Source organism: Physella acuta, unplaced genomic scaffold (assembly GCF_028476545.2).
Source record: "Physella acuta isolate Inbredline_101_S28 unplaced genomic scaffold, ASM2847654v3 ptg001026l, whole genome shotgun sequence".
Lineage (NCBI taxonomy): Eukaryota > Metazoa > Mollusca > Gastropoda > Physidae > Physella > Physella acuta.
This window is the reverse complement of record NW_026732543.1, coordinates 27,804-99,892: the sequence shown is the minus strand read 5'-3', so window position 1 is coordinate 99,892 and position 72,089 is coordinate 27,804. Positions and strand designations below refer to the sequence as shown.

At 36.7% G+C, this 72,089-nt stretch overlaps 4 protein-coding genes and 1 long non-coding RNA gene across 5 annotated transcripts; 2 read left to right on the top strand and 3 right to left on the bottom strand.

Moving 5' to 3' along the window:
- Positions 1-1,472: 1,472 nt before the first annotated feature.
- Positions 1,473-4,898, top strand: LOC131954752 (uncharacterized). Its single transcript, XM_059318501.1, has 3 exons — positions 1,473-1,549; positions 2,254-2,324; positions 3,977-4,898. The coding sequence occupies exons 2-3, from the start codon at positions 2,279-2,281 to the stop codon at positions 4,888-4,890; spliced, it is 960 nt and encodes a 319-aa protein (XP_059174484.1). The 5' UTR covers positions 1,473-1,549; positions 2,254-2,278; the 3' UTR covers positions 4,891-4,898.
- An 11,749-nt stretch (positions 4,899-16,647) lies between these two features.
- LOC131954750 (uncharacterized) lies at positions 16,648-44,301 on the bottom strand. The gene is made up of 9 exons (XM_059318498.1): positions 44,148-44,301; positions 34,839-35,036; positions 33,232-33,374; positions 32,134-32,284; positions 31,212-31,331; positions 20,113-20,284; positions 18,819-18,852; positions 18,079-18,101; positions 16,648-17,774 (listed from the first exon to the last, which is right to left on the bottom strand). Exons 1-9 carry the CDS (start codon positions 44,299-44,301, stop codon positions 16,661-16,663), a joined length of 2,109 nt encoding a protein of 702 aa, XP_059174481.1. The 3' UTR covers positions 16,648-16,660.
- LOC131954753 (leucine zipper transcription factor-like protein 1) lies at positions 25,882-27,240 on the bottom strand. Its single transcript, XM_059318502.1, is given in 1 exon segment — positions 25,882-27,240. A coding segment is annotated over 1 exon segment (906 nt). The 5' UTR covers positions 27,219-27,240; the 3' UTR covers positions 25,882-26,312.
- LOC131954755 (uncharacterized) lies at positions 37,149-39,890 on the top strand. Its single transcript, XR_009388795.1, has 3 exons — positions 37,149-37,252; positions 39,227-39,288; positions 39,730-39,890. It is a non-coding gene; the product is annotated as an uncharacterized LOC131954755 (long non-coding RNA).
- On the bottom strand, positions 40,146-41,133 carry LOC131954754 (uncharacterized). Its single transcript, XM_059318503.1, has 2 exons — positions 41,046-41,133; positions 40,146-40,605 (listed from the first exon to the last, which is right to left on the bottom strand). The coding sequence occupies exons 1-2, from the start codon at positions 41,107-41,109 to the stop codon at positions 40,286-40,288; spliced, it is 384 nt and encodes a 127-aa protein (XP_059174486.1). The 5' UTR covers positions 41,110-41,133; the 3' UTR covers positions 40,146-40,285.
- Positions 44,302-72,089: the final 27,788 nt, after the last annotated feature.

Below are 72,089 nucleotides of genomic sequence, written 5' to 3'. Positions count from 1 at the left end.
ATGTTTTACAGTTAATAATCAAGGTAAAAAACAGTTAAACCAGTGTGCAAAGGCGTGTAACCATTTGAGATCAAGTGAGGTGGTATCTTATGGTACTCTTGCGTAGTTGAGTAGTGGAAGTGGCAAAATAAGACTGTTGAAAATTGTTTATTTTACGAGAGTTGAGTAATGTTGTTGGTATCGAGTTCGATTGAGTAACGTGGATGAGAAGATTTTTTGGGAGGTCGAGCATATGAATTGATCGCTTGGTAGAGGTTTTTTTTTTGTATTCTTGCTTAATCCAGTAGTTGAAACGGGCAAAGTAGTGCTGTTGACGAGTATTTATTTTACGAGAGTTGTGTAATCGTGAAGTTGTTGTAATCGATTTGATTGTGTAACGTAGATGAGAAAAGTTTTGAGTAGTTGAGCTTTGTGAGACTTTGAGTACTCGAATTAATTTGATGGTATTGTAACGGAATATCCAACCTAAGATTTTTACTAGGTGGGGTGTCGTCAAGCTGAAAAAACTAGAAAAATATAGATTAGCCACTCGTACATAAGAAGCCACCCAATTCAAGTACTGGGTGACACATCTCGAGGGTCGAGGGCACTTCGAGCGATTTGTTGGCGCAAACCCATGGCGATATTTGCAATTGATTGCTTGATTAGTTGGGGAGTTGATTTGACCACCTCTCGAACCCGGCAGAGGACTAGACGGGGCTGATTAACCTAATGACCAAGTTCAGCGCAAAATCTATAAATAGATTATTCATTATGATCATAGCCATAGCCAACGGGCGGATATGGAGGGGGGGGGATGGAACTCTGCTAGATTGGTAGAATTTTAAGTATACCATTTAATCAAGGCTTCATAATCCTCGTGTAAATATGTAGAAAGTAATTATATGACATTTTTACATAATACATTTATGGGTTTTGAAACATAATTATAAAGTCAATATGTAATGTTAATAATTTGTCTACAGTACTAAGACATACTTTTGAAATAAAAATTAATGTTACTTGTAAATCAAGATTTCTTTTTATCCCAGTATTCCATCGTTTTGTAGTTCAGTTATGAGTTAGTCCTGTTGATGGCACTATGGTATATACATTGTCGCTTAAATAAAAAGAGTAAACTTATACATATCCTTTAAAATCTGTTAATGTAAATATTATCTTGACTAGGAGTTTCGTAGCACTCCGTTTTACAACAAACAACTAGTTTTTTTTAATGCGGTATAATTACATCGACCGCATCGAAGTAAATGGCCACAAGGATTTCCACCCTGCATAGATGAGACAATAAAACATTAAAGTATTATATATAGATAGATTTGGATAACACAACAATATGTGTGCTACATATGTCGAACACAACTTAATAGAAAACTAACAGGATACGTCAGAGAACCTAACTTAAGAAGATCTAGGTCAGTTTATCGTTGTTTATAGTACGTATTGCGCAGGTCAAGGATTGGCGTTGCTATTTATAGAACGTTAGTGTTTGCTAGCCTGTAAACACAACGATCAATCTCATGACACTGAACGTTGAACCAGACAGCTCATAGTAAGTAACGTAGTTAGTTTATAGTTATAATTGAATGGTTTGACTTAGAGTTTATTGGTATTACCAATGTCCGACAATAGACTTATCCGAAAAAAGGTATATTAGGTTGTTCGTAGTATTGTTATCTCAAGTTAAATTTTATTATTAAAAAAAAAGATTTAGGGATATGGTTGGACTCGGATTAAGGTTTGGGTTAGAGATAGTACTAGCATTAACATTAGCAAAACATATGTATAGGCCTACTATGTTAAATACTAGAAACCAAACACTCCTTTTATAAGAAGATTCTCTTATTAGCACGCCCAGGCTTAACACATCCCACATTAATATGTGTATAGTGATATGCTATTACATCTGCATACAGTCCAAAGTCTAGGAAAGGTGCTTGTATATTTGTAAACAAAAAGAAAGATATAGATCTAGATCTAGTCGAGATTCTTTACCATATATATATATATATATATATATATATATATATATATATATATATATATATATATATGTACATATAAATTTAATGTGTATGTGAGCGTGTGTATGTATGTGTGTGTGTGTCTACAGCTGTTTATTAGAAGCACAAGCAAGAAACTTCAACCATTTTTAACATAGCCTTAAAAGTAGCACTTAAATTATATCTTTGTATGTATGTAAGTCTTAAACGGGATCTCAAGCCCATTCCCATTACTCCATTATTATTACTTCAGACTTGCCAACCCTTAACAATCCACAATGGATCAAGATGCTGGTAAAGTGGACCCGCACAGCTTGTTTAGCGGTAAATATTTACCCTCTTATATTATGTATATATGTATATATATATATATCCTAATATATAAAAGGCCATGTGCGCTCTTCTCTCTCTCTCTCTCTCTCTCTCTGTCTGTCCGCAAAATATTTTCGCCGGACATCACGTCAGAAATGGCAGTGATATATGGAGAACTTTATACGGACTTTTGTTGAAAATAATATGTTAGATGTTTTAAATATATAACCACAATTTTATTTAAAGAAGAAAACTAAAAAAAAAGGCGTATTCGAATGTAGAAAAACAATTTTATTTATGCAACCGGAAAAGCATATATGGTTGTGAACAAGAACGCATAAAACTGTGACGTCACTAATGCTTATACATTAACTAATGACATCATCTGCCGTGTTTAGAATAAAAAGAAATGAACTATTTCATTCAAATTTGATTTAGATCTACGTACACTATGAAATGTATACAATACAATTTTTCCGGCCTAAACTCATAAAATTTATTTTATTTATTTTGATTCTAGATCTAGAGATTCTAGATTCTAGATCTAGACTAGATCTAAATCTACGGAATAACTAGACGTAGACGCTAAGATCTAGATTTAGATCTAGACTCTAACTACTCTAGAATCTATTCCAAAAATAAATTTCTATATTAGGACTAAACTATTTCAAGACTTAATTATTTTATAAAAAATCTTTGTTTGGAACTGGCTAATTTGGGATAAAAAAATTAATTTGAAAGAATAGGCACATTCGCGTAAGTTAAGATTTTAAAATACGTCTTTCATTCTCTACTATCTAGAGATTATAGATCTAGATTATCTAGATCTACTGAAGAACTAGACTTACACAGATGTAGACCCTAACTAGATCTAGAATCTATTCAAACAATACATTTCTATACTAAAGCATTTCAGGCCTTAATTAATTTATTGAAATCTTTGTTTATCTATGCAATTTGCTAATCTCTATAATATTTAAAGCAAAGTTGTCGGGTGCCCGATAGGGCACTTCCCGGCGCCCCAGGCGCTTCAAATTTGGCAGGATCTTGCCTTGGGACGACAGAACACGGGGGCCGGTTGGCCGAAAAGTCTACGATGAGGGGGTCAAAACTGACCTCGACTGACAGGCGTCTTATTTGAGCTATAAACTATAAATCGAAAAAAAAAATGTCCACGGACGAACCTCTTCATAACTCCTGAGGTCGTAGACCGATCCTCGGGTGAATTAATTAAGTATTCAAATTCTCAATGTTTTCGAAAGCCTAAGCGAAGCTGGGCAGCATGCCTAGTATATATATATATATATATATATATATATATATATATATATATATATATATATATATATATATATATATATATATATATATATATATATATATATATATATATTAAATAGCCAAAGTTTAAAACTATGCAGTAAAGATACATCGCCAAAATGTTGCATTTATTATAATGTTTAAACGTACTGTCTTGACATTTTGTAATCTAATTTCAAATTCTGTATGTTAAAAGCAGTTTGGTTGTGGTTTAACCAATTGTCTGTATTTTTTGTGTTTTGCTTTCTGTTAGATTAAATGTAACTAGTAAATTTATGAATGCAATTGTTTATATGAACTAAGTTTCGTTAGTTTAATCTTTCTATCATTTCAATCACATACAGGAAATCACGAAATGGAGATCTGTTTAGAAGCAGAAACAGATTTTGAGAAGAATTTTATCAACTGCAAGAAAAACCCAGGTCATCTTGACCTGATACCTGTGAAAGATTTCACCGTAGACAACCTGCCACCCAACTACCAACACAAAGACATGGTGGATTTGGTCACGTGTTTAGCGGCCCTAACCGTCAAGCTCGAGGTCAGCTACACCAGCACAGAACGACCGGATTTTTTCGCTCACTTTGGCTGTAAATATCCGGGTTTCGGCTCAAAAGGGAAGTCCTTGACGAGAACAGGAACCGGAAAAATCAACGGGGTTCGGAAATTCACGGAAAACGATAATAAAACATGTACGTGTCGTTTGTGTAAGGATTCGGATACACCCAGTAAAGTGTGGGCGGAGGTTGATGTATTGACAGCCAGACATGTTGTGTTTGATGACAGCGAGGCGAGGATGACGAGGTGTGTTGGTGATTTCGATGAAAAAGACAGTCAAGTATTCAACCTAGACGGAAGTGTCACTGTTCTCGCGGATGTTAAGGGTGACTTAAGTAGGGTCACGTGTGTGTCATGTGACTTGAGCTTAATCAACAGACTTGAAAAATTAGTCAAGCAGTTTGTTATTCTATGCTGCAATGCGAACTGTAAATACGGTAGTTTGAAGAATGTGGACAAGTTGGTGGTGATAGTGTCACACCCTCATGGCTGTCCTAAACGGATTTCTGTCGGACAATGGACGGACAAACACGACTGGTGGGGGTTGTCTAGGTACACGTACACAGCGTCCACTTGTCCGGGTAGTAGTGGGGCGTATGTGTACAAGCTGGGGTGTATGGGGGTGTACTCACACCCTCACAGTGGGTCGTGTGCCAGTGTTAACTACAGTGGGGAGTTATGGGACTCTGTGAATAGCTGATACTCATATAGAATACACAACTATACATACATTCAAGTGGGGAGTTATGAGACTCTGTGAACAGCTGATACACAAATAGAATACACAACTTTACATACATTCAAGTGGGGAGTTATGGGACTCTGTGAATAGCTGATACATACATAGAATACACAACTGTACATACATTCAAGTGGGGAGTTATGGGACTCTGTGAATCGCTGATACACATATAAAATACACAGCTGCTCATACATTAAAGCGTGGAGCTATGAGACTTTGTGAACAGTTGATACACATATGGAAAATACAACAGTACGTACATTACAGCGAGGAGTTATGGGACAGTGAACAATTGGTACACCTATAAAACATACAATGGTAAATACATTAAGAGTGGGGAGTTATGAGACAATGTGAACAGTAGATACACGTATAGAACATATAGAACACACAATAGTACATACATTAAAGCGGGAAACTATGAGAACAGTAGATACACATATAGAACACACATTTAAAATACACAGCTGTACATACATTAAAGTAGGGAGTTATGGGACTATGTAAATAGTAGATACACATATAGAGCATACAACTGTATATACATTAAAGTTGGGACTTATGGAACATAAGACATATATATCACACAACTGTATATACATTAAATGGTGGTGTTTTGGGACTCGTCGTCCCGTTTGTCCAAGTGTTCGTACGACTATGTGAGACGGGTGAAAGCTTGTACCATTACCTCTTTTCACTACTAATAGTCTCTACATACGTTTTCTGTACGTAGATTCAGTGCAGCAAGTCAGCTGCCAATGTTTTCTAGTTTTGTGTTTTTCGTTGCAGACTATATTTAGAATAGACTGTGATTCTCTTCGTAGTAGATGTATATTTTAGATAGTGTTTGCTCCTTTTATTAGTATTTTTTTATATTTTATTTGGTCTAGTATTTTTTTTCCTGTTTGTGGTTCTGGGGACGAGAATTATAGGATTTCCCCAACAGTTTTGCTAATATACAACAAAGAATGATGCATTTACATATTTTTTTTATAAAAAGTGTTTTCATAACAATCTTTTATATAATTATTTAATAAGAAGGGAAAACAACAATCTTTAATTATATAACTTTGCAATAGTTTTAATAATCTATAAATAAAATTTTTAACAGTTTATATTTGTTAACTAATGCAATTGGTTGTTTCTTGGTCATTATGGAATTTATAAAACGTTACCTCCCTTCTTTATGTTGGACTGAATGGACTAGCTGTTGAGAGCTTAATTGCTAACCCGATCTCTAGATCGTATCAAGGTTCAAGCTAGTAAACCGTTCCTGAGTCCACCCAGCTTAGATGGGTACCTAACTCACGTTAGGGAAAGTGAAACAACTGGGCATAATGCTGACATAGTGTTGCCTACACTATCCCTTCACATGCCAACGTCACTAAAACAGGTGAACTCTACTTCACTCGCCCCATGGGCCGTCAGGTTTGAAAGTGAACTTTACTATTACTATTTCATGTCCTGCAAATATTAAGTTTCTGTTTTATTTCTATTTGTTTCTATTTTTTAAAATCATTAAATTTTATTAGACTTTGCTAACACGTATTTACACAACTTAATACAACAAATAAAACATCATATTACTATTACTATAACTATAATATCACTATCAATACGGTGTGGTCGTTTGTACATTTGATTGTTCGATTGTTGCCTTTTGTGACACTGTGAAGAAGGTAGAAGTTACATTCGCTCAGAGGCGTAGCAACCCATTCATTAGCGCCCGGGGCTGACTATCAATTTCGCGCACCTTTCCTTTTCATACAGACTATATAGTTAATAATGTTGGTGAAAAAACGCTCTTCCCCACCCCCAGGATATCCCTATTGTTTTACCAGTTACCATCCCGTAATAGATTTTTTTGTTTATATTCCAAAATTGAAGTACAAAAATTAAATCAACAAGTAGAGGATTGTAGCCGTTTATTTTCCTAACTTTGACTGTGTATAAATTAATATTGCATCTTAAAATGAACTTTATAATTGCTTTTCTAACCCTTTTGACGTCCCTTAATGGTCCGTGCCTGGGCTTCCGCCCCACCCGGCGCCCTAGCTACGCCAATGTAATCACTTACTACCTGTAAACAAACAGTAAAAGAGGTAATAAAACTAATAGTTTTTTTATACAAACAAGCTTTAAATATACTGCACATAAGAAAATAAATATAAACTGATATTTGAGCAACGACCAAATCATATATTAAATAATGCAAACGTGTTTTATTATTTTCTTATTTTCTTTGCATATAATTAAAGACTTGTTTGAGTTATAAATATGAGTGTGTGGGGGCAATTATGCATGTAAACGTTCACACCTATTCTAGAGACTTTGTTTCAAATTGTAATGAACCAACACGAAATCTATTCAACAAACCACTACTTCAGACAGTAGCATGATAGCGTGTCAGTCTTACTGGTAGCATTTTGGTTTTACTAAATTTACTTTACATTTTTAACAATTTAAACCGGTTTTTGTTATTTTCGTAAGATTTGTTTTTAATATGTACAACAATATAATTAGTACGTGAAGAAACGGAAAAAAATCACCTAATCACAATCATTAGCAATTGAGAACATTGACAAATAAATGCATATGTGTAGAACACAGTGTAACTTTTATTCTATTTCATTTTTGTCTCTAACTTATACGAGAGTCATAGTTTCTTAACATAATCGGGAGAAACTACGTTCATTACTCTCCTGCTTCTGTCCACATTTGCTCCACATGTGTAGATGAACAATTGAAATGAAGTTAATTAGGAAAAAAAATGCATAAAATGGTATTTTTACCATGCTAGTCTTAAATGTTTTTAGTTGTGTTGAGAATTTTCTAACATTATAAACAGTGGGTATTTTTTTATTTATCTGTTCTAAACATTTAACATAGTAATAATGATTTATTTATTTATCAACTGTAGAATCTGAATATAGTAAAATTTGCTCAGTAAAAAAATTTATTTGTTAAGATGCAACAAGAAAAACCAAGAACAGAATACCTGGTTTTTTAAATTCACTCATCTCTACATTAAGCCTATAAAATATTATTTTGTTTTTGTCCTTTAACTGTATTCAATTTTTTACATATCATTAATAAACTTGATACAATTTGAAACTGGGTTTTTGTTTAATTAGTAGGCCTATATGTTTTTAAGGCACTATAAAATATAAGAATATTTGTGCATTAAAGCAACAAATACTATACATGATACTTACTAAAATACGTCTTAAGTTATTCCCCATGCTTACCTAAAAAAATAATAAAGTAATAAAAATTGAAATTATTTTTAATAAAATAGAGGTTTTAAAAGTACTTGGAAAATATGACAACGGTCTCAAAGTTATCTACGATGACAAACTTCATATAATTATTATCTGACTTTCTGTCGTGAAGGTCGAAAGTGATGCGTTTATTGGGATACCTATAAGATATATGATTTGAGACTTCTTCGGAAGAGGTACTTTATTTTCGTTTGCTGTATTTTTTAAATTTATTATCTCGTTTATTTGATATATGTTGAATGTTTGTTAAGCTTTCCATACATAAGGGTTTAAAAGTCTTTAATTATTTCAATTAAAAAAATTAGATTTTTAAAACAATATTTTACATCCAGCGTAAATATAATGTAAAAATATAAATACACAATATCGGATGTTTTGTTTGTTTGTGCATTACTCATTTAAAATAAGCGCCGTTGATTCATGTGAAATTCTGAGTGAGTTATATTTATATGAAAATCGGTTTATCTTTATGTTTCTTTAAAACAAATTAATTTTTAAAAAATATCACCACACTAACTGATTGAAGAACCCATCAAAACTAATAGTAATAATACACATATCCTAGAAAGTCATATCAAATTTAATGCACAATGAACTGCAAAGAGTCCTTAGAGAAAATAATATCTTTAATATTAAAGTTCAGTAAAAAAAATCAGTCGTCGGTTGTCTCCCTCAAGTAGCTTAAACTATAAATGGGAGGCTAGAAAACACGAAAGTAAGTTGTAACAAGAACTGAAGTTTTTTATCAACGCATGGTATCTAAAATTTATTGAAAATATAAAAGTTTGTGTTCGTAAATATCACTGAAATGATGTGCTTGCTGCACCTACTGGGCACCGAGCCACTTCAACATTAGATACTGGACGATGTTCTATGGAGCTAGTCTAAACATGGCAGGAATCACGCTCTGGCATGTTTGGTGAGAGAATTACTTGAATCTTTCTAGTCAGTGCTATGCCCAACGTTTTAGCTTCGTTTTCTAATAGGAACGTCCTACATACTCAGTTGAGGATGCAAACTCAATTATTTCATGATAGAAGTTGTGTACTCTCTCATCTGACCATGCTCGTATATATTGTGGTCAGTGCTATGCCCAAGGCTTTAGCTTCGTTTTCTAATAGGAACGTCCTACATTCTCAATTCAGGATGCAAACTCGATTATTTCATGTTGGATGTTGTGGACTCTTTCATCTGACCATGCCGTCCCGTTTAAAATCAGCTGTATGGAAGTAAAGGTAGTTACACGTGTGGAGGTTGATGATACATTCCTCATTATCCTTAGTTAAAGTCTAACTACAATTTTATAAAAAAGAAAATTTCATTGAGTAATAAACGTGTTTATGCTATGGAATACACAGTGTAAAATTAGCATCTTCCGCTTCACATTAGCGACTACCACATTTTAATTTAATCGTCTCAAAATGATCATTCAGGGTGTGCAAATGTCTGACATTTCATAATTGATTTAATGGTTTAAGTAAAAAATAAACCGGGAGTGATCTCCCCTAAACCAGTGGTCGGCAACCTGCGGCTCGCGAGCCGCATGCGGCTCTTTTGTTGTCAAGATGCGGCTCTTCAGCTCGATGCACAAACATAAATTATTATTTTATTTTTAAAGCTCATAAAAGTATTAGTCTGCAGCACTCAGTAATAAACGATATAATAAAAACTTTAAACAGTAAACACTCGCTATTCTATTAGAATATTTAGTGACTCGATATTTCAATGTAGACCTACTTCCTTGTTTCCTAAAACTGAGTTATTTAAATATAAAGAACGAGCCGACCCGCAGCGTATCATACGCCGCTATTTAGTTGTTTTATTTTCTACTTTTCAGTAATTCATAATTTGTGAATTCGACAGTACCAATGCTGCCACTGAAAATATTTTGCTTTAGAATACTACCCCCCCCTTTCCCCTAACCCCGACCCTACACCCCCCCCCCCCCGTGAAAGCAACCTCCTGTCAGTTTAAAATCGAACTAAATTATCTGCCCCTAATAGAAACCCGGCTCTACGGCTCTACGATTTGTAAACATTTAGCTTTGAAAACATTTAGAGTGAACACCGATCACCAGATAATGTGGGGGTGGGGTGGGGATGGTAGTGATAGTGATAGAGAGAAAGAGAGGGGACTGCAAGGAGGCGCTTGCAGCTTGTTTTCTAACGGCTCCCAGAAGAGAATTATATATATAGATGCCTGTGTTTGGATCATATTTATCGGGGCACTAACGCCCATCACCATGGCGTGCTGTGTGAAAGCCTTGAGTATAAGTTAATCACTCACCGTAATATCACCGTTAATCACTCACCGACGGTAAGTGGCGCTCTCGTGAATCCGATAACACTACCATCGGGGCGTCACGTAGCCCCAAGCTCGGTTTAATTATCGAATGTCGTATTGTAGGGTGTTCCTTATAACTAAGGTAGGCGCTTAGTGCTCACGGGATAGCCCTGGCGCCGAATCGCACCCTGCAGTGACGCCGGAGGACGCGCCTAATTCAATTTAGTGAGCGACTATAACAACCTATTGTATCCATAGCCTATCGCGCTTTTTAAAATGAACGTATTGTTGCCCATCGTGTCTATAGTGTACAGCCTTTTAAAAAAACAATGTAGGCGCTATAGTACCTCTACCCGCCGCCCTTGCGAAATTAAAATAAAAAATTTGCACAAACCTCCCTTGGAGTATTCTCAACAGTTTTCCAAAGTTTCATGACGATCGAATAAAGGTGTAGTAATGTATAAAAGAAAAACAGACACACACACACAAACACACATACATTGTTATATATATATATATATATATATATATATATATATATATATATATATATATATATATATCTAATACTATAATGGGCCACGTTCGCACATCTCTCTCTCTCTCTCTTTCTCTGTCCGCAAAAAATTTTCGCCGGACATCACGTCAGAAACGGCAGCGATATATGGAGAACTTTATACGGACTTTTGTTGAAAATAATATGTTAGATGTTTTAAATGTATAACCACAATTTTATTTCAAGAAGAAAAATAAAAAATCAAGGCGTATTCGAATATAGAGAAACAGTATTATTTATGCAACCGGAAAAGCATTAATAGATGTGTAAAAGAACGCATAAAACTGTAACGACACTATTGCTTACTAATGACGTCATCTGCCGTGTTTAGAATAAAAAAGAAATGAACTATTTCATTCAAATTTGATTTAGATCTACGTACACTATGAAATGTATACAATACAATTTTTCCGGCCTAAACTCATAACATTTATTTATACAAAATCTTTGTTTGGAACTGGCTAATTTGGGATAAAAAAAATTAATTTGAAAGAATAGGCATATTCGCTTAAGTTAAGATTTTAAAATGCGTCTTTCATTCTCTGTATGTTATAAGGTGCCTAAATAGCGGAGATGTTAGTGTACTATTAACCACGCAGGTGGTGCGGGTTCGAGACCCACCAAGTCAACTTGGTTAATGTATTTTTTTTTAAATTTTGCTCGGACTAAACTTAAAAAAAAAAAATTCAATTAGGATTCTAGATCTAGATCTAGATTGTCGGGTGTCCGATAAGGCACTTCCCGGCGCCGCAGGCGCTTCAAATTTGGCAGGATCTTGCCTTGGGGCGACAGAGCACGGGGGCCGGTTGGCCGAAAAGTCTACGATGAAGGGGTCAAAACTGACCTCGACTGACCGGTACCTTATATGAGCTATAAATCGAAAAAAAAATGTCCACGGAGGAACCTCTTCATAGCTCTTGAGGTCGTAGACCGACCCTCGGGCGAATTAATTAAGCATTCAAATTCTCAATGTTTTCGAAAGCCTAAGCGAAGCTGGGCAGCATGCCTAGTATATATATATATATATATATATATATATATATATATATATATATATATATATATATATATATGTGTGTGTGTGTGTGTACCAAATCCTGATTAAGGATCATAATATTAATATTAATAATAGTATTAAAATGTTAGCGGCTCTTTAAAAACTTGGAAATGTTGTAAATTGTAACTTTTGGCTCTTCTGTCTCAAGAGGTTGCCGACCCCTGCCCTAAACTATAAAACAACAGGGGATGGGAACTCGGGATATAGACATGATTTTTAATCCATTCAAAATACTTAAACTTTTTAAAATAGAATAGAATCTCATAGAAAAAAGTATTGCGCACCAAGCAAATGCCGAATAAAGATGTTCATAATGGTGCGCAATATTATTAGTACTTCATAAATTTAGATGTGTTTTTTGAGAAATCGGAAATAGCGTAAATTAGTACTTCCCGTCAACGGAAATTACTCAAAATTTAACAGAAGGTAGAGAATTAGATCTTTTACTTACAGGTGAAATTTCATTTATCTATCTGAAATAGTACTCAAGTTATAGGCTTTTGAAAAATTCAAAGTAGAAAAAGTACCACTTCCGGTTATCGGAAATCGCTCAAAAGTTGATACGGATCTACAATTTTGATAAAATACTTATATATGAAATTTCATCAACCTAGCTGTAACGGTACTCACGTAATCGTGTTTACACACACACACACACAGACACACACACACAGACACAGACATACGGACAAGATTGCAAAATTATGTTTTTCCGTATCAGTGAGGTTACAATACTTTCTCTATACTACGTATATACGAGAAAGTAAAAAAGATAAGATTTTTTTATCACTTTAGTATAAAAAAAAAATTCATAAAAAACGTTTTAATAACAAGCTTGTATGTACTAATGCACTAAACAGTAGAAAATAAATTATAGACTGCTATTTAAATAACTATAAAGAAAAGCGTGGGTTACTGTAGTATCTATTGGATACCTTTTCTTATGTAACCCATTTCACCCCCTTCAGCCCACCACACGGATGGAAAAACAAAAATCCATTGAATCATGGGATTTAAAAAAAAAATTAATTAATTTTTTTTTATTGCAATAAAATATTAGGCATGTTGCTGTTGTTGAGCTCTCTTCACCTTCTGGAGAGTGACTTGCATTTCTTCTCTCTTCTTTTTGCCTCTAACATGGGTACTCAACCTCTTTTCGCAAAACTGACGAGCACGATTACCTTTAGAAAAATATCAGCAGCTCTTGACATCTTCTTTCATAGGGTGAAAATCCAGCAATTTCTCTAACAAGATCCCTTACGAATTTTGCATGCTTAGTGGCAGTCCACTTTCTAAGGTTGGGTTTTTCTTTCTGACACTTTAGTTACTTAGTGACCTTTGATGAGGCCCACTGCTAAATTATAGCAGACATCCCTTCCTAAACTTTTATTTTAAATCATATTTTATTAATTATTATTTTTTGGAACATAATCAAAATTGGACTTTTCTTAATTTCAGAAATAGGCAACATTGATTAAAGTTTTATTTATATATACAACATTTGTATAAAATAATTTCAATGTTTTTTGTTTTAAACTATAATGCACTTTTTTATTTTAAACACTAAACACTCATTTTAGTATAATATTTTTAAAAACAAATTAATTTACAAATCTAAATTTTTGCACACGGTAACGGCAACGTGTAGTAAAGCGAATAATGCTGTGTTTAATGTTCAGTAAAGTAGGATGACAGTTGTTTCCCTTACTTAAATTCAAATTATAAATGGGAAGTTACAAGTTAGTACGAAAGCTTATTCATGTAGTGTATTTAAAAATGTTGGAACAATAGAACAATGTTGTGTTTGAGAAATAACGTGGAACACCACTTGCTATCCCTTCAAAACTTATTAACTATCTGCATTTAATTTATGACGCAAATTGGAATAGAATTAAAAGACTTCCTGATGTAATGCACGTGTTTATATATATGTTTATATATATATATATGTATATATATGTATACTATATATATATATATGTATATATATATATATATATATATATATATATATATATATATATATATATATATATATATATATATATATATATATATATATATATATATATATATACATAATTATATATATATATATGCAACAGTGACTATTTTAGTAAACCCAATTTGCCTACCATCGATATATGACTGGTTTTACTATACTATTTACAATACTGTTTACAGCAGTTGTATGACTGTTTTTCCATAATTTTTATGTTGAATATTTGACTGGGTAGACTACATTATAGTTTACCCTCGGTGCATGACTATTGCTGTTGCTTTTATATCGGGTCAATAGATTTGTTCATCGCGTTTCCTGCATAGATATAACTGAAGAGAGGAACTGTGTTGCATAGCTATGTTGTTCTCGCGCAAACATTAATTATTTCATTTATTAAAAAAATTCAATCTATCTTTGGGTTTGTTGTAAGTCACCAGATATAGACCTAGAATTATTAGTTTGTAGTTGCATAACATGGGACGGCATGGTAGAGAGCTAGGCTGCTAACCAGTAAGTCGAGTACGAAACCGCGTTCAAGTCAGCAGACAGTCCCTGAGTCCACCCAGCTCTGATGGGTACCTAACTAACGTTAGGAAAAACAAAGGCGGCTGGGCATAGATTGAACCGCACTATTCCTTCAAATGCCGAAGTCTCTGAAGCAAATGAACTCTAATCTCTCTTCCCCATGTGTCTTGAGCACGAACGGGAAAATATGAGATGAATAAGTTAGTTAACATTTTATAAAACTTTAACCTTCTGTTTTTTTTTTCACACATTTTGCCTTCTGTATGGTATGTAATTTATTTATTTTAAATGTATCATAATACTTTACAATTTCTTGTTATAAATCTATGTTGGGACTAAATATTCTCTTTATCTATACATTGCACTAAAAACAAGTGTTGAAAAAAAAATGGAGAAAAAATAGGAAACGAAACTTGATTGACGCATTTTTTATTTTATTGACATTAACATAACACATTTAAAACTTGACACCTAATAATTTATTTTTAAATAACAAGTTTATAATGGTGACAAAATAAGGCTGACAGCTGTACATAGGCATTGTGTACATTATATAGTCTTAAAGCTATCTTTTGAGTTTGTTGACAACAGAAAGCTTTAAATATTGTTTCTGTTATAATGTAGATGTATGCATTGGCGTAGCGAGGTCGGGTGTTACCCGGTGCCGTACTTAATGGTGTCACCCCCCAGAGGTAGCGACCCTTCCCGGGGACAAACTATCAATTTTCGATTTGCACCCCCCCCCCTCCCTCAAACTTTCGATTTGCACCCCCCCCCCCCCTCAAACTTTCGATCGACTTGCACCTCTTAAAAGACTATTTAACCCTCGAATTTATCACTTAATTAAGTGGAATTATTATTTTTCTCTATATATTTTGCTATTTTTTTGCCTTGGTGTCACCCCTTAAATGGTGTCACCCAGTGCGGTCCGCACCCCCCCCCCTTGCTACGCCACTGGATGTATGTAAAAATACATGTAATTTAAAGTTAACTTAGACTCGAGTCTATTTATTGTCGCCTCTAAGTACACGTGTCTGAAGAACTTCTTGTTTCCATAATCATAAATGTGTATCAGATCTCGATGGCTTATACGCCTAGTGGCTAGTAGAGCCAGATTTTTGTACAAACACGAATAACAAAAATATTAACGGTGAGTAGGCCTACTATTGATCGCGTTATTGTCATTAATTAATGATAGGTACACGTATGAGCTGTATCAAATAAAAATGTTATATATCTGTTGAATACCAAGTTACAAATATGTTTACTTTATTCAAGTCTAGCAACAAATCTATTTCTTGCATTTGATACTTTAATCTTGATTTACTAGTAAACTTATTGCGGATTGAAATAACATTCCAGAAATAAACATTTATAAACAATAAGTATTTCATTAATTAAATAATATAAGAATCTATCAGCCCATTCATAAACAGAAGATACAATATTAAAAAAAAATCCTAGAACTTTAAAAGAAACGAATTTTTTTTTTTAAATTGCCTGAAACTTTAAGTATTTCCATACTTAGATGAGGATATCTCATCTTTTATTTTGTCTTAGTGCCAGTGGCGTAGCCAGGATCGTCTCAAGGGGGGGGGGGTTCCAATTTTTACCCGGGGACAAACTTTCGATTTTCACCACCCCACCCCCCCCCCTCAAACTTTCGATTTGCACCCCCCCCCCCCCTCAAACTTTCGATTTGCACCCCCCTCATACTTTTTATATTATTGTACCGAGGGGTCTATGGGGGGTTATGACCCCCCCTAACCCCGCCCTGCCTACGCCACTGCTTAGTGCCTGTCATAATTACCCTAATCAGCGCTCTGTTAGTTAGCTTTTATTGTACATAACGTTTACATATGTCTACACTTCCCTTGTTTAAATTTAGTTAGCGAATACGGGAATGTTTGAACTGAATGTAAACTTCAGCTGTACAAGATTGTATTTTTTTTTATAGTTTAGCGTGGTATAAAATCTCGCACGTCCGACTTCGGCCCGCGGTCCAGTAACTTTATCACCGCTGGCTACACAACGCTCGACTCGCTGGCTGTGACGTCATTGAGTAACCACTTCCCGGCGGCGTTGTTCAGAATGTTATTCTCGTCCTCCGTCAGTCGCCGTCGGACCGACGGTACACCGGACGGTCGTCTGTGAGCTAAAGACCTCTCTAAGGTCCCGAACTGCACACACAAAGGTCTTTCACTGCTGTTTCGCCTGCCGCCTGCACTCCGATACGAGTCCGTTTGCGCGTCGTCAAACGCCGCATCGGGATTTCCCAGTAAGTTTATCTCCGGGCATTTCACGATTTCTACTTTCGTTATGTTAGAGTGAGTCAGTTGACTCTCAGGGGTGGAGTAGTGATCTGGTATAACGTTGTCCTGGTACACGGCGTCAGTGTGATAGAACTCGTAGCTAGAGGAGTCAGAACATGGGTTGTCCCAGATGTTTATTGCGGGTCTCTGAACACGCGGAGTCATAGGTAAGTCGATATCCTTCACGGCCTCAGAACTGGTTTGATCGCGGCCGCATAAATTAATATCCACAATATCAAGCTTAGATTCTGGTGTCACTGTTAGACAATCGCAACCACCCGCGCATGCGCAGGCGGTACCCGGTGAACGCGCCGTGACGTCATCGTGTTTGGCAATGACGTCATACTCCTGCACGTCCTGGCAGCAACTGGGCACCGCGCTCAGCCTCTGACCGACTTTCTCGCTCGACTGCGACGACTCTTCGCTGGCGTCGCTGCCCAGTTTTCGACCGTCGACGGCGTGACGCGTCAGGGGCATAACCTCGCAGTCCTGCCCGCGCTTGCTGTCGAAGTTACACCCCTTTAGTTTAAACAAGGACATTTTCACGCCCTTGGAGTTCTTCTTCGACCTATTCACTGCGTCTTTGTTCAGATGAAGCTCGAGCAAATGTTCAGAGTTGTGCGCAAGGTTGAGGCGATTCGACCTTTTTAGCGAAGACAGTTTTAAATCCGTGATACGGCGATTGGCGTCAAGGGTAGATAACGTGTGATCCGTCGACTGGCTGTAAAAATATTGTTGGTTTCGTCCCCTGAAATTTCTTTTCTTGCAGCCTTTATCCTTACACCTACAGGCAGCATGACGTAAGCAGGAGGGAACTGGAATTCTCCTAAAACAAAATCCAGAAAAAATAAGTTAAAAAATCTTGTTTCTAACATCAAATTTGTCATAACATTTATAAATTTCAACAAAAATAACAACTCGGTGTTCCATACAAAATAGTTTGTTAAAAATAGACTTCTACACATGCCTATGGAACTCAAACAAATCATATTCTCAAAACACTGGATGAAGCGAACAAAAGCGTGTACTGCTAACCATCACCAGCAGGCAATAGAAGCAGACTAAGTGGAGAGCATGCAAGACGCCTGCTACGAAGAAAAACAGTCACCGAACAGGGTCCCACTACCAACCTTGAGGCCGTACCAGGCTCGCGCTAACGGAAAACTGTCGCCTCTGTCATTTTCGCGAGGACCTGGTGGGGGAAGAAGAAACGCCGATGAGGTGTTGAGGAGTTATCAGCGCCAGTGGGGGGTGCTTGGTGAGCTGCGCCAGCGGGGAGGGGGGAGGTCACGGCAGAGGCGTAGCAAGGGAGGGGGGGGGGGGCGGGGGTGCGGACCGCACCGGGTGACACCATTTAGGGGGGTGACACCAAGGGGTGGGTGCAAATCGAAAGTTTGAGGGGATGGGTGCAAATCGAAAATTGAAAGTTTGTCCCCGGGAAGGGTCGCTACGCCTCTGAGGACACCATTTAGTGCCTCACCGGGTAACACCCGACCTCGCTACGCCACTGGGTCACGGTTAATCTTTTAAATAATCCAGCAAACTTTTATGGTTGGACGCAATAGGGGTGGACGAGAGGGCGGGGGGGGGGGGGGAAGGGTCCAAACCTACTGGGGTTGTTTCGGTGACCGCATCAGTAGGGGGGGGGCAAGTTTGGTTTACTAATTTTAAAGACTAAATAACGATTTTTAATGGCATTAACGGATTCTTTAGTTATAGGCCTGTATGTAAACTATTATGGTACACCCACTAAATGTTTGTTGTTTTCTAACGCACAATGAAATTGCAGGTGCCTGCTTTGTAGTTTAACAGAACAACCAGCGGTTTAAAATCTAAACAGATGATGACGACCGATGTAAATATATATAACCATTGTTATCAAGTGCTCCTCGCAGTTACTTTGTCTGTAAAAAAATACAATGAATGTAACTAAATAAATCCGTAGTTTTAAGAAAATACTATGACATTTAACTTAATAAATCCGCCGGTTTTTTAAGATAAATTTACTAAAGATTATTTCTACTTTATTATAACTGCATATCCAAAAACGGATGAGGAAAATCCAGCATGTGGCTTTTGACTGGAATAAATATTAGCCATGAAAACTGTTTTACACGAGGAACGAGGATGATAATATACAATATTTTGTTGGTGATGAGTAGCAGCTGATTAAGTTTTTTTTTTTTGTTGTTTTGTTTTTTCAAAAATTAAAATGTTGGGGTTATAGTTAATTAACATTTTAGTTTAAAGTGTTTCATGTCAATTTTTTTTTATCTATTACTTTTTTTTCACTTCATGGTTTACTTCCCTTAGCTAAAGTTGAACGTAATGCACATTCCACAGCGTTTTATCTTTACAACCTCAATTTTAACAGACGCTAGGCAAGGACGGATATTACAACTAGCACAGAGTACAGAGTTAAAGTGCTCCAGCAACAGTTCATAAACAATGAAATATTAATAATTTAATACACGAATGAGTTGACACCAGTAGCGTCAAAAAGGGGGTTGGGGGGGGGGGGGGGAGGGGGGTTACGAACTGGGTAACACAATTTAGGGGAAGACACCAAAATCGAAAAACCTACACATGTATCATCCAAGAAGATCAATACAGTTTTTGTTAGAAGGTGGCGATGCTAAATAAAAATTAAAAAAGAAATAAAAGGGAGGGGGTGGACACCCTGAGTGGCACCCCACCTAGTGACGCCACTGTTGTCATCAAAATTGAATAAAGTTCGAGCATTTTAAGCAAGAGTACATTGCATGCCTTAGTTGCGTGTTTCAGCTTGTATTAAATACTACTACTTAGTAGTAAGCAAATGAAATTACTTGCAAAAGCATGGTCAACAGGTGAAGTCAAACCTTAGTCATACCACTACCAACATGTGACGTCAAACATTTGTCGTACAACTTTCAACATGTGACGTCAAACATTTGTCGTACGAGTACCAACATGTGACGTCAAACTTTTGATGTAACTCTAGATGTGACGTCAATTCTTTGTCTACATTTGAATTCAAACTTTCGTCGTACTACTATCAACATGTGACGTCAAACCTCTGTCGTTCCACCACCACTATGTGACGTCATACTTTTGTCATACCACTACCAACATATGACGTCAGACATGTGTCCTACATCTATCAACCTGTGACGTCAGATTACCTCAAGTTCTTGCAGATCCTGGTACTGAAGATGCCGTATATGATAGGGTTGGCCGCAGAGTTGAGTGGGGCGGCGGACTGGACCAGGGTGGACACGGCATTGTTCTCAGGGATCAGGTTAAAGATGTCCAGTAAGTTGTAGATGAAGAACGGGCTCCAGCACAGGATGAAAACTGGGATATAAAAATTAACGTTTATATCAATATGAAAATGTTAAAATGATAACTTTCAATATCAATAGGAAAATTGTAAAATGCAAAGTAAAAGTAAAGTTCTCTTTCAAACTATGTGGCAAGTGAAATAGAGTTCACTTGTTTCTGTGACCTCGGCATATGAAGGGATAAGGTGGTCAGCACTATGCCCAACCGCTTTTACGTTCCCTAACTTGAGTTAGGTACCCATCCGTGCTGGGTGGACTCAGGGACGGTCAAGTAATTTGAACCCAGATTTAAACTCTAGACTTGCGGATTAGCAGTCTAGCTCTCTACCGCTAGGCCACTCAGTCCCACAAAATTCTAAGGTTCAAGGTCAATTTGAGAGGTTTAAAATGTTAACTTTTAAAGTCAATATGAAACGTTGAAAATATTAACATTCAATTTCATCAAGGAACATTTTAAATACAATGTCCATGTACAAAGCTTAAATTATTATAAAATAATATCATTCAGTGTACACATATATAGTTTAACCATTGAAATTGTAAAACAAGTACTTATTCGGCTGAGGAGCCAAACGGAAATCAACAAATTTGTTGTAAAAAAAAAGTCTAAGCTATATAGAATCCAGAGGCGTAGCGATGGGTGGGGGGGGGGGGGTAACATATGTCCCCGGGCGCCGACCTTAGGGGCGCCAAAATGGGTTGTAAAAATAAATTAAAATGTCATTTTAGCTGCATTTTAGCAGTTTGAGACGGGGGGGGGGGGTTCAAATCGAAAGTTTGAAGGGGTGGGGAGGGGGAGGGGTGCAAATTGAAAGTTTGTTTGAGGGGGTGCAAATTAAAAATTTGCTCCCGAGGGGCGCAAAAATTGAAAGTTTGTCCTCGGGCGCCGGGAAGGGTCGTTACGTTAAGGCAACAGCAAAGTCATCAACAGCATAATACTCTTTTTAAAACGTTATTGAGCTCGATAACTCATACAATTAGCATTCATTAAAACATTAGCATTACGCCGTAAAATTAGATTTCATACAACGCTTTTTTTCACTTAAACCTTTTATTTAATTACATTGTTGTAATGGTGCAACTCTGGTAAAACTAATCACAGCAGCCAAAAACTAATGAAGCGGTGTGGGTAGTCGTGTAACACGCACACTAGGGGTTTTGGTTTAAGATGCCAATTTGGCACGAATGTTAAAACTTGCCAGTTACTAACTGCATTTCTCAGCCGGAAAAATTTGTTTAAAAAATTTAGATTTAATGTTTTTATCGCATGTGAGCTAGATCTATTTTTAGCTAATAAATAATGTACTGACGCTGGTTTTTTTTTGCAGAAATTTATAGCGGCTCATCCGACAAATCCAGTATGTAAAAAGTATGACGAGACAGAATTAACTTCACTAATCATGACCCATGTTGCCGACTGAAGTATGAGTAAAGACAGGTACGAGAATCATAGACATCATCAATCCAACAGACGACAGCAGACACAACTGCCAGATATCAAGTGCTATAACTGCAACGGAATCGGTCATTACCAGAGAGATAGCCGAAAGCCCAGACGGCAGAACACAAACAAAAAACAACAACCCGCCACGCCCCAACAACTCAAACGGCAGACCAGTGGCGTAGCGAGGTCGGGTGTCACCCGGTGCGGCACTTAATGGTGTCATCCCCCAGAGGCGTAGCGACCCTTCCCCGGGACAAACTTTCGATTTGCACCCCCCCCTTCAAACTTTCGATTTGCATCCCCCCTACCCTCAAGTTTTCGATTTGCACCCTCCCCTCAAGTTTTCGATTTGCACCCTCCCTTCAAGTTTTCGATTTGCACCCACCCCCCTCAAGTCTTTTTTCTATATATTTTGCTATTTTTTGCCTTGGTGTCACCCCCCTAAATGGTGTCACCCGGTGCGGTCCGCACCCCTCGCACCCCCCCCCCCCCCCCCCCATCGCTACGCCTCTGCGGCAGACTAGACAACAATCACACAGAACGTGTGTACATGATGAACACAGTGGGAGGAAACAAACTGTCCACATTCAAATATAAAATGAACGGACGGGTGGTGAATGCTATCAGAGACACAGGTTCCAGTACTCTAGTAGTCAAAAGTAGCGTGGTCCACAACAAACAGTTTACTGGGAAGAAGGTACTGGTTGAAGGGTTCGGTAGTAAACGTTTTCACCCCACAGCCTGGGTAAACATACACAGCCCATACTTGTCTGTCAGATTCTATGCCATTGTATTTCAGCAGGCCTCATTTGACCTCATGATCGGCAACATAGTTGATAACCAGATACTACCTGAGCACGTTAGCGAGAAATGGGCAGACAAAGAAAGATACCAAGCTAGAAATCAAACACATGTTAGCAGTTCTAAAGAAATACATAGATATCGCTACGACAACAGGCCTACACCGTCAAAGATAAATAAAAGACACTCTGGTTATGGAAATTATGACACTTTTATTTAGAAGAAAGAACTATTACCGCAAGTAACCAGTCAATCATTTTACCTACAGGAAATATACCTAGAGATGGCAGAAGGAAGATAAACAGAACAGAAACCAATATAATAGAGACGTATGCTATTTCTGTAACCTAATAAGCCCACAAACAAATCTGACCACGCCTGAACCACCAGTTATAATGTCAACTTACTTTGTTCAAACACAGTAGTAAAACACTGTGAGGTGGGTGTAATAAAATATATAAATGTTAAAGAAAGAATAAGTTGTCATCATGTGGTATAGCGAGAGCTGCTCCATTTTAGCCATAAATATGATTGTTACAGTGGCCATTGGAGGTTGAATAATTTTGATTATGTACAGTCTGCAGTGGTCTAGCGGTAGAGAGCTGGACTGCTAACCCGTAAGTCTCGAGTTCAAATCCGGGTTCAAGTCAGTAGGCTGTCCCTGAGTCCACCCAACTCTGATGGGTACTTAACTCACGTTAGGGAAAGTAGAGGCGGCTGGGCACAGTGCTGACCACACTATCTCTTCATATGCCGAGGTCACAGAAACAAGTGAACTCTACTTCACTTGCCCCATAGACCGTCAGGTTTGAAAGGGAAACTTTACAGTCTGCAGTCACAGGCTCCTGCACTACAGATATGTGACACACACAAAGCCGGCGCTACTTATAGGGCGAACTAGGATGTCGCCATGGGAGTCATCCATAGGGGGGTAAAAAGGTTTAATCGCTATTATCAAAAAGTACCTAATATTTAATAACTTTGATTATCTTTTATAAACTATAGATGGTAATATACAAAGGAGTAGTGATCTATTTCTGCGCCCAGGACGAACTATCAATTTTGCACCCCCACCCTAAAGTTATGTCTATATAGGCCTATATTTATTCACGATGGTGAAAATGCAACCCCACCTCCCTGATTTAGAAAGGTCGGGACGCATTTTACTAGTCACATTGCTTTTTTGATTTGGTGTAAATATGTTCGTAATTTAAATTTCGAACATTTCAAATGGTTATTTAATTTTATTGTTGCTTCAGTGATCGCTCCATCCAATGCATAACGGGACGTTCCAAAACACTTGCAATTTTGGTTTTTAATAGGGCTTGTAAGTCTCGTTTTCTCTGACTTTGAATTAGAAATCTGTTCTGATGTATAGAGTTTTGTAATGACAGGATGCTCAAAATATTGTACTTGTTTGGTAAGTTTTGACGAATCGTTCAGATTTGGAAGTAACGGCGGAAGGCTGTTGCTGATATGGTTTCGTAGGTATAAAGTATCGAAGTGTTAAAGTGTCGTATTTTTTTATTTGAACACACTACAAAGAAATGTAGGCGTTCACTAGCTGAAAAATCTTTAGTTTTTTTAGTAATATAAATTAACACTCTTAAAGTATTAATATATAATATTAAATAGGCTAGAATTTATGACTAACCGTAAACTTTGTTTTTTCAAATTATACTTGTTTTTTTATTTCAACTAGCCGTAGGTACACGTGAATTATCGGTCTACATATGTTCAATGGTATACATTTTTTAGAAGAATATTTTATAAAAATAGTTATTGGTCAAAACGCAATATGCATTACTACAGGTTTAACGATATTAGTGACAAAGCAAAGAAATAACTAAATAGCTAAAAGTCCGACACATTTAAAATAACATAGACTACTAATATCTATTAGAAAAAATAAAACCAAGTTATATACATAATTAGTCAACACAACACTATATTAAATGCACACATTGACTAAAAGACTTAAATGACGGCTTTTCAATGGTATTTGTGTTGTTTCGTCTAAATCAAATTTTAATGAAATAGTTCATTTCTTCGTATTCTAAAATTGAAAAATGACGCCATTGGTTTTGTGTACTTTCCGTACTTCAAACATATGACATGTGACTTCATCGATTTCGGCGTTCTTGTCCCAACTATAAACACTTTTCCGGTTGCATAATTAAAACTGTTTTTCTACATTCGAATATGCATTTATTTTTTTATTTTTCTTCTTTAAATAAAATTGTTTTTATACATTTAAAACATCTATCATATTATTTTCAACAAAAGTCTGTATCAAGTTCTCCATATACCGCTGAAGATTCTGATGTGATATGCTGCGAAAATATTAAATATTTCGCGGACAGATAGAGAGAGAGAGAGAGAGAGAGAGAGAGAGAGAGAGAGAGAGAGAGAGAAGTGCGCATATGTGCTTGTATACATTAGAACAGGGGTCGGCAACCTGCGGCTCGCGAGCCGCATGCGGCTCTTTTGATATCAAGATGCGGCTCTCCAGCTCCTTAAACAAATACTAATAATCTCAATAAAAAATATTTAATATTTGAAATAAAAACAATGTTTGTGGCTCTTTAAAACCAGGGAAATTTTGAAAATTGTAACTTATGGCTCTTCCGCTTCAAAAGGTTGCCGACCCCTGCATTAGAACGATAATAATACAAAGTCTTAAACAGTTCACCGTATTTAAATGTTTTGAAAGGTGTCCCTCTATTTAGGGATCCAAAATTTTTAATAAATAAATAACAATAATCGACAAATTTTTGAATGTCATCATAATTGACTAGAAGTATGTTTTAATAAAGCTAGCGTGTTTAAACTTTCTAACGAAACACACAGTTAAGTAGTCAATTAGTAAAATATATTCTTTTAACACAGTTAGATAACTCATATAGAAATTTTGATATAATCATTACGTAATAAAATTTAGATAGTTTTATTGTTTTTTTGTTAGGAATATCTTAGTTTCACTAGGTTAATTTAGCTACACTTGTGAAAGTTATTTCCCTTGAAAACAATGTTTGTATTTGAATTTCCAAATGGGAGATAATTCATTGCTTAACGTTACATTTATTTCAAATTCGTTTACCTTAGGTTGACCGCTTACTTATAAATACAACTTTAAGTTATTATTTGCTATTGTAAAAATTAAATAGAGCAGAAGTTCTAAAGAAAATAGTTTGGTAGTTTTTTTTTAGCATTACTAATTTGAAAGACAAATAGGCCTACATCAGTAGCCGATGTAGATTGCAATACTTAATGTTAGTAGACATTAGCGCAACAAATGCGTCTAAAAATCGTCTTAGTCGCAAATTAATCATATAATTCATTATTTGTCTTTATCAAAGCTCAGTCTTGTGAGTGAGTGCTATCCTCTGAAATACTTTTTGTAACCTTATCTACTTTTGGCTTTAGTGAGTTTATAAACAACTTTTAAAATACAGTGATACATATGCTATTAGGTGAAGAAATGAGACATATTTTTGTGGTAAAGAAATGAATAAAAGATGAGATATGATATATTTTTGTGGTAAAGAAATGAATAAAAGTGAGTATATAAAACATTGGTGCATTAACTTTTAAAATTGACTGATAATTGCACAGTATTAAATGTGTTATTTCTGTTTCTGACTATAATTTTAAATAAATATTTTCCTAACATTATTTTCAAAGGTGTTATAAAAAACAACTAGTGTGTTTGAATTAAAGGGAACAAAACCAGTGCACCAAAGTGTAAAACAATGAGAGGGACTTGCTAGCAGATCACATTGATCACATCATCCAACTAATCATCTTCAACTTCCTCATACTTTCCTAGTCTTTTCCGTAAATCTTTCAGCTGATCATTTTTTCTTTGGAGCATTTGTTTTAAATTTTTAAATGGATTTGTTTGGCTCACTTTCTTTTCCAGTTCCTTCTCCGCTAGCTCTAACATTTTCCTGATCTTTAAGAGTTCATGTTTGGTCTTGGCCATCTCTTGCTCCGCATGTTCTGCTGAAACTTGACCCTTCTGCCTCTCCTGATCAATCTGAAGCTGTAGCGCAGCCATCTGACGACCCATCTCAGAAACTTCCTCTGGTGTTGCCCCTGGCCTTGTTCCTTTGGCTCGAAGCTCAGATTGCAGGCGCTCAATGTCAGAGGTCAAGGATTTTGATCTTTCATACTTGTTTGTAAACTCCTTATCAAAATTAGCGAGTCGTTGCCAGAGCATCTCATTCTCAGATTCTAGTTCATCAATTTTCATATTTAACAGTTGAGTCAGCCCTGTGTCGTTGATTGGGATAAGTTTCTTTGGGATAAATTCATTATCTTTCTAGGCACCAGAAGATTCTCTTTCTTCAAATTCCTTGATCTGTTCCAGGAGTTCCCTGTTTTCCAGTTCTGAAATGTCAGTGGAGAGCTTGAGGTGCCATTTCTCCGCCTGCTGCAGCATCTGCCTGGACATGAGCACGTTGGTGTGAGCTGTGTTGATTAGTTCAGACTCAAGATCCGACCTGACCACAGCCAGCAGGCCATCCAGCATGTCGGTCACCTCGTCAATGGTAAATGTCTCATCTGTCAGTCTGCTGTCTTTCAGTTCTTCAAAACATTTATCAACAGCTCGTAACCGTTGCGCTCGCTGATAACGTGCAAATCGAATGTAGTTAATAACTTGTGTTTGATGATGCTCATTTATTCCAAGCTCCGACATTTTCACTGGTTGAAGTTTCAGAATTCGTTAAAAAGTATTTCAGAGGATAGCACTCACTCACAAGACTGAGCTTTGACTGCTGCTTAAGCCTCACATACTAAACGATAAAATATTGCCACACAATCCTCACTTACTAAACATCACATAATCCTCACATACTAAACAACAAAATATTGCTTAAAAATTTTTACATACTAAACAAAATAATATTCTCAATTAATCATCTCTCCCTTTTGAGAGATATTTAGTTTTAAAACTAATTATTCTTCTGTATCTATTTGCTAATGTGATCTTTAAAGAAAATTCCATCCATTAATGATTCCTGCCGTTACTTGAATTACAAAGTTCTATTTGTAAATAAAAGATATTCTATACCACTGTTGTCCTTATGTCAAGGTTGTTTTAAAATTTGTTTGAGCTGGCTAGGATGGCCATTTTGTAGCTTACTGCTTGTACGACCAGCTAGGATGGCCATTTTGTAGCTTACTGCTTGTACGACCAGCTAGGATGGCCATTTTGTAGCTTACTGCTTGTACGACCAGCTAGGATGGCCATTTTGTAGCTTACTGCTTGTACGACCAGTAGGTAATTGAAGCTGAGGCGTGTGTGTTTAATTATGTGACCTAATGGTGATTAAAAGCTCGTCTTTTAATTTTTTTCAATGTATTGAATAAACCAAGTAGAATAAATACACTTTATGAGCTATTACAAATGTAGTGTATTGAAGCTAAATGATGTATAGTTTTTCAGTCAAATTATGTAGTGAATTGCACAGTCATATGATTGAAGCTAAATTACGTAGTGTATTTCATGGTTGTATGATTAAAGCTAATGTATGATTAAAGCTAAATGAAGTATGATACCTGTAAAATGGAAAGCACGTGATCATGGTCAATATTTAATAATTTTCTGGTAATAAACTGGTAGAGAGTTCTGTAAAAATATGATTGAATTTAACCTAATCATGTATGTATTAAAGAATGTGTTAAATTTTACAGCCATATGTATGTTATGTTGCGTTGTTTTTCATTACAAATAATATACTTTAAAAAAAAATTATTTGTCTTTATCATATTTTTCGCCCTCTCCTAAATGATTCATATATAACAATTGTAGGATGGAATCAATAACATTTATAACCTTTTATTTTTCAAAAACAAAAAAAAAATGTTACATTATCACACAAAACAGATATTTTATAATTATAACTAAATACAGTCAAGCTTAAAACAGGTAAGTTCCGTTCTGAAACTCACCCTGTGAGGTCTTGTAGAGAGCCCAACACTACAAGAACTATGCTTTTTTCCAGTATTTTTTTTCCAGACTTTTTCTTCTCCCGGCACAGCGGGGAGGGGTAATTTTCTAAGGAGGGGGGGGGGGGCATTGTCGTAAAGTACAAAGTAGACTTGTAGACTTAGCAACAATTTCAATATAATGTGATTACGCTTGCAAACTTGAATTGTTTTATTAATTAATTTAAGGGGGCGTTTTAAAAAGTTTTGTCTAAATAACCTGGCGCCGGCACACAACGCACACACACACTTCTTTTCTTTTTTGCATCTGATCTAATTATGTTTAAATGTTAGTTGTGTTCAGTGGCGTAGCGAGGTCGGGTGTCACCCGGTGCGGCACTGAATGGTGTCACCCTTCCCCCCCCCCCCCCCCAAGGCGTAGCGACCCTTCCCGGGGACAAATTTTTGATTTGCACCCCCCCCTCAAGTTTTCGATTTGCACCCCCCCCCCTTCAAACTTTAGATTTGCAGCCCCTCCCCCTCAAGTTTTTCTCTATATATTTTGCTATTTTTTGCCTTGGTGTCACCCCCCCCCCTAAATGGTGTCACCCCCCGCCCCCCCCCCCCCTCGCTACGCCACTGGTTGTGTAGCTGATGATTATGATAATGTAGATAATGTAGTGGAACCCACCCAGAAAGAGAAAGAGAGGAAGACCACTGGGAACATTGAGGAGAGAGATGTAAGAAGAAGTGCAGCCTACTGGCAAAACCTGGCATGAACTAAAGTGGCTCGCCCAGGACAGGGTGGAATGGCGGAGATTTGTTTCTGCCCTATACTCCACAGGGAGTGATGAGGATTAAGTAAGTAAGTAAGTTACCATTATTGTTGTTATGTAGCGTGTCGTGGAAAAATGACCAGCATATCAACATTTGGTGGGTTTTCTTTACAAAGAAGACGGTTATTTGTCCGAAGGGCACACAACGCTAAACAGGCATGTATTTAAGACATGCCCCCCTCATATTTTTCTCAGAATCTGACGTCATCTTCTCGAATGCTACGTTCCCTGATGCCGATCGTATATGAAGTCAGCGGCGAAACGGCAAATTATCGGCAACGGAAACTACGTTTCAAAATACGCTGAGGACAAATGACAACCACCTGCAAGGACACAAGGACGTGAACGCATGTAAAACACATCGTTAAGGACACGTCAGCAGGAACACGCCGACAAGTATCACATCGAGTGGAACCAACTCGAATTGAATGGTCATCATAATCAGATAACAGAAACCGTACGCTTGGTCCCGGTCAATGTTTCGACCAAGTCTTAAAACTTCAACTAGCTTTACAGTTACAGTGTTGGTCAAGTTTGTGTGTGTTAATACAGCTCGAGGGAACATTTGGACATCAGGTGTAACGAGAGAAACTCCTATCAGGAATTGAGCGGTGTACATTTTATGGAACTGTCTTTCTATACGGATGATAAAGATTTATAGTTCTCTACTGGCAGATCAGGATTCAGCATATTGATATTATTGTTGTTTAAAAAATGTAAATGGTGGTAAATTTTTGTCTTTGAATTGTTCATGTAATTCAATTATTGATGACGCTATGACTTGGTATTTGTACTGTGTGTCATGGCGTAGATAGATAGAAATAAGACTAGACTGTAGAGACTAATAAGGACGGTGTAAACTTGAAGGTAGACGATTTGGTTCGAGAGTATGTGCGCGTGTTAAATAAAATATTTGTGGCGTGAGTGTGACGCGACGTTACCGATGACGTAGGACGCAGGAGTGAAAACAGTTGGGGGTTAGCCATAGTAGGAAAATGACGTGTTGTATAATATTGTGCAAAGTAAAGTTTCCCTTTCGAATCTGACGGTCTATGGGGAAAATGAAGTATAGTTCACTTGTTTCGGCATATAAAGAGATAGTGTGGTCAGCACTATGCCCAGCCGACCCAGGGACGGTCTACTGACTTGAACCCGGATTCCAACTCGAGACGTACGGGTTAGTAGTCCATCACTCTACCGCTAGACCACTCAGTCTACTTCGTTTAGTATTTATAGTTGATAATAAAGTTAATTATATTTTATAATCGAATTTGTTGATATCGTTAACTTAGTGTCGTCGGAAAATGAGAGTGTTCCCGACCTCATCGCGTTTATAGTTGGAGTGTTAGTAATGGAAATAGGCATCATATAGCTTCATATTTAACGCATGCAAGAAGTACGTAATTTGTGTTGTAAAACATTGTTTAATCTATCAAATTCTACTTTACTAGATTGTAACCTGTAAAAATGAATGCAGTCGGTTATATATTTTTTTTTCATTTTTATATTGTGACTGAAATATGCATTAATGTTTAATTGATACGAATCATATCCAGTATGTTCTCAATATGTATGTACAGAGTATACGCTAGGATAAGCTACTATTCATTGCTTTTAAAAATGTGCATACAACTTAATGAAGAGTCGTGAGTTCATTTTGGTATTGCATGGGCAATGCGTTCAACTGTGTTCACACTGTACACATTGTACTAGCATGCCATAAAATATGTTAATTTTATCAGAGAAATTTTTTTTTTAAATTTTTTTTTCGTCTTACCACCTAGAATAAAATGTAAGTCCATTTATTTACAAACATCCTTGTAGGATTTCACTACAAAACTACGTGTCTCCAACTTTGCTTCCGTATCTAGATGCGACATTGTGTGTTTTTACAACGCCACTGTCGTACACAGACATGACCTTACCTATAACAATTATGAGCGTCATTTTGATGGTCCGAATCTTCGCCTGGGGGATGATGCCACGCCCAGTGTCATGGCGACTGTCATTGATGATCACGCGTGATCTGCTGGGTGTCACGTTACCTGTGGAACATAACGTTTGAACTGTTATAACAAAATTAAACTCAGGTAATTTTGATAATGGATAACGGTATTGGCAACTTTAAAATTATTCTTATGATGTTTTTATCAAAATACATAACTTTTGCTTTTTCAAAACTCATAGGCCTACATTATGATACATGATTGGATTAAATGAAATGTAAAGAAACAGAAACAAACAAAAAAAACCCGAAAGAATTGTTGTCATGATTTGTCAGTTCCTGTCATAATGCCAAGATTTTAGTTGTGTCACACTATAATGATTATTACTAATGTCACATTGCTATATCAGAATCGTCACAGTGACATAATCTCTGTGTATCAGCAAAAATGTCACTTGTATTTACCACATGTTATGAAGACAAGATGTGTATTGTGTCGCACTGAAATGCCACTTGCGTCACCTTATAATTATAACAGTAGCGTGCCGCATCAGCATGACGTCAGCTGTATCACACTGAAATGTCACGTGCGTCACAACGTTATGACAGTCTCGTCACAGTGTCTTGATTTCAGCTATGTCAAAGTGATATGACCCCCCCCCCCCCCCCCACCCAAACCTCAAGAGATGCCTGAAAGAAACTATGTCTGTCAATATCGTGACGTCACAAAAAAAATCCTTACCTCCCCTGAGTGGGTCACGTGTCAATACTGTGACGTCACTAACAAATCCTTACCTCCCCTGAGTGGGTCACGTGTCAATACTGTGACGAAACTAAAAAATCCTTACCTCCCCTGAGTGGGTCACGTGTCAATACTGTGACGTCACTAAAAAAATCCTTACCTCCCCTGAGCGGGTCACGTGACGGGCTGGATGACCGAGGCTCGTGGCACCGGCCCTTGGACCAGATGATGTAGATGATGGCGATGTAGCAGGTGGCGATGATGATGGCGGGAAGGATGAACGTCACAAGGGCCGCCATAGATATAAACAGCTGTGGAGACATGTCGGAGTTACCTCCCTTGTTTTCTTAAAGATTCACAACACAACCCGTTGACTTATAAGGAATTTAAACAAACAAAAACCAAAATTTCACGTACCACGGCATTCAGAGTTTCTACTTTTACTAGTGTCCATCCCCCCCACCACCCACCCCCGCCCCAGAGAAAAGTCTGGAAGAAACACCGGCGGCTTTGTATAACGGTTGAACGCTTGACTGCTAAGCAATTTTTTAAAATTTAAAGTCCACCCAGCTCTTGTGAGTACCTGGGTCACGTTAAGGGAAGTAAAAGGCACGGTACTGACCAGACTTCACAAAAACAGGTAAACTCTACTTCGCCTGCCAGGTCTGAATTAGTGAAGTCACGAATATTAATTTTTTTAAAAATAATTACATAGGTTGTAATTATGCTGACCTTATGATTTGGAATACAAGTTATTTTAAACTGCTTGACCATGCTCTTTACCTACCGTACAAACACTAGCGCGAGCAACAAGGTACCACACTTACTTCCAGAGCACCTGATTAACAAGTAATTACCTACATACACAATATCTAACTGCTTTACTACCTATCCGATCAACGGGTTTCCTAACCCATTGAGTAGCTACCTACTCAAAAAAACTACCCGGCTAGTTAAAACAAACCTGAATAGCTAAATATCCGACTAACTACCCGATTAAGTACCCACCATACTAGCTACCTACCCGACTAACTACTTACCCAACTAACTACTTACGCAAATAACTACCTCTCCGACTAACTACCTAACATACTAACTAACTATCCAGCTAACTACCTACCCACCTAACTACCTTCCCAACTAACTACCTATCCGACTAAAAAAAATACCTGCCCAACTAACTACCTACCCGACAAACTCCCTACACAACTAACTACCTACCCGACTAAAAAAAATACCTACCCAACTAACTACCTACCTGCCAATGCCACAACTCAGGAAAATCCATCCAGCATTGATTTTTCCCATTGATCAAAGTTTCGTTGTAGAGGTAAAAAGTTGGAGCGGCGAAAATTAACGACAAAATCCATGATACGATCACTAGGAAGCGACCCTGAAGACCTGCACACACAAAAAATTAATTGCGAATGCAATGTCTTGATGTGATATAATTTTTTTTGACAATGTAATTAATTTTTTAAAGAGCTAACCTGTTATAAAAATGAACGGACATAAACATAAAAAGATGGAATTTCATTTTTAAGGAAATAAACTATAATACCCTCAAGGGGGAAACGTTAAGAAAAATTTAATTGCTGCTAAAAAATTCAGAATTTTGTTGATTTTGTTGAAGTAAAAATGTATTGTTTTTTTTATAACTGTTGGGTGTCTTGTTGCCGTAAAGATGTGTTGCTCTTCAGCAACAACAACCACGGTGTGATGAGTCACCTGTGTAACACATACTCTGGCAGATTTGTAAAGTAAAGTTCCCTTTACAATGCTTTACAAGTGAAGTAGAGTTTTCCTGGCAGATTCGTAGGCCCGTTCAATACAACGAGAGATCAGAGTTTTTACCGCCCCCCCCCCCCCGAACGAAATGAAATTTATATAATTTATAGAGAAAATATATACTTTTAACAGTGTCCGCCCCCCCCCCCCTCTCGAAGAAAGTCTACCGCACCCCCCCCCCCCCGAAAATTTCAAGTGCCCCCCGGAGAAAAAAAGTCTGGAAAAAATATTGAGAGAGATACATGCGAACTCTACTTCACCAGCTATGTTGGCCGTCAAGTCTAAAAGGTTATCTCTACTCGACTTATGTTTTACATTACTAGCTTGGACTCGCAGCCAGAGGCGTAACGAGGGGGGAGGGCGGGGGGGGGGGGGGGGACATATGTCGACCTTAGGGGGGGGGGGGGTGGGGCGCCAAATTGAAAGTTTGTGGGAGGGTGCAAATGAAAAGTTCGAGGGGGGGAATGGGGGGGTGGGGTGCAAATGAAAAGTTCGAGGGTGGGGGTGCAAATCAAAAGTTTGAGTGGGGGGGTGCAAATGAAAAGTTCGAGGGGGGGGGGTGCAAATCGAAAGTTTGTCCCCGGGCGCCGGGAAGGGTTGCTACATCTCTGCTCGCAGCGTGTTATTATTTGTAAATAGTTTAATTTTTAGACTTAATTTATGATTTTTGTTTTGCTTTCTACTTGTTTTATATATATTTTTCTAATTATGTATAGAATATCTAATTTATACATTGTTTCTCTATAAATCATTGACAGAAATCTTATTCTTGGATTAGAATATTTATTTATACTGAAGTTTTTTTATAAACATTATTGGCGAAATGTGTTAAGCTTGGTATAGAATATTTTATTTATACATTGTTTCTCTATAAATCATTGACAGAATTGTGTATGCTTGGATTTGAATATTTTATTTATACTAGCTTTTTTTTTCTAAAACATTTTGACAAAAATGTGTTATGCTTGGTATAGAATTTATACTTTGTTTTGAATGGTATACGTAAACATCACTGAAAATATGTTTTTAATACTTGAATTCTATACCATCTTTGCCAGCACGTGGTATCCTACTTACCACTCCTTGAGAAATTCATGGGTCTGGCCACTGCGTCATAGCGGTCAATGGACAGACTGACCAGCATGTAGGTGGACGAGTAGGTGACCACGGTCTGGGCGTACAGCACCAGCTTACACAGGGCGTAGCCTGCGTACCACTCGACGGTGACCTTGGTGACCAGGTCAGCGAAGGTCACCATTATGCCAACCAGTAAATCTGTGGAAAAGTTCAAAGGTCACCATTATGTCAACCAGTAAATCTGTGAAAAGTTCAAAGGTCACCGTTATGTCAACCAGTAAATCTGTGAAAAGTTCAAAGGTCACCATTATGTCAACCAGTAAATCTGTGAAAAGTTCAAAGGTCACCATTATTTCAACCAGTAAATCTGTGAAAAGTTCAAAGGTCACCGTTATGTCAACCAGTAAATCTGTGAAAAGTTCAAAGGTCACCATTATGTCAACCAGTAAATCTGTGAAAAGTTCAAAGGTCACCATTATTTCAACCAGTAAATCTGTGAAAAGTTCAAAGGTCACCATTATGTCAACCAGTAAATCTGAAAAGTTCAAAGGTCACCATTATGTCAACCAGTAAATCTGTGAAAAGTTCAAAGGTCACCATTATGTCAACCAGTAAATCTGTGAAAAGTTCAAAGGTCACCATTATGTCAACCAGTAAATCTGTGAAAAGTTCAAAGGTCACCATTATGTCAACCAGTAAATCTGGGGACAATTTAAAATAACATCAGCATGGAAATAAATCACCATCATGAACAAGGTGTTGGCGAGAAAAAAGCTCTCTTTGTTTATTGTAAATTCAAAATATGAAATAAAAAAACATTAAATAACAATGTTTTAATATAGATGTCTCTTTAGCATTAGGTGAGTATAGTACACTACTTATATACATGTAAGAACTTAGACAATAGAACTCTTCCTAAAAGTATTCTACATTTTAAAATGATGACCTGAAATATGTTCAATAGAGCGAAAAAATATTTTTGACCAAAACTGATTTTGCTAACACAGATTGCTATTTTTCTTATTTAAACTAAATACACGATTTAAAACAAAATACATTGATAAAAAATTATTTTATAAAATTTTTGCTTAAAAATGTTTTATTTCTTATTAAGTCGGTTGATGAATTCCTGTCGTTTAAAAATCATTACAATGGTTTCTCAGAGCCAATTACACTGCTTTTAAAATAATAGCTTTTGAAGCTGTAGAAATAAATGATTTGTGATTGGTGGTCCTATAATTTTAAAACCACAAATTTTCAATTTTACAGAATGGCTCGTATATAAACCACATTAACCGGAATAGGAACTACAATTGGAGGATAAAAATTACTGTAATTTGAACTTCGCAGTAATTTACTTAAGCATTTCAAATTAACTGTCCATTCTATTTTTAAATTTACTCTTTTAAAAGACTTATCCTTCGTATTTTATAACCACCATAACGATAAGTTCCTTATAATTGTGCAATTTATATGTTTTAGGTCTCGAAAACTCCGGATGCAAATGAACTTCAATTTGCAGAGTTTCTTCCAGGCATCTCTTCTACCGCCCCCCCCCCCCCCCCCCCCCGAACGAGATGGAATTTATATAATAAACATATACTTTTAATAGAGCCCTCCCCCTGAAAATGTAGAGCGCCCTCTCCCCCCGATAATATCAAGTGCCCCCCCCCCCTGAGAAAAAAAGTCTGGAAGGAACACTGTTCAATTTGATTTTGACTTTTTCAAATAGAACACGTTTTAAAAAGCGAATGGTTATCTATCTTTGATATATTGTTAACATAGTGTTCTTCAATTCAGATTTTGCCCATTAATGATAACTATTACGCTACTTAGACAAATCTTTAATCTCCCACCCATCTAAAAATAACTTCATTAAGTCCTAATTTATTTTTGTTTTTTATCCTACAACACAACTACACTTTTTAAATCCTTTGTTCTCTCTCGTTGTACAGACAACATTAGTCTTACGGAAGAAAACTTTAATTAAAATATATTTCTACAAAGCGAATCCATCTTTATGTACTTTTTATATGAAGCGAAATTATATTTTTATATATAATAAACCGGTAGTGATCTCCCCTAAACTTTCTCGAATATTCTTATATAAAACAACAGGGGATAGTAACTGGGGATATTGGGCTTGTAAGTTTATCGTTCTTTCTCGCGTTAATTCATGTCTGGTTAGCCAGGGAGAGATAAAAGTTTTCGAACGAAATCAATTGTTGTGAACGGGATTCCCATTGATAACAAAAAACATGGCGGCTATTTGTTAGTAGGTCCCGCTTCAAAATTTCAAAATCATCAAACGTTCCAGAAATGCAACAATTGTAAAAACTTTCAACGCTGTTTTGTTCATATGGATGTGAACAAACACATGTGTATGCATTTTTGAATATAAAAGTTTTGTGGCGGTAAGTATATTGATTTTATTTCTTTTGTTGATAGTTTGTCCAAGGCTAGGGGACATTACTCTGACTCTCTACTCAGTCTTTGCTACGAGACTCAAGATTCCCAGACCTAGATCTATCTAGATCTAGATCTAGATCAGACTAGATTAGAAAGTTAGATTGACCACATTCTCTTGTTTATGTAAAATTTAAATCTAAACATTTGTATTTACTATTTAGATTTTAAATTTAGATCTAGATCTATCATCTAGAGTCTAGCTAGATCTAGATATTATTATTTAGATATATATTTATATATAGATCTAGACTTTGACAACAATGTTATTAAATATTATATTAGTTAATAGTTATTAGTAAAATTAGTATAGACTACTCTAGATCTAGGTCTAGATCTAGCTAGATTACTGAACTAGACTCTAGATCTAGTACTGATTACTCAGTGATTACTGTTTACTATTTTAGAAGTAGGCCTATAAGAAGTAGCTTGTACTTGTAGATAGATGGCTAGATAGTGATAGTAGATCTAGATGCAGATGGTAGTATGGTAGGCCCTAGATCTAGATCTAAAATCTAGATCTAGAGAATCTAGTAGATCTAGATAGATTTTAGATCTAGATTAGATCTAGATCTAGTTTAGGTAAAACCTACCCTAGTTAAGTTTAGTAAGAGCTAGTAAGGCTAACCTGTTTTTAATTTTAAATCAATTTTTTTTTAGATCTAGAATCTAGACTCTAACTATTTACTAGATCAGTAACCAGTAGAGTAGTAGTAGAGTGTTGTGTAGAGTATTGTAGACAGTGGCTTAGCCAGGATCGTCTCAAGGGGGGTTCCAATTTTTACCCGGGGACAAACTTTCGATTTGCACCCCCCTCCCCTCTCCAAACTTGCGATTTTCACCCCCCTCAAACTTTTGATTTGCATCCCCCCCCCCCCTCAAACTTTCGATTTGCACCACCCCCTCAAATTTTCGATTTGCACCCCCCCTCATACTTTTTATATATATACTTATATACAGAGGGGTCTATGGGGCGGTTATGACCCCCAACCCCCTGCCTACGCCCCTGATTGTAGAGTGTAGGTACTAATAACTAGACTGAAACTAGATTAGACTAGAATCTAGATACATTTAGGGCTTACAGACTTATCAGACTACAGTGTTGCAATTATTAGATCTAGTAATATATAGATTAAATTTAGTTTGAAATTGTTACAGTAGTGCTACTACTTTTCTAAGTAGTAAGTAGTGTAGACTACTAGAAGAGCAAGATGATAGATCTCCATCAAGCTACAATAGAGTTTAGTTAGTAGTTAGTTAGCCGTAGTAATAGTACCAAAAGCAGTGTAAGTAGCACAGTAAAAAAAAAGTATTACTAGGCCAACTACTATTGTATTTGGCCCTTTTATTTTTAGCAAGTTAAAGTTTGGTTAAGTACTAGTCTTCTAGCAAGTTGCCTAGTAGTAAACTTAGAAACTAGATCATGTGTATTAGTACTATTAGACTTGTAGGCTAGTCTTGTTAGTCTAGACCAGGGACTATAAAATCTACAATTGATAACTTTCGGCCTTTTAGTATAAGCCTAATTATTAATGAATTAGAGGGTACAAAAATTAATAAATTGGTCAGAGTCAGTATGGTTACAGTTAGCTGTTAATAGAATTAAGTTTTAGATCTATTGACTACAATTTTTAGTTACAAGTAATGAAAATGAAACTAATAGTTTTGTAATAGTTAAGATATGGTTAACTGTAAACCAGATATTTTAGTTTTTAAGACAAGCTAAGTAGATAGAAAACTGAACCTTTACAATAAATTAAACCTTTTATAAATATAAAAATATATATATATATATATATATATATATATATATATATATATATATATATATATTAATATATTAATATCTCATATTAGTTAAATAATTATTTTAATATAATATATGGATAAACTTAATGATTTATTATATTTAAATTCCCTAGGTACTTGGCAAGCAATTTTCTCACACTTTACTGTGGCTATTGGTGCTGATCTTGAACTAAAGGTGAGCTGAATTTTTTTTTTATAATAAGCCATTTTTCAGCTTAAGCCCAAGTTTGAAATCGATTCAGTGTTCTAATTCTTAAAGAATATGTTGCTACTAAGATTATATACTGTAAGTATTAATATGTATGGCTTGATAGTGGGACTGTCAGACAGTAGCTTTCACATTTCTATCCTAAAAGATAAGAGTTCAGATCCCTGGTTTTAGTCCTGGTATGATGTCCTAAGTCTCATGAGTACCAGCTCTCATGAGTACCTGGCTCAAGATAGGGAAATTAAAGGTGGCTGGGTATATACCTCTGAACACTCTAATTTTACATGCAAATGTCACAGAAACAGGTGAATTTTAATTCAACTGCTATATTGGCTGTCTGTTTTAATCAATGATTAATTTTTTCATATTACAGAAAGTTGTTAAAAATATTATTTATTTAATTTCTAGGTAAATGGAACAGCATGGATGTGGATTTTTAGACACAAGGAAGCTGAATTTAACTTTTAATGAAGAATTTAAATGATGATTGTCCATGAAAAGAAATATTAATCATATACATTGTAATGCTGTATTGATGCATCTTCTGTTTTAAGTAATTAAAAAACCATCCATTTATAAAATTCTTTTCATTTTTTTTTTTCAATTTTAAAACTGTAGTTCTGTTTTGTTATTTCAAAACAATGATGAAAGTATACTGAACTGCCATTGAGATATTAATATAAATGCTATTGTTTATAGTTTAATTCTTTCAGAAGCAACTATATTGACATCAAAACTGAATCTTTATTGTACACTAAGTATAAAAGCTTACCCGCAAACCAGTCCATGTTAACAATTTATTGACATTCAAACATTAAATTTTTTTAAAGGTGATTTTTCTTAAATAAAACAGACTACTTTCATATGGGATAAGAAACATTTAATTTTGAAATTGATTGGTTTATTAAATTTTAATGGAGCTGAAACTAAAACACTGGGTACAAATTTATTATTACTTTGTTTCTCAGAAAATTGCAAATTTTGAACATAAGAACTGTGGGAAGTAGGCAATGATGTTAAAATATCTCTTGAAACTTGAAGAAATTGTGGAAGGTTTAGAGATAGAAAACATTTCAGAAGATGATGTTTGAAATAATGGTAAAATATCTTTAGCAATTGTCACTGAATAAATATTTTCATTAGACAAATCACATTTAGATATAGAAGAATAAGGTATGTCTTCAGATTTTCTTATCAGCGAAGATCCTGGGTGATTCTCTTTGTTACCATCGGTCAAACGACAAGCCAATTCTGGAAAATTCATTGGGTTCTTTGCCTGGGCAGCTAAATATATTTAAATTAAGTTCATGCAAGGCTTTAGAAACATCAATTGGATAAAACTCTATAATTTCATTAACTTTTTATTAATATCAGCTCCAAAGGAATAATATAAACAAGTTACACATCATCAATAAATCAAATTTGCAGATATTTCCATTTCACCAAACTTTCTCTAAGTCATAATATATATTTTAAATTCATGGCATTTTGTTAGGCTAGATATGTTGACTTTTATTTACCACAATAATCTGATTATATAAATTAGGATTACCCAGCTATCATACATTCTTCTTTTTACTGCCCTCCTTTATGAGGGGGAGGTAAAAATCATCATAAAATGTGTGATGCAATTTACAGATAAACCCTCTCTCTCTCTACCCCTCCCCCTATATATATATATATGTATATCTACATAATCTCTAAAATCATGTTGGTACCTCTACCTGTTTGAATGTTAGGCCCCTTTCCTTCAACTGTTTCTGTGTGGATCTTCTCCATGGGGGTCATCTATAAATGACGTCACGCATTTTTTTGACGATTTTTACCTCCCCCCCCCCTCCCCCTACACATCGTCACAAAAAGCCAGACCCCCACCCCCTAAAATGACGTCACACAGTACTAGATTCTAGATCTAAATTACTACAGTTGCCTACACTCTAGATTTAGTTCTTAAGTTCTACAACAAGACTACACTAAACTTCGCTAGATCTAGAATAATCTAGATTCTATATATAAATTGATATTGAACATATTCTAGTCTACCTGTCTTAAAGTAAATAGCCTATTTATTAGGCCTAGCCTAATTTTTGTAATTTAGTAATTAATTCCACTCAACTACACTTTAAAATAAAAGAAACTAGATCTAGAATCTAGATCTCTAGACTACTATTGAGTCTATAAATTAAAAATAAATCCTGTATGTCGTATGTTACTGTCGGAATTTTCAAGAGGGCTTTTTTTAAGTCATAGATCTAGATCTAGTATCTGTATATAGAAGTCTAGATCTAGAAATCTAGATCTAGGCTATATATAAATATATATATATATATATATATATATATATATATATATATATATATATATATATATATATATATATAAAATTTAGGCTTGATTTCAGATTGACGATTGAAATCTTTTAGGCCTATAAAGTATAAATCTCATATTTTATATAAATGTATTATTATTAAACAGGGTGTATTCTAGTCTACCTGTCTTAAAGTAAATAGCCTATTTATTAGGCCTAGTTTAATTAGGCCTAATATAAATATAATATATTTGTGTGTGTGTTATTTTAAACTTAATTTACTTAAAACAGCTCATTGTCGGAGTTTGCTTTTATTCCAAAAGCGAAAGTAGATTTCATAACTTAAAAAAAAAATTAATAAAAAATATTCACATTTGGTTTGAAAAACAACAAAAACGCTAGCTGGCAACTACCGGAGCGAGAACTTGGTAAGCTACTTTAACAACTTACAAGCCCAATAGTTATGATTTTTAATCCATTTTAAATACTTAAACTTTTAAAAATAGAATAGAATCTCATAAAAAAAACATTGCGCACCAAGCAAACGCCGAATAAAAACGCGTATAATAGTGCGCAATATTATTAGTACTTTAAAAATTTACATTAGTTTTTTGAGAAATCGGAAGTAGCGTAAATTACTACTTCCAGTCAACGGAAATTACTCAAAATTTAACAGAAGGTAGAGAATTAGATCTTTTACTTACATTTGAAATTTCATTTATCTATCTGAAATAGTACTCAAGTTATAGGCTTTTGAAAAATTCAAAGTAGGAAAAGTACCACTTCCGGTTATCGGAAATCGCTCAAAAGTTGATACGGATCTACGATTTTGATAAAATACTTATATATGAAATTTCATCAACCTAGCTGTAACGGTACTCAAGTTATCGTGTTTACACACGGACAGACAGACAGACAGACACACACACACACAGACATACGGACAAGATTGCAAAATTATGTTTTTCCGTATCAGTGAGGTGTAAAACGTCGAGATTTGTAAAAATCTCGATTTTTTTTTTTGCACGATTACAATACTTTCTCTATACTACGTATATACGAGAAAGTAAAAAGGGTAACTGCAAGCAATCATTCAGAAACATTTTAAATACCGTTTTTACTTTCTCGTATATACGAAGTATAGAGAAAGTCTTGTAATCGTGCAAAAAAAAACGAGATTTTTGCAAATCTCGACGTTTTGCATCTCACTGATACGGAAAAACATAATTTTGCAATCTTGTCCGTATGTCTGTGTGTCTGTGTGTGTGTGTGTGTGTGTGTGTGTCCGTGTGTAAACACGATAACTTGAGTACCGTTACAGCTAGGTTGATGAAATTTCATATATAAGTATTTTATCAAAATCGTAGATCCGTATCAACTTTTGAGCGATTTCCGATAACCGGAAGTGGTACTTTTTCTACTTTGAATTTTTCAAAAGCCTATAACTTGAGTACTATTTCAGATAGATAAATGAAATTTCACATGTAAGTAAAAGATCTAATTCTCTACCATCTGTTAAATTTTGAATAATTTCCGTTGACTGGAAGTAGTAATTTACGCTACTTCCGATTTCTCAAAAAACTAATGTAAATTTTAAAAGTACTAATAATATTGCGCACTATTATGCGCTTTTTTATTTGGCGTTCACTTGGTGTGCAATTAATTTGTCTACGAGATTTTATTCTATTTTTAAAACTTTAAGTATTTAAAATGGATTAAAAATCATGTCTATAGTCCGAGTTCCCATCCCCTGTTATTTTATATAAGAGTATTCGAGAAAGTTTAGGGGAGATCACTCCCGGTTTATTATCGCGAAGAAATCTATTAGCCTCGAATTCCTACAATGTCAAATATTTTTTTTCCACACATATTCATTAAGGTGGGGATGGAGGTAAAAGAGGGGGGGGGGAGTAAGAGTAAATGCTAAGCCTCCCTCTCACTACGATTACTATAACCTCCAGCATGGCGGTCCCTTATCCGTCTAGGCGTATTTTTTGTTTGAAGATTCAGACATGGCTTAGACATGTCAAATATTAACCTGACCAGAATGATGCGATCAAAGCGATAGACAAATAGACAAACAGACGAGCAGACGAACAGACGAAGAGACGAAGAGACGAAGAGACGAAGAGACGAACAGACGAACAGACGAACAGACGAACAGACGAACAGACGAACAGACAAACAGACAAACAGACAAACAAACAAACAGACAAACAGACAAACAGACAAACAGACAAACAGACAAACAGACAAACAGACAAACAGACAAACAGACAGACAGACAGACACGCAGACAAGCAGACAAACAGACAAACAGACAAACAGACAAACAGACAAACAGACAAACAGACAAACAGACAAACAGACAAACAGACAAACAGACAAACAGACAAACAGACAAACAGACAAACAGACAAACAGACAAACAGACATACAGACATACAGACAAACAGACAAACAGACAAACAGACATACAGACATACAGACAAACAGACAAACAGACAGACATACTCACCTGCAATGGCCAGGTGCATGATGAAGAAATTCATCCGGGACTTCCGGCCGTTCTCAGAGAACCGGATGGCAGCCAGCACGCACGAGTTGCCGACGATGACGAAGACACACAGGACGGAGATGAGCACGAACTGGGGGGCCTGGTGAGTACACATAGCGAGAAACGTGTACATAATAGGATACAAGTACACGAGTGTACACACACGAAAAAAACACTAGTAAACACAATGTCATGTACACGCTCGAAATTTATGCAATTCAATACCAGTATATTGTAGTAAACACACGTTCATACACTAAAAATGTACGCATTAAAATACAGTATACACTAGTAAAGTAAAAACATGTACCCACAAAGCCACACAAGTGCACACAAGTCCATATATGTAGGCTATACACATACAATCACGTTCACGTATAATTATGTGCACACAAGAACTTACATGTACACTTTAACACATATAATAAGTACTTAAACATTTTAATAAAAAAAGCATATCAGCACCTACAAGTAACCCAAGTAAAACTTAAGTACTCAAAAATACATAAGAGTACTACCAAACAAAGACTGTAACCCTCATGTACACTTATACACATTAGTACATGCAAGTACACACCAGTACTTCTACAAGTACACAAGAAGACAAGTACCAAGATGTAGGCCTACGCACTAATACTTTAAAGCAAACACAAGTAATTTAAAGTTATTCTGAACGTTTTTACACAGAATTGTTCACAGAGCTTAAATTTGCACATTTGAATACACTCAGCTCTAATATGTACAAAGCTCGATTTGAGGAAAACATATTAAAGTCATTCACACTCCTGACCACATTATCCCTTAGTATGTTGAGGTCACAGAGACAAATTAAGTGCATTGAAAGTCATGGTTTTTTACAAGTTCTATTACAGAACGTTCTTCGCGTACCACCTAGACGATCTGGTATGAAAGTGAATTTTATACATTAATTAACGAACACATAAATGGCGTGGTCACGTCTTGTGGTCAGTCAAATTTCTAACCAAACCATACAGAGAAATTTAACAAGATGGTCGAACGGTAGTGCGTCCAACTGCTAATCCGAGAGTTTTGGGTTCAGTTATTAAACACAGTAAGAGTCATTGGGTATAGCCCTGATCACACCATCGCTTCGGATTACCTAAATATCATATGTGTTTTGTCTTTTCTATTTATCTTCACATCTAAAAATGTGTTCTACTTATTAAGTTACAAAATGATTTTGATGAATATTGTTTACCACTTAATCTTAAATTGCTATGATTGGAAGCTCTATATTTCATCATGCACGGTACTATTACAACAATATAAATTTAGAAAATATGCACAACCAAAACCACTTTGTACTTTTCACGATAAATTAGATCCGTAACTTCAAAAAAAAAAAAAGATAAAGTTATAAATTGCAAACACTTTTCCCCCATCGTAAGCGCTCTATTAACCTTTCACATCTACTTTCCACTGCATTTTTAAAAAAATCATTTCATTACGCAATAACATAAAAACCAATGAAAAGGGAGATAAAAAGCGAACAATAAAATCTTTCCCACTCAGAAATGTATATTTTCCATCTAGCGACATGGTCATTTGATCAAGCAATCAATAATCCCAGCTCTCGTTCGGACTGCCAACATTTTTTTTTAGTGTAGAGACCCAGCGCATACCTCGTTGCTTCCACTCGCCGATGTGACGTCATCACAGTCTGAGACCTTCTCCCTAGGGATACCTTACCCCGGGAACAAATTGTGAGGTTGTTATTGCCCCTTAGTTGTGTTATAACGGTGTTATATTAAGTGTTGAAATAGTGCAGCATTAGCTGTTTATGAAAAAAAGAGAGTATAGGAGGCAAGAAGTCTTTTAATTATAAAAATAAAATCTGAGATTTCTCTTTTATGATGATCACTTGCTTAGAAGATATAAAAAACTGAACTAAAAATCTGTTTATGAAAAGTAGGTTGTGATAAAAAAAAGTCATTAAAATCAGTCAGAGAAATTAAATGTATATTTGTCTACTTTGATGATAACTTATTGAGTAGATAAATAAATTAAAATTCCTGGAGAATCTGTTGATGAAAAGATCCTTTGTGGGCAGAAATTCCTAAAAATTGTTTAGAAATATAACCTCTAGAATAGAAAAAACAAATAAACTAAGAATTCTGCTATAAATGCTTGGGGTGGGGGAGTGGGGTACTTTAAATATATATATATATATATATATATATATATATATATATATATATATATATATATATATATATATATATATATATATATATATATATATATATATATATATATATATATATATATATATATATATATATATATATATATATATATATATATATATATATATATATATATATATATATATATATATATATATATATATAGTATTATCTAAAACAATCAATGATAAAACAAGTTATTTTTAAAGTAATATGCTTCATTGAACATTTTAAATTACAAAGAAACGGACTGAGATATAGCTTTGAAAATATAAAATTTAAAACACCATTTTTATTTAGTGTTTTTTTTTTTTGTATGCCAATAAACTAATTTGTCACTTCCATTTTCGTCACTCCCATCAAGTAATGAGTCAGCTTAAAACTTTTAAGCGGATATCTGACGAGTTCTATTTTAGGAGCTCTCTAGTTTTTAAGTTTAAGGTAAAGGAAACAGTAGGGCATTGTCGTAAAAAACAAACAATCGCTATTTGTCGCAGGAAAGAATAGGACATTGTTGCAAAAATCACTCGGAGAAACAGTGAGTGCAGGCATATTTATAAAAATCATTTTTAATTTTTTTTCCCAGGATATCAAATATATTTTAATTAAGATAATTTCTTTGAGAATTAGCTCCCATGATATTACAAAAATAGCAGAGAGAAACAAGTTGGCTCACTGTTGATCGATTAGACAAGCCCCTATATCATAGACAGTCCATACTATTACTATACTGACTAATTGTATACTGTGAATTGACTCATTCCTGTGAAGCCCCTAAGAAGCACGAGGTTGCACATAACCCTCACCAAAGGACTCTTGTATGGGCCTCTCGTTTCTAGTGGGTCCATGTAAGCTGAGTTTCTTTAAGGCATCACACCGCCCCCACCCCGTCCAAACGTAAAAGAATTCATATGTAAATATAGATGCATTTACCAATTTCCGCACCCCCCTCCTCCGAAAATTTCAAGTCCCCCTTCCCAAGAGAAAAAAGTTTTACAGAAACAATGCATGTAAGCCCCACCCCCCACCCCCACTCCTTGTTTGGTTTCAACAATCCTTACAGTCGTGATGTATTGTCACGAACTACGTTTAAAATATTACTCTCATCCGATCAACTAAACATACGACTGTTAAAGTGTTCATCTTCTTCTTCTTCTTCGTTCTTAATTTTTAGTGTTGGGAGGGATCCAGCCTTATTTGCCAGAAGGTTTGAACTCGAGACTTTTTTCGAATGTATCAACCCTGAGCTTTGCCGACTCGACCATGCTTCCATCACAATTAAATATTACGTGTCAACTGGTTATGCGCCATTGAGGCCATTGACTTCGATTTCAGCCTGCTTTTCTTTATGGATTTGCTTCAATAGCTTTTGTCCAACCAAGAACAAACTACAAGGCAGCAGTTGTTTGATTTTGGAGTTGTCTCTCCTAGAAGAGTGGCTGTCCCCAGTTAACGAGCCTCATCTGCACGAGGGTTCGAACTCGAGACTTTTCGGTTTAGCAATCATGAGCTTTACCGACTCGACCACGCCGAACCCGCTCATCTTCTGATGTAAATATTTTAATTTTAGGCTTAGAAAAAAACACATAACTAACGTTATTTCCAATGTAATGAAATATTTAGCTTAACTTCTCTAAATCGTGGCTATTTATCTATCAGCCACACATATTTAACCTTTAATCTCACTCTGATCTTTAGTTAAGGGACGTCCCGTACTACCCCTGGGACACTTCTAGTCAAACTTTTAAATATTTTCAGGAGCTTTAAATGTCATCATTAAAACAGTCAACCTATCGTTTTACTCTCCAGTATGGCAAACCAGAATGTATTGTTTTTTATGGCTTTCTATATATTTTATAAAGCTTTGCGAAACCCATATTCCGAATGCCCTTACTGGGTAACATGGCTTACCTTCATCCCTGAGTTAGACAATTAACAATGGGAAGTTTTGGCCTAAGTGGTAGAGCGCTAGGCTACCAACCCTAAAGCCTTTAGCTCGAATTCGGGTCCCAGTCAGTAGAATGTTCCTGAGTCCACCCAGCTCTGATGGGTACCTACTTCATGTTAGGGAAAGTAAAGGCGGCTGGGCAAAGTGCTGACTACACCTTTCAGTCAAGAAACTTATGAACTATACTTCATTTGCCCAATGGATCGCTGAGTCTAAAGAGGATTATTTTTTTACATTACTTTACATTGTACAGGTGTGAAGCAAGGGTGGGGGACAGGGGGGGGGATACCTAATTGTAATGTAAATTTTTTTTATTTTTATTTTTCACTAATACAAATACGAAAACATGCTTATTTTCTTTAAAATAATTGGTTGGGTTTGTAATGAGTGTGTGCGTATGTGCGTATGTGTGTATGTGTGTGTATGTATGAGTGTGTGTGTGTGTGTGCTTTTGTGTGTATTGGAAGAGTGTAGCTTTGTGACTTCATTTTAGAAGCTGGACAGGGGAGGGGTCTGATCGCGTAGATCGTCCCTGAGTCCACCCAGCTTTGATTGGGTACCAGACTCACGTTAGTAAAAGTAAAGGCGGCTGGGTATAGTTCTGATCACACTACCCCACCATAAATCGAGGTCACTGAAACAGACGAACTCTAATTAACCTGCTCTAATTAACTTGTCAATTGGGGTTAACTTTTGTGGGAAAAAAATAAATGGGCAGTTGGAGTTTGGGTTAAAATGTCTTTAAACTCCGTAACGTCATTTATGAATCTTTTTATTACTGTTATTATATTAATATTATTATTATTAATGTTTTTATAATAAATTACGTTCTTTTCAATATAACATACAATATACATGAACAGTGTTCTGGAACCACAATAAAGATTATCATAATCTGCATGCCCTTAAAGTTCAACAAATCTCTCTCGTGTCCCTGGCTAGCCATCGAATCACAACCTTAAGCTTAACCCTAAGCCAAAGAGAAGACTGGGCACACAAAAGGACGGCGGGATTATTAGATTGACGAGATAACGAGAGTCTGCGAGATTTGGTCCGGCCTGCATCCGAACTAATGACGCTAGTCGCATTTGGTTTCTAAAAATAGCCGTCACGTGATGCACTGATTGTGAGAACGTACTTGAAAGAATACATATTTTCAAAAGGTTATCTCTTGATGAGAGTTATAAAGGTCATATGAGTGTATATTTTTATTTAAAAAAAATTATATTAAGAAAATTGTATTTAAAATTTAAAAAAAAATGTGAAACTATAATTTCAGAAACTATTTATGATTCTAGTTTATACTCGACACCAGGTTTTATTTGTGTATAGGTTAACCCCAGGTGGGTCTGATTTATACACGACCCCCCAGATGTGTCTGACTAATGAGTAACCCAAAGGTAGGTCTAGCTTACACACAACCCCCATCCCCGTGAGATTCTGACTAATGAGTACCACACGTGGGTCTGGTTTACACACGACCCCCAGGTGGGTCTGGTTTACACACGACCCCCAGGTAAGTCTGGTTTACACACGACCCCCAGTTGGTTCTAATTCGATATACTCTCGGGAAAGTATGCTTTACACACGATCCCCCCGGTGGGTCTTATTTAACTGCGACCCCCAAGTAATCTGGTTTATATTTGACCCCAGGTGTGTCTGACTAATGAGTGACCCAAAGGTAGATCTAGCTTACACATAACCCCCCTCCCCATAAGGGTCTAATTAATGAGGGACTACTCATGTGGGTCTGGTTTACACACGACCCCAGGTGGATCTGGTTTACACACGACCCCCAGGTAAGTCTGGTTTACACACGACCCCCAGGTAAGTCTGGTTTACACACGCCCCCAGGTAAGTCTGGTTTACACACGACCCCCAGCTGGGTCTGGTTTATACGTGACCCCAGGTGGGTCTGGTTTACACACGACCCCAGGTGGGTCTGGTTTACACAAGACCCCCAGCTGGGTCTGGTTTATACGTGACCCCAGGTGGGTCTTGTTTACACACGACCCCCAGGTGGGTCTGGTTTACACACGACCCCCAGCTGGGTCTGGTTTATACGTGACCCCAGGTGGGTCTGGTTTACACACGACCCCAGGTGGGTCTGGTTTACACACGACCCCCAGCTGGGTCTGGTTTACACACGACCCCCAGGTGGGTCTGGTTTACAGACGACCCCAGGTTGGTCTGGTTTACACACGACCCCCAGCTGGGTCTGGTTTACACACGACCCCTAGGTGGGTCTGGTTTACACACGACCCCAGGTGGGTCTGGTTTACACACGACCCCAGGTGGGTCTGGTTTACAAACGACCCCAGGTGGGTCTGGTTTACACACGACCCCCAGCTGGGTCTGGTTTATACGTGACCCCAGGTGGGTCTGGTTTACACACGACCCCCAGCTGGGTCTGGTTTACACACGACCCCCAGGTGGGTCTGGTGTACAGACGACCCCAGGTTGGTCTGGTTTACACACGACCCCTAGCTGGGTCTGGTTTACACACGACCCCCAGCTGGGTCTGGTTTATACACGACCCCCAGGTGGGTCTGGTTTACACACGACCCCAGGTGGGTCTGATTAATCTGTAACTCCCGAGGTGGGTCTGGTTTAACCCCGACCCCCAGGTGGGTTTGGTTTAACCCCGACCCCCAGGTGGGTTTGGTTTAACCCCGACACCCAGGTCGGTCTGGTTTATACGTGACCCCAGGTAAGTTTGGTTTCTATGTGACCCCAGCTGGGTCTGGTTTAAACACGACCCCCAGGTGGGTCTGGTTTAACCCCGACCCCCAGGTGGGTCTGGTTTAACCCGACCCCCAGGTGGGTCTGGTTTACACACGACCCCCAGGTGGGTCTGGTTTAACCCCGACCCCCAGGTGGGTTTGGTTTAACCCCGACACCCAGGTCGGTCTGGTTTATACGTGACCCCAGGTAAGTTTGGTTTCTATGTGACCCCAGCTGGGTCTGGTTTAAACACGACCCCCAGGTGGGTCTGATTAATCTGTAACCCCCAAGATGAGTCTGGCCTCATGTCCTACATAATTTATGCTCACGTCCACCCAGAGCTGACCTGGTTATCCTGACCACGTGATCAAACACGCGAGCAGAACTGGCCGTGCGGCAAATATTTGTTCGTCGTTGTGTTTGTGACACCGCATCAGCCACGGGAATTATTTCGTTGTTGTCCGGATCCCAATTTTAATACGTCTCTATTTAAAAATGATATTTGGATTAATTTATTCGAGTTTCTTCGTTATTTGTTTGTTTTTATTTTTTTAAACAACATTTTATTGTGTTGTTGAAATCACATTCTCGGAAAAAGAAGATAAATATGTTTTGTTAATAGGAATTGATAACAATAACAAAGAGGAAATACAACTGAATGGCAATAATTTTTTCAAGCAAAGTTGGTTTAACGTTCTGGATAACTGAAAGTTATTTAAATAGGTTGATTAAAATCTTCAGCATTTTAATTGAGGGGGAAAAAAGAAACAAGAAGAACCAAAAACAAATCAACTATATTAAAGCTAGTATTTTTTTAAAGAAATTTAATTAATGTGTGTACCATTACATTTTGGCTAAACGTAATATTCTAGTAAAAGATAATATAGAAAATGTTTTCTTGGGAAACCTAAATCCTTGGTTTTACAAATTTACCTGTTAGTTTTTTTTTAAATGTTCGTCTACTGAATATCGCACGACAACATATTTTAGCCTGTTGAAAAAAAAACATTATTTTGATGTAATTATTTCCTAGTGCGTATGTTCTTAGAGCATCTGTTACTGTGAGAATGTCAATATTTAGAGGTAAACATTCGCATGCAAACTACTGAACCTGAACATTTGGAAGGAAACTTCTTGAAATTGATATAGATATGTAAGCATCCAAATGTGATCAACAACATATGAACATCAGAAAGTGAACATTAGAAAGTCAACATCGGATAGTGAACATCAGACAATGAACATCAAATCCAAAATTAAGGATGTCATCCTCTGAACATCAAAATGTAAGCATCTGGATATGAACACCAAATCTAAACCTATTGATTTAACATCAGGATACTAACCACCTATTCTTTACTCTAGACTATAGTAGACTATTTATCCCATGTCAAAAGATAATAGAACTGGTGTAAAATAGCACGGTGATGGATCAAATAGTTACCAGACAAATATTTCAGTTTGTGAAGGACAAATACCACACAGACTATTTTGTCACAGGGAAATGTGTTTATCAGAGTCAGCTGTTAAATGACAAATTTGATTCCTTGCCCAACCATCACCTCTTCACCCTCCCCTTTCCCCCTGTCCAATCTTTCACTCCCACCTCCACCCCCCCCCCCCCACCCAGTCCAATCTTTCACTCCTACCCTCCCTTTCCCATAACCTCTGATTTAAATTGTATCTCCTGTTTGACACAATAACATTTTTTTTCTCATAAAAATGGCTTTGGTTCAAACGAAATTTTGTAACTGTTTTAATTAAATTTTCAATTTACACATTTAAAACGTGTTATTTCTGACCATCGTTAAGTGAAATTTTTTTAAGCGTACAAAAAAGAAGATACACTTTTTTCAATAAACAAATTATCTTGCGATGGGAGCCTAGCAAAGAGTTGTCTGTAAATTGGTTTCGGTCTTGCAAGCTTATTAGAATGTCAAAGCGTAAAGATAGCTCATAACATTTTTAAAATCTGTTGATTTTAGTGAGCAAAGAATTTAATTTCGTTTAGCAAAAATATATAACTAATTATGTTGGCGCAATTAAATTTAAAACAAAGTATGTAGACGTATGGAGACAAAGCGACTTTATCTAACTTGTTTTGTCTTTGTTGTTTTCAACTTCAGTTTTAATGCCAATGTTTGTGAGTTTTGATTTGTTTGTTTCTTTGTTTGATTGTTTGTTAGTTTGTAACATCGTTCACTATCCAATCAAATGCCAGAATCTTAAATAGATTGACCCTACACTTGCAGATGGCATTTTACTCATCTTCATACCTTCCTATCGTGTACAATCCGGCTGATTACCGGCAAACCGGTTTCAATACATTCCCCACACACTAAACTCTCACAAGAAACGAACACGAAATTGACGTGGGTAGACAGTTTGGGGCCCCTTAATGAAGCAGTAAAAGAAAATTAATAAAACTCTGGATGGTGAAAGAAAATAATTGATGTTGATGGTACCTCAACCACTGGATGGTGAAATAAAATAATTGATGTTGATGGTACCTCAACCACCCTTAATGAAGTGGTAAAAGAAAAGTAATAAAACTCTGGATGGTGAAAGAAAATAATTGATGTTGATGGTACCTCAACCACTGGATGGTGAAAGAAAATAATTGATGTTGATGGTACCTCAACCACCCTTAATGAAGTGGTAAAAGAAAAGTAATAAAACTCTGGACGGTGAAAGAAAATAATTGATGTTGATGGTACCTCAACCATTGGATGGTGAAAGAAAATAATTGATGTTGATGGTACCTCAACCACCCTTAATGAAGCGGTAAAAGAAAAGTAATAAAACTCTGGACGGTGAAAGAAAATAATTGATGTTGATGGTACCTCAACCATTGGATGGTGAAAGAAAATAATTGATGTTGATGGTACCTCAACCACCCTTAATGAAGCGGTAAAAGAAAAGTAATAAAACTCTGGATGGTGAAAGAAAATAATTGATGTTGATGGTACCTCAACCACCCTCGTCTCATCTGATGCTCTGGGCCGGAAACTCGGTCAATTGTCTGGGTGATTAAGTGCAAGTGTCGATCAAGGTGGAGAACTCTTCAAGTAAGTGAGGGAAAAATCGTTACCTCCCCGTCTTTAATAGACCGTTAACTCTCCTCTGATCGTTAATTTGTATATATCCAGCAACTAGATATATTTTTTTTCTGTCAATACCAAGTGATCGTTTATTTTTAGGCCTATAGCCTATAGCCAACAACTAGATATCCAACATTTAGATGTATATGTTTTTCTGTGAATACGACGCAATCGTTTATTTTGCAGGCCTATATCCTTTGCAACTAGATATATGATTTGTTCAGTAAATACCTTTATTTTAGACCTATATAGACGGCAACAAGATACATAAGATGTTTCGGTAAATACCACTTTTAATTGTTTATACTATTGAAAGAAGTTGATGCGCAAAAATACTTCCTGAAAACATAGCCGCGACCCCAATAGTGGAGAGGGACATAATATTCTGTAAATTAACTCATAGTTACCTCCCTCCCCTTGTTACCCCCGCCCCCACCTAATGTCAACTACTACAATGACATATAAACAAAACCCCTTGGAGAACTCTATTGTAGACCCCCCCCCCTCCAAATCCTACAATGTATTACCACTACCAGTATACCGTTGAGCCTTTTTGTTCGGAAGGTAGAGCTCACGGCTGCTACTCAGAAAGTCAGAGTTTCGATCCCCGGCTCAAGTTCGTACAACATCCATGAGTGCACTCCGCTCTGCTAAGCATCTGATTCGTGTCAGGGAAAGTAAAAGCAGCTAGGCACAGTGCTGACCACACTTTCCCCTATAATCCCACTGTCAAAAAAAACATGTGAACTCTACTTCACCTACCCATATTGCATCTGATTCGTGTCAGGGAAAGTAAAAGCAGCTAGGCACAGTGCTGACCACACTTTCCCCTATAATCCCACTGTCAAAAAAAACATGTGAACTCTACTTCACCTACCCATATTGCCTGGGCCGATCGAATAACACATCTGTTTAACATTCTACATTTACCCTACTAATGTTGGATGATGAGTAGGCATACCATGAACACATCATTTGTATTGAGATTATACGGCGTGTGTTGGTGAATTTAACTGCCGAATGAGTATAAGAATACACTTACACCATAAATGTAATGCTACTGCTGACATTATAAAAGTTGTATGTCTAATCGCTGGATCTGTCAAGCACATATCGCTATAATATTGGTAGACACATCTGAAGAAATGGATTTAGTAGCGATCAAGTTGGATATTATTTTACCCGGTGGTTACATCATAAATTTTGTGTCTCAAATCTGTTTATTTTTCTAGTAGATTACACTGTACACGTGTGAAGAAGGCGTGGCCTAAATGATAGAGCGCTAGGCTGCTAACCCAAAAGTCTCGAGTTCAAATCGGGTCCAAAGTCAGTAGAGTTCCCTGAGTCTATTCAGCTTATGGGTACCTAACTCATGTTAAGGATGTAAATGGCAGCTGGGTAAAATGCTGACTACACATTCCCTTCAAATGCCGAGATCAAGAAACATATGAACTCTACTTTATCTGCCCAATGTATCGTTAGGTTTATGGAGGATTCTATTTTTTTTTTAACTTTACTTTACATTGTACACGTGTGAACGAAGAGACTTCAGTAGCGAATGAGCTTCAAGTTTTCATACCTAAAATGTGAGGCCGCTTTATATGTAGCCTATGGAGGATGTCTGGTCAGTCAGAAGTTTGTAGTATGTCTCTTTATCTACCTTGAATGTAGTCAAGCCTACTACAGTGTCTCACTACATTTAATTATCAAAGTGATCCTTCACTCAACGCGACGTGTTTCTGATTTTTTAAATGTATTTGATGCGGAGTAATTTTAAAGAGGCTGCTCTTTTGATGTTTACGTCATAATCTGGTATTTTGGAAATATCTGGGTAAGTTTATGATTTAATAAAACAATATGGAATATGGGACGATATGGTCGAATGGTAGAGCGTTTGGCTGCTATCACAAAGGTTTCGAGTTCGGATCTTAGTTCGGAATTGAGGTTCCAGTACGTCCCTAAGAACACTAAGCTCTGTATACAAGAATAGTCTTTGATACTGTGCCCGGTGCCAAAGCTTCGAAATGACCTATACCAGATCTAATTTTATCATGCATCTGCAATGACTTTGTAAATTATCTTTCGTTTTAATATTGTTTTGGTTGTATACAAGAACCAATAATGGGATTACTTTAAACGGAGAGAGGGGATTGTAGGGCGTTTTGATGCGGGGTTTAATGACAGATATTAGTGCCCCGGGAGGGGGATAATTTGCCATTACCCTAGAGCCCCCTCCGAACTCCCCCACCACACAAATATCCGAGACACCCAACAAGGCCCCGCCCAATTCCCCCCGACCACCCCCACAAGAGTAAATCTCCCATCACTAAAACCACGCTTCATTATTTCTATTCGGATGAAACATCGAGACCATGGCTTTACAAAATACCCCATTACCTACTTCAATTATCTAACAGTATACAATACTTTAAAATAACATCAAGAATACACTCCCTTGTAAAGATAAATCCTTTTAAAACTTTTCCAAATTTTTTACTTATAATTTTTCTTAAATTAAAAAAAAAATATTTTGAATCCATTAAATGCGTTGTTTCGAGTAAAAAAACCCATGAAATATCATTTTACAAAACAAACACAATTTTAAATAAAACTTCCCCTATTTGCGATGAAGCTCATTCAGCATATTTTCCTTCCATCCTAAGCACGTCATTTGAAAACAAAACAAATCCTCGTTTCGTTTCTGGCTTGTTCATGACGTCACTTCCTTGTACTGAACAGCGCGCCATAAAGTGGCCTTACGGTGACAGGTTAAAAAGACGCCCGCGGAATTCTCACATCACACGATAGCGTTTTTATGGTAATTGCAAACGGACGACGGCCGTGGAGGGATATAAATTTGTACGGTATGATACTTCAACAGACAGCTAGATAACTCGCGTTGTAGCATTGCCGATCTTTTGCTGCTTCATTCGTTGTATTTGTTTAGTTTCCTGTCATAATAGAAATAACGGTGCTTATAGGATCTTCAGAGTAACGTGCCGAATCTATTAGTTGATGGTATCTGTATTCCCAGGGATGGAGTGGCCTAGAGGTAGAGAGCTAGACTGGGTACGTGAGTCTCAAGTTCGAATACGGGTTTACATCAGTACAAGCTTCCTGAGTCCACCCAGCTCTGATGGGTACCTACCTCATGTTAGTGAAAATATAGGTGGCTTGGCTAATTGCTGACCACACTATCCCTTTACATGCCGTGTTCAAGAAACATGAACTTCATTTCATCTGCCCAAAGGATAGTTAAGTCTAAAGAGGATTCTTTGCTTTTACTTTATATGATCCTCTGATTAAAATACCAAATCAGTTATTTGATGGTATCTGTATTAGCGTTAGCTCAGGTTAAAAACCTAACCTCTACTATTACCTCTATGTTAATCATACATCCTAAACTAAATGTATTAGCGTTAGCTCAGGTTAAAAACCTAACCTCTACTATTACCTCTGTGTTAATCATACATCCTAAACTAAATTCTGACCCTGTTTATAAGACGGGTTGAGGGCAGAGGAGTAATTAATCTCAAGGGGAGGGGTAGTGTCATGTGGAAAGGCCTGGAGGATAATCAACGAAAGAGGGATTAACATACTGCCCCCACACAACTCTAGCCCTGCAACGTTGATTATTATCCTGACAGTACTCGTTAAGGAAAAAAAAACACGTACACATTTCTAATATTCTGACATCGTTTTTTTTATATAAATGTGTTTCTTTTGTTACTACAATTCTTAAAGATCACAATTGAAATATGTTTGATGAAAAAGTAATGATAGATGGAACAGTTGTTGGCGCAAAAGTATGCGGAGTTTGTGTTCAAATGACTTCATTATGAAAACATCGATTTTTTGTTCTCTGTTCAATGGATTATTTTTAGCACAAAAGTAACGATGACTATTACTCAAAACAAAAGTGAAAACATTTTACTCCATTTGACTATCGCTACTAATGCAAATTAATTGACAGGGTTGTATAAGAATAAATAATTCGCCTTATACCCCCTCCCCCAACATTTCATTCCAACCACACACATTTGTTCAGATCAATGTTATTTTAATAACTTACCACATTATTTTCAGTAAAGGGAAATAATTATCTACATTATTCACTTCCATTTATAGTTTGTAATTGTTTAAATTACAACTCTTCGCAAATACCTAGACTACTAATTAGTATTTTTTATAACTTGTAATTAGAATACTTTTTAATTAGTAAGCCTTTTGAAATATTGCCATTTAATTAAACTATGTCGGTTTTAAAAATAATACTAATTATTCAGCCAAAGGACAAATGATCTCCCCTACATAAAAACACGAGTTAACTAAAATCGGCTGATATGTTACAGAACAATTTTTTTTTAAATGCCACAGAACAAATTTTTTTAAAAATAATTACAGAACAAACTTGTCCTAATTTTGAACACACAAAACCAATCCTTTCTCTGGCAACAAGACTCTCCAATCTACATACGGTGGACCCGTAAGCAACGACTTCCGGTTAATGTATACATGGTGGAAGTAGAGAATGCGGTTAACCCTAGGTCAGGGAGGAGACTGGTTTATGACTTGACTGTTGGTGGTACAAATATAGAACGTCAGTCTGTCTGTTGGTCAGTGTGCCCGTTTATATAAAAAAAAGTCAGTATTTAGGCAGGGCCGACGTTACCTAAAAGGCGAACTAGGCGGTCTAGGGTGACGCAAAAGTTTTAATTGCTACGAGCCGACCCGCAGCGTATCATACGCCGCTATTTAGTTGTTTTATTTTCTACTTTTCAGTATTTCATAATTTGTTAATTCGACAGTACCAATGCTGCCACTGAAAATATTTGCTTTAAAACACTAACCCCCCCCCTTTCCCCTAACCCCGACCCTACACCCCCCACTCCCCCCCCCCCCCCCCCCCCCCCCCGTGAAAGCAGCCTCTTCTTAGTTATTTCTTAGTTACCTCCTGTAAGTTTAAAATCGAACTAAATTATCTGCCCCTAATAGAAACCCGGCTCTACGGCTCTACGATTTGTAAACATTTTGCTTTGTAAACATTTAGCGTGACCACAACTTACCAGACAATGTGGGGGTGGGGTGGGGGTGGTAGTGATAGTGATAGTGATAGAGAGAAAGAGAGGGGACTGCTAGGAGGCGCTAGCATCTTGTTTTCTAACGGCTCCCAGAAGAGAATTATATATCTAGATTATCAAAAAGTAACTAATAATTAATTACTTTTATAAAGGAGTAGCGATCTATTTCGGCACCCAGGACGAACTATCAATTTTGCACCCCCCAGACCACCCCAAAATTACTTCTATATTGGCCTACATTTATTCGCGCTGGTGAAAATGCAACCCCACCCCCCGAATTAGGAAAGTTCGGGGCGCTTTCTGCCCGTCACTTTGCCTTTTTACTTTGTTGTCACATAACTGATGTAGAAAACGATCACATAAGTTCGTAATTTAAATTTCGAACATTTCAAACGGTTATCTAATTTTAATAGGGCTTGTAAGTCTCGTTTTCTCTGACTTTGAATTAGAAATCGGTCCTGGTGTATAGAGTTTTGTAATGACGGGGTGTTCAAAATATTGTACTTGTTTGGTAAGTTTTGATGGATCGTTTAGATTTGGGAGTAACGGCGGAAGGCTGTTGCTGATATGGTTTCGTAGGTATAAAGTATTGCAGTGTTTAAGTGTCATAATTTGTATTAGGCTGTTATTGTAGATGAAGGTCTAGTGGAATCTGATTGGTAGTAGTGAAATGAGAATGCAGGTGATGAAGAATCGCAGTTCTGGAGTTCGGGAGTATTGATTCTTGAGGTATTAAGGTATTAAATTATATTGACTGTTAAAGTGTAGTAGTAGATCCAGTAAAATCGTTGTTGATTGGGAATACCGTTTGTAGAACTTGGTGAAGTAAAACGAGTTGGTGTCGTATTTTACCACTCTTAAAGTATAAATATATAATACTAAATAGGACGGAACTTATTACTAACAGTACAAATTTTCATTCTCAAATTACGCTTTTATTTAATCAACTATTCTATAAATGTCTATAATCTGTAACAGTTAACAGTGTTTGAATTTTTTGAAAAATTTCCCTATATTTAGGGGATCCAAAATTTGAAAAATGTTTTTGTTGGAATAAAGACATTCAAATGTATGTCATCCTTATTGAAAGAAGTATATTATAATAAAGCTACCGTTTTTAGACTTTCAAACAAAACCTACAGTTAAGTATTCAATAAGTAAAATATATTTTTTTCACAAATCTACATAGCTAATATAAAAAATATATTATAATTATTACGTAATGAAATTTAAAACGTTTTACTTTGTTTTTCAAACATGTCTTAGCTACACCTAGTTAATTTAGCTGGTCTTGTAAAGGTTATTTCCCTTAAATTAAATTTAGGTATTTGGAATGGGACTTAATTCGTTGCTTAACTTTACATTCATTTCAAATTCCTGCACCTTAGATTGACCGCTTACATATAAATTAAACTGTAAGTTATTATTTGCTATTGTAAAAATTATATAGAGCTTAATTAAGTTCTAAACAAAATAGTTTGATAGGTTTTTTTAGCATTATCAAGTTGAAAAACAAATGCATCATTAGCCGATGTAGATTGCAATACTTAACGTTAGTAGACATACTTTCATAGTTGTAATTTAAACATCCACCTATTTGTCCTTTCATATTTTCACCCTCTCCTAAAGGATTCATATATAACAGGTTTAGGCTGGAATCTATAACATGTATAATAATAATTAAAGAGAGTCAAGCTTAAAACAGGTAAGTTCCGTTTTGGAATTCACCTAGGGAGGGCTCAGAGAGCCCAACACTACAAGAATGGTTTTTCAGTGCTTTTTTTCCAGACTTTTTACTCCAGAGCGGGGGGGGGGGGGGGGGGGAGAGGGGGGTGAAGCACTTAACATTTTCTAGGGGGGGGGGGGGGGGCTATGTCGTAAAGTACAAAGTAGACTCGTGGACTTAGTAACAATTTTAACAAAATGAGATTACGCTTACAAACTGGAATTGAAGTAATTTTTACAAACTTGTGTCGAAGGAGGCAAGTAAAATTTGATTTTGATATCTACTTATAACGTGTATGGAATTGATAATAAATTATTATGTCACTTTTAATTAATTGTTTTCTTCCACATATGTTTTAGTGAGTAATTTAAGTGAAAGGGCGCTAAATATTAAGTAAATAACATGACACCGGCACTGTGTCATTCTGGGTGTTACAATCTCATTGTCAGCTCCTGATATATACCTATAAGTATGACAGTGTACCAATATGCCACTATGCCAATATGTCTGTGTACTAATATGCCAGTGTATCAGTATGTCAGCGTTTTAATATTCCAGCGTAACCGTATATATTTATATCAACATATCACTCTATCAATATGCCAGTGTCAGCATGTATGTCACACACAATATCTTAATCTGTATGTCAATAAATATGCCCATTCCTCAACAACGCCTATTTGTACGCTACTATTTTACTTGTACGAGTACTGAGTACTGCGCTGAAATGTCTTGAAAATTCAACTTTTTCAACATAAACATTATCATCATCATCATCATTCCTTTGTGGCCCCTGTGGAGCAAAGGGCTGCAACCACACATCTCCAGCGCACTCGGTTTTGGGCTGCTCCCTTTATCTGTGCCCATGTGTGCCCAGCTGCTTTCGCCTCTTCTTCAACCGTTCTTCTCCATGTCTTCCTTGGTCGGCCCACCCTCCTTTATAAACATACTACAAAAAAAAATTATTGAAATGCTATGTGCATTAATATTTAAATCACTGTTAAGGTTGTTTACGTCTATTTCACGCTAATAAATACCTAACCTAACCCACTTAATAGCTTCCTCTTAGGGTTGCTATGGAAACAAATACTGGGTCACTCTTCACTCAAGGTTATTGAGAATTATTTTTAATTTTTTTTTGTATACTTGGCTGTTCCCCCCCCCCCCTCCCCCGCCATCCCCCTCCCTACAAAACCTTTTAAGAGAAGTTTGTAAATTTGCTTTGATGTCCCCATCAACACTACACTCTAATTATTTTATTGAATAAAATATTACCTATAAATATCTATGGATACTATTTCGAATTGTATCCTCATCAATAATAGTATCACTCGCGGCAGACCGCAACACCCCCACCCTCCTCTTCTCAGTTTTTCGAGCTACTGTATGCCCTTGATTATATTTAAAGATCCCAGGTCAAGATTCTGACTTAGCATTGAAGCGATCGCCAACCAGAAAGTTCCAAATCCTGTAGACGAGCGTGTCACTATGACAATGTGTAACTAACTTTATCAAGAAAAGTATACACGACTAGTTTGCATTATTGTTAGTAATGTTCTGCGTTTCTACCTTGAAATAGAACAGATAAGCCCTACTCCGTCTGTGTAATGGACCCATACACATTGAAAGGGTACTAATCATGTTTTAAAAAGCCCATATGTGCAATAATATCTGTCCACCACACGTTGTCCGAGGCTATGAGATCATATGTGTAGACGTTAAGGGGGCAGTATCACCCAGAAAATGGAAAATTAACAAAATAAATTGCCAAAAAAAAAAATATACATACATGCATAACTTTTTACCATAATTGTTATGTACTTTTGTATAAAAACATATGATGGTTATACTGAATGTATAAATTTAATCCTATTGAAACATAATAATAAAATAAGTAACATATTCAAATGTATAAAAACATTTAATTTTGCGACTGGAGAAGTAATCCTTACTTTGTTTTCAAAATTACAGAAACTGTTATCAATAGAGCAAACACGGCGTCCAATCATACGAGACTTTATTTTAGACGTTTTGTATTAGATTGATCTATGTATAAGTAAACCATCATAAATGAATGAAAGCAGGCTACAAGTAAGAAAGAAATATTACTATTGTAAATCTGTATCAGTCCTCACAAGCCGATGATGAAAACTGTAATACTAAAGCGAACACACAACTGACGCTGTAAATTACATGTCTGAGGCAAAAAAAAAAAAAACCTAGACACTAATACAGTTGTCAATTAAAATGTTTACTGCTTAATAATGCATTATTAACTTTAGGTTATAGCTTTACAGATATACTAATTTGTTATTTCTGTTAGGTTTAAACCACATTATACACTTTTAAAATTGACAGATCTTCAAATTTAAGAATATGAAAAAAATAATTAACAGACGGTCATTAGATTATACTTTTCGGACAGAAAATAACAAAAATAAATTAGTTAAAACCGGATTTTAAAATAATTATTTAAGACACTGAAAGTCCTTGAGAATTTGATTAATTGTTTTGTTTGTTTTCGTATTTCATTTTTTTCTGAGATCTCATCAACGAGCTACATATGCAAATTATCGACAGATATAGTATTTGGGTTTTTTTTGCTCTCTTAGTTGTCACTCCCCCCCCCCCCCCCTCCCACTCTCCAATCCACGCCATCCCACATTACCCAGTCATTTATTTTCCGGAAAATACATTCTCCCTGACTCAATACAGTAACGTAAATTGATACTGAGTTTAAGAAGATTCTGTCAAGCTTTTTTAATGCTGTCTAATCTAACACCGCCCGGACACATTTTCGCCGAGCTAATGACTTTTGACAGCGTCAAATTATAATTGTACTTCTTAATATAGCTCACGCGTCAAAGGTACTAAAGGCTTGTTGTCTAAATAATATGTTACATTCATAAAAGTCCTTTTAAAATCGATTGAAAAGTATTTCATAAATTGTAATTTGAAGATCACGGGAAAGACAAATGTATCGTTAAAAGGAAAATAACCAAGGACGTTAAGGTATAAAAATATTTTTTTTTAAAATCATAAATCTAATCAGCATTTGCATCTCTGATTCCTTTGCTCAAATTACTCGTCTGTAAAGTAAGTATAGAAATCGACCTTGTCAGATCTATATGGTTAATGAAGTAGAGCCTATCTGTTACTTTGACAAGTTAGTCCAGAAGACTGTACTTCTCACGGTTTGATTCAGCTGCCTGTCAACATTATCTGTACATATAGATGTCCTAAGGGGTCGTCCATAAATGACGTCACACTCGTAGGGGGGGAGGGGATCCGTAATTTTGTGACGGTGTGTGATGAGGGGGAGGGGGGGGGGGTTCAGATGGTGTGACATCACACTTTTTCATTATAAAAAAGCTATGTTAGAAATCGAGTTTTAACCGTTATTTCGCGTTTTATAAAACGGTTTTAATAAATTGTAATAGGAATTGATCGAAATACTCAATATTGACAGAGTTCAGACAAGATTATCGATGTTTTAAGAAAAATTCAACTGCGTTTTGAGGGGGGGGGGGGGTTGTAGGCTGAGGTGTGACGTCATTTTAGGGGGGTCTGGCTTTTTGTGACTACGTGTGACGGAGGGGAAGGGGGGGGGGGAAGTAAAAATCGTCCAAAAAAAGCGTGATGTCATTTATGGATGACCCCCTAAGTAGTCGAGCCTGAGACTTATGGGTTGCAGTCTTATAATCTACTACTTAACCGCTTTTTTTACTATTAAAAAAATACAAAAATATTGTTGTTGTATTAAATCTTTAAACAAACGAGTTATTCTGTAAACTACAAGCTATTGATAAAACTCGGTAGTTAATCCGTAGAACGCGATATGCTTACACGAGTTACGTAACTTGAGGTCGTAGATCATCCATTTACCCTATCTTCTCTAAATGTCGAGCGATGTTAGGCGGGGGGGGGGGGGGGGGGGGGGTCGGCGGCGCAGTAACAGCCTGGTGGAAGTCAATTGGTCTAGCTACAGGCAACATGGATGCTAGAAATTCTCAATTCTTTATCCTGTGGTGGTAGACTTAGTCAAAGATCTCTGCTCGAGGTGGCCAAGACTGAGATCGTGTTCTTGTGTGAAATAGTGAGGGGGAGAGTGTGTATGAAATTGTGTGTGAGAAAGAAAAATAGTGTGTGTCTATGAGGGGGGGGTAAAAACAAAGTAGCAGTCAGTTCTGATTTATATTTATGGTTAAGTTATACCCAAGCCACTGAGATATAAGCGACTAAATGTATTAGACGTTATCTTTCATCGCGCTATTGATATTTTACCTTGGAATTCCCGTTTCCCCAATACACTTTGACAAATAGATTTTGTCGTTGTACTCGACTATGAGACGTTGAAACCTTTACACATCGATACTCAAAGGATGCCGGCGATCTTACTCACCGCTTCAGTACCGGCGCGTCCACTTAACGGAGGGGGGGGGGGGGTTCTCTCGCCGACACCACGACGCGAAAACCAATCTACGTTAATCACGTGCGTCTAATGAGACTAGACGAGAACTTGTGCGGGTGGTGGGGGAAGGAGGGAGGACGGTGAAGGTAGGGGCGCCCCGACTCAACAAGTCTGTTCATTGCTGGTGTTTTTTAATCCACCGGGGCTTTCCAGAGCGTCGCGATGGCACTAAGACAGTGCCAGAACGGTGTTTACACCATTATGTTCCTCGAAGGCCCACGCGCTAATTTCCGGGGGTCGGAGACGCCGAGTCGCGTGTAGTCAAAGCTGTCGATAATTGGTCAGAAGCTGTCGGAACTGATGCTTGATAAGGCCAGATAATGGAGTGGTAAATGCTGAGGTAGAAGCATGAAGGAGAGGAGGTTCAATGGTAGATAGTTGCCAGATTACTGCGTTACTGCAGGATAAGTCGTTACTTTAAACAATTTAGGTCAGACCATTAGGTTAACTAGTGTTAATCTTTACGAGTAGGTTTCTGGAATTCTGTTTTATCTAAAAGCAAGACTTACGTAAAGTCTTAAATTGAGCAAAATGTCACAGTCTCGGTTTTCTAGTTCCACCCCCCCCCCCCAACCCCATCCACCTAAAGCGGAAAACTGACCAGTATTCTACTTTTCTAAGCAACGCCGAACCGGAATTTTAACTGTGATATATGTTAACATATTTTGATGTATGTATGTATGTTTTACTTTTTTTTCCGGTGCAGTTAAAAGTTCCGTATTATAACGGCTTTTATATTTGCTTTATTTTCGGATAGTTAACGCCATGAAATGTTACACGTTGAGCTAGTGGGACGGAATCCAAAAAAAACCCTGTAATATTCGGCTACACTACTGCTTGATGAACACCTTCGCAGAACTGTATTTAGGCTCTAATAAGAAGAGCTCAGTGGCAGTGGCGTAGCTAGGGGTGGGCGGGTGGGGCTACCGCCCCGGGCGCCGACCCTAAGGGTAGAAAAATTAATTTAAAGCTCATTTTAAGATGAAGTATTAAATGAAATATATAGTTAAAGTTACGAAAATAAATGACTTCAAGGCTTTTCCCATTGATTTAAATGTTTTCTATATCAATTTTGTGGCATCGAAATAGAAAATCTAATTGGATAGTAATTTATTTTTTTATTTACACCGGGGGAAGGGGGGCTTTTTAAAAATAAACGGGGGGTGGCGCTTTTTCACAGACAGGAATAACTATACATAGGATGGGAGAGGGGCGCAAAAATGTATAGTCCGCCCCTGGCGCCATAATCGGTTGCTACGCCTCTGCTCAGTGGAATAAGTATTTCCATTTAATGTTTGCGGAAATAAATACTTCAGTGTAGTTTTCTAGTTTTGAGAAAAATGTGTTTGACGTTTTTTTATATGATTTATATGATGTAGAAATATCTAGTATTTTTTTTTTAAAGTTTTAATAAAATTAATCTTTTTCGGTGCTTCTACAAATCTATATGTATAGTTAATGGGATGCATTCAAATATTATGCAGGTCTAAACTAGTTTTAAAAAAAGTCATTTTTATTTTCACTGAGCCCCTTATATGCAATCAGGACATAGTAATATACACAGCTGTAGCCGGCGAGTAATATACACAGCTGTAGCCGGCGAGTAATATACACAGCTGTAGCCGGCGAGTAATATACACAGCTGTAGCCGGCGAGTAATATACACAGCTGTAGCCGGCGAGTAATATACACAGCTGTAGCCGGCGAGTAATATACACAGCTGTAGCCGGCGAGTAATATACACGGCTGTAGCTGGCGAGTAATATACACAGCTGTAGCCGGCGAGTACTTTACACAGCTGTAGCCGGCGAGTAATATACACAGCTGTAGCAGGCGTCGAAAATTCCAGTAAAGGTGACATTTTATGTCAATAAGGAATTTTTTTTTATGACGGCCCATCAATTATCAAAGCGATGATTGCTATTTTTTTTTCAAAGAGTGTTAGCTCAGATTTCACTTGTTGTTATTGGTTTTGCCGACGGGCCGAATTGATTGGTTTTTATTAAATTACTTTCACAGTTGAGGCCTTGTAAAATTAATTATATTTTGTTTGTTTTAGAAAGACTTCAAATATTTGATGTTAACATTTTGTATTGCTTTTTCAACATTTTAATGTTTAAAAACAAAGACATTGATCGTAACTTAGTTATTATTCAACGCTATGTTCTATTTCTACCAGTGGCGTAGCGAGGTTGTGTGGTACCCGGTGCGGCACTTAATGGTGTCACCCCCAAAAGGCGTATCGACCCTTCCCTGGGACAAAGTTTCAAATTTTTGATTTGCACCCCCCCCCCCTCAAACTTTCTATTTGCACCCCCCTCCCCTCAAGTTTTTCTATATATATTTTGCTATTTTTTGCCTTGGTGTCACCCCCCTAAATGGTGTCACCCGGTGCTGTCCGCACCCCCCCCCCCTCGCTACGCTCCTGATTCCTACTGTTGTTTGGATTACAGTGATCTCAATAGTAAACAACAGTAAAAACAAAAGCTATTGTTCTAGCTCGGTTGTATTAAATATTGATCTAGAAAACTAAAACAATGATTCCGAAAGGCTAATCAAATATAATGTCCAGCTAAGGTTTAATTATTTGCTTCAGTCAGTGTTGTTGAATTAAATCTAACAAAAAATTCTATAATATTTAACTTACTTTCGACACACATAAAAGAAAGATCTCATAAGTTTTAACAGAGATGTGTAAAAAGACCATTAAAATGGTAGATGTTTACAGTCTACCCGTTGTCACGTGTAGGAGGGAGCACGGCTAAGCTGTGTAAAATGTGTAAAAAGTTATAGATAAGTAGCCGACTGTATGGCTAATAAGTTTAAAGCTAAGTAGTGTATGGCTAATAAGTTTAAAGCTAAGTAGTGTATGGCTAATAAGTTTGTAGGTAAGTAAGTAAAGTTCCCTTTCAAACCTGACGGTCTACGGAGGAAGTGAAGTAGAGTTCACTTGTTTCTGTGACCTCGGCATATGAAGGGATAGTGTGGTCAGCACTATGCCCAACCTTATAGAAAGTAGTGTACGGCTAATAAGTTTATAATTAAGTAATTTATGGCTGATAAGTTTATAGCTAAGTCCTGGTTGGCTAGTATGTATATAGCTAAGTTGTGTCAATGTAATAAGTTTCCAGCTAAGAGTTAATCTGTGATACGTTTATAGCTAAGTAATGTATGACTAAGAAGAATACACAATGTGTCTACTCCATAACATTTATACCTTATCAGTTTGTAGCTAAGTAGTTAATGGGTAATTTGTTTGAGGGGTTGTAGGTGCTTTGAACTCAGGTGCTTTGCCCCTAAGTGCTTTGGCCATCTGTGATTTTTTACCACATCGGGGTTTTGACTATAAGTAGATTGATCATAGATGTGGTCAGAACTCCGTGTACCGTTTGTAGCTCTGTAATACTTGGCTAGAGAGTTTAGGGCTAAGTAATATACAACAAAGTAGTTTATGTTTAAGTTATTAAAGGCTAAATAGGGTAGGGATCTAAAAGAAACCGAGCCATTCTGTATCCTATAAAACCATCATGTATATGAAAAAAGATACACTGCTCTCACTGAGTCGATCATCTGATGTCCGGTGAGTGAATGGAACCAACCGGACATCACGGTCCATTAAGCTCAGGATAACCTGAGGATGAGCACTGTTTGTACGGAGATGGGGATTTAGCTCACGCGTTAACAAGTCCTGATTGTCTCCCTGCTGAAGATATACCCACGTGCGTGTTGTGCTGGTGTAAACAGGGGCGTGTACCGTGTTTTGTGTGAGCAGGTGAGGGGGTGGAGCCGTTACAAGATTTAACTAAAACATTTTAAGGTGTGCTTTTACAGCTGTATAGTAGAAGGCAGTATTAGTATAATAAATTGTGCATTGAACAACATTAGTCAATGTATACAATAATTTGTGTTATATACATATATAATTTATATATATATATATATATATATATATATATATATATATATGTTTATTTATTTATTATATATATTTATATATATGTATATATATGTATACACACACACACACACACACACATATATATATATATATATATATATATATATATATATATATATATATATATATATATATAGATATATATTCTGATTTATATGTCCAATTCATGTTGTATATTTCAACGCGGATATAAAAAAAATCATACAAATACGCAATAAGATTTACACATGAATAACAAAAAAATGATACATTTTATTTTTGATAGACATCTTCTCGTGAAAGCAGTTCAGGGAGACAAAAGCAGCTTTAGCAGGAAATTGAGGAATCGACAAGCACGTTAACGAAGCACGACAGTTGTTTTTTTGGTCCCCCCTATCATTACAATACACAGATCCCCCCTTAGAGGATCGCATGTCCGGTGTCCTAGCATGGGCTCATTAGCTGGAGCTGTAATTTGTGATTGGCTGATTTGTCTTGGTCGGAGTGAGCTGTGTTCACGAGTTATGTACAGTCCCACAGAGGGCCCAATACACGGGGATTCGTGGTTTTTTATTCGTTTTTTTTTTCCATTGCTGATAGGACAAATACGTTGAAGATTATTGAAGCATGAATTATGAAAAGAAGTATATCATTTTGAATTTCTTAAGCAAATTTATTGATTAAGAAAGCAAGTAGGGAGAATGAGCAGTTTTATTTTGATTAAAGAGGAGTAGAGTTTTAAATGTTTTACATTTGAATAAGTTACCACTGGGCATCTGTTTGCTAAATCGAAATAAGAAAATATTTTTTTTAAAATAGGTTAATATGAATTCTGGAACAGTCTTGTGGACCAATTTAAATTAGGTATACTAGATTGCGTGAAAGAAGTCAAGTGTAGGGAATTATTAAAAAGACAGAGGCACTATGTTGGTGGTAGTGGTTTATTTTATTTGATGGTTCTAGTGTCTATGGTGTTTGTATGGTGCTGGTAAGGTGCAGTCATGGTGCTGGTATGGTATTGGTATGGTGCTGATATGGTGCTAGTATGGTGCAGTTATGGTGCTAGTGTGGTGCTTGTATGGGCTGGTATGGTTCTAGTATGTGTGCATGTATGGTGTTGGTATGGTAATGTTATGGTGCTGGTATGATGCTAGTATTGGGATGGTAGGGTACTGGTATGGTGCAGTTATGGCGCCTATACGGTGCTGGTAAGGTGCTGGTATGCTGCCATTGGTGCTGGTTCTATGCTGGTCATATACTTGCTTTTTGCAAGAGGTACTTTGCTGTTTGAGCCTTTATGCCTCTGGTATGGTGCTGGTACTATGCTGCTATTATGCTGGTCTTAGACTGATAACTATGTGTACGTTTCGATAGTCTGGTCTCCGGCGTATATCTAATAACTTTTACTAAAAATATCTCGTGAAAAAGTACACCACGTACTCTCAACACTTAATACAAAACTCGATGTATCTAAATTAAATGTACTTTATACGACTTTGTGAACAATAGGTTTCCCAATAGTCAAAGCATTTAACTCTATTTTCGCTTCTATTCAACAAGATTTCATGCCCACTTTAGAGCCAAGCTACCGTATTGTATCGGTGCTGAAAATACTTCTCTAGATTACCGTCTCCTTCCTGTTAATGTTAACAGATCATGTTCTGGAATAAGTTCTGGAACTCACTTAATTCCTAACGGAAATAAACCGAGAAGAGCCAATTTTTTTTTCTACCACAATAGGCTGTAAGCCGTACAGTTAAAACCTCAGTCTAGCCTTTCAGTCACGTGATTGTGTAGATCTACATAAAACCAGAAACGGTGCAATTGTGAAGAACATTGTGTTTTAAACCCGCACTACCCGAGGCGTATTCCAGAGAATTGGATTCAGAATTGAGTTCAACGATTCGCGTATGACGTAACGGTAACATGATTCATACTCAATCAAGGTCGGATATTACGAGGGCGGTTAATTCACGTCGAGCGGGATACCAGAGAAAGCTGAACATGGTAAACGAACCGTGTTGGATTACACAAGGTCATCAATAAAATTGATGCAATAGTTGTCACGGAGGGTAGAACAATAAGACAATTATCTAATCTAAAGCTTAGGTGATTTATATAATAGTTAGTGGGGAATTACTCTGTGTGTGGTAGAAAGCAGAATCATTGTGTCGTGAAATGTGTTAAATAATTCAGACAAAGGCGTAACGAGGGGGTGCTGTGGGGTGCGAATACCCTTCTTGTATTGACAGAAAATTGGTGCTATATTTAGGGATCGCTATTATGCTTTTATCTACGTCACTACAGACAAACACGAGTAACTCAAGTAAGCCCCAGACAGACAAAACACTCGCCGGGTTTCTGGCCATGATGATGACATCCGGAAGTGACGTCACCTTCCTCAATGCAGGGCTTCCTAAATATGGTTGATGTTTACTTAGCTAGAGCCTCCATAGATTGTCCTTGTATCTGTCATTTAAAGGGATGAAACATCATGTCAGACACAACACAAAAAATCGTTTATTCTGGGTGAAAATAGACTTCCTGTTAGAGATTTAGTGGTAAATCGGTGAGTATGCTACTAGGTCAACGTCAAACTGTATCAAGTTTAGGACAAGTTTAGGATAGATAAGGGGAGCACAGGAGATCACTAAGTTTGATTAGACCCCCTTTCTTAAACAACCTTCCCCAAATATAAATGTTTGTAT

Coding starts and splice junctions, on each gene's coding strand:
- LOC131954754 (XM_059318503.1), bottom strand. CDS start 41,109: ATGACCCCCATGGAGAAGATCCACACAGAAACAGTTGAAGGAAAGGGG. Junction 40,606..41,045: donor GGGGCCTAACATTCAAACAG/GTAGAGGTACCA, acceptor AAATATATTTAG/CTGCCCAGGCAAAGAACCCA.
- LOC131954752 (XM_059318501.1), top strand. CDS start 2,279: ATGGATCAAGATGCTGGTAAAGTGGACCCGCACAGCTTGTTTAGCG. Junction 2,325..3,976: donor CCCGCACAGCTTGTTTAGCG/GTAAATATTTAC, acceptor AATCACATACAG/GAAATCACGAAATGGAGATC.
- LOC131954750 (XM_059318498.1), bottom strand. CDS start 44,301: ATGTGTACTCACCAGGCCCCCCAGTTCGTGCTCATCTCCGTCCTGTGT. Junction 35,037..44,147: donor CATGCACCTGGCCATTGCAG/GTGAGTATGTCT, acceptor ACTTTTCCACAG/ATTTACTGGTTGGCATAATG. Junction 20,285..31,211: donor GACGCTCATAATTGTTATAG/GTAAGGTCATGT, acceptor TTTATATCCCAG/TTTTCATCCTGTGCTGGAGC.